We start from the raw sequence: 72,089 nt of genomic DNA on the forward strand, positions 1-72,089 counted from the left end.
AAATGAAAGAACTAAGAGGATTGCTACAGATTTTATTGCTTGGTAAAATGCAAAAGTTTTTTTGCTAAAAGAACTATAAGACACCATTCTCGAGTTTGTCTTAAAAAAGATTTCCGAAAAAATAAGAATATCATGGTTATGGACAGAAAAATTATGGGTAGAATACATGCAATGGCTAATGAGGCTTTAAGGAAAACTGTATTTCCTGTTATGCGAGATGACGAAGTAACACGTATTATACGATATGATGAATTACTGATTTTATATGGTAACAAGATGTGTATAAAATATAAGTCGCAACATCAACATGACATGATACGTGCACGATTACGTGTTCTTGGACGTTTCCTGTTAACATTGAAGACAATAAATAAAAATATAGAAGATTTTCAGTCGCTGTATCATCCCCAGATATATGATGATTGTGTTGCTGCTATTAATATAGTTGCACAATTTGATAATGAGAAGCAACTTTATAAAACTCCTGCAGTAGCGGCGAATTTGTCAACACTTATTAAACAAATAGGAAATATTCTCATTACGCAATGCATTAAAAGACAAGACGAAGAAAAAAAGAAATTAGTTAAAGACTTTCTAAAGTTATTAGTTGTTGACATTGGTACCAGTATTAACAGAACTGTGTTCGAAACGCAATCGGCTCATAAGAGACATAAAAAGATTAATCTTCCATCGCTTCAAGATATTAAAAAATTGCACAAAACATTTGGAAAAAACAAGAATTAAAGCATATGCAGCATTAAAAGAATCTTTTTCGTATGAAAAATGGATCTCTTTAGCAGAGGTGACGTTATCTTCTATTTATGTTTTCAATAGACGACGTGCAGGAGAAATCGAACGAGCATGTGTAGAAGATTTTGAAAATTATGAAAGAATAAATAAGAATATGTACAGTGATATTTATGAATCACTATCCATAGAAGATAGAAAAATTGCCGAGAGATACATTCGATTTTGCATCAGAGGAAAATTGGGACGTACAGTACCTGTATTATTGTCGAATGATCTTTTTGATTGTGTTACTTTAATATTGAAATATCATAAAGAAGCTAATGTACCGAAAAAAAATCCTTATATTTTTGGATTACCTTCGATCAACAAAGATAGGTACCGATATTTAAGAGCTTGTCCTTTAATGCGTAAATTTGCGCGGTAGTGTAATGCAAATGAGTCAACTACTTTGCGCGGTACGACACTACGAAAACATATAGCAACACATTGCATTCAATTCAATCTCAACGACGTGGATGTTTCGGACCTTGCTACATTTATGGGTCATGCTGATAAAATACATAGAGAGCACTATAGGCAACCGCAGGCAAGTAGAGATATACTCAAAATTTTTCGATATTTAGAAACTGTACCAGGGTATATGCAAGACATAAACAATGAATCTGCATTGTCCGATGACTCTGGTAAAGAAAATACAATGGAAGACACTAATATTACTGACGAAAATAATACTACTGAAAAAGGTAATATAGTCCTACTAAACACAATATAATATGTAATATGTACATGCGTGTGTTGTCAGATCAGATTGTAATGAGATAAACTGATATGTAAATATTTTGTATTTGCTGGTTTGGTTCATTATATAAGAATGTATAAGAATATATAAGAATATATAAGAATATAATGTAAATTATAATGATATTAATATTCAAATGTATTATATTGCACTCAATGTGGTTGAGTTTAAATTATATAAAGATATATTTATTGTATTACTCAAAAAAGTTGTAATACATATCGTTTATTGTAGACATTTCATCATATAACGCAAGGGATTCCATAGAAATGAATTGTCAAAACTTAATAGATAAACGAAGTGGAAAAAGGAAACGTTGCAGTAAGTAGTTTTTCTTATCAGTTTCCAATCTATAATTAAGTATTCCAATAATACAAATTTTTTGTTTTCTTTCTACACGTATATATACTTATCTTATACTTTTGTTCCTTTTTCGCTATATTTGTACACACTTGTAATGTATTTTCCTACAATTTCTACTGAACATACATATAACTGTGATTTAATATATTTAAAAAAATAAATACAATAAAATACCACATACACTTATACGCATGAGCACACAGATACATACATGCACGCACGCATGCATACACACATTACTATTCTATAAAGCTAATACTGTTAAATATAAAATGAGTGCTCCAATAGCACCAAAAAATATTATGTTCAATTCTGGTACAAATAATATAATATGTTCTCATGTTTATTTTATTATTTCTGTAATTTTCTTTTAGTTTACTTCTAGCATCTCCTTATGGAGAAACGAAAAGGAGACGATGGACGGAAGATGAGAAAGAAGCGGCGTTACAAGCGTTTGCACAGCACATAGCGAATAATACATTGCCGTCTCTAAGCGAGATTCAAGAGATGAAGAAGATATATTATTCTCTTGCTCATTGTACTTCACCGCAAATAAAAACTTGGTTGCATAATAAACAGAAAACTATGCGGCAATAATAGCATCGGAAGAGAATTGCATACAAAATAGTTTGTCTAATTTCTTATTTAAATATCTACTCATTGTATTATTAATTTCCTTATTTAACCTAGTAAGAAATGAATAATTTTATATTGAGTCATTTATCTCTCTCTCTCTTTCTCTCTCTCTCTCTCTCTCTCTCTCTCTCTCCCCTCTCTCTCTCTCTCTCTCACTCTCTTCCTCTTTGTCACAATCACACACACACACACACATACACACATACGTGCGTGCGCGCGCGCATTCCATATGTTTGTTTTATTCCGTATCTTCCATATAAATATTATTCTGGTTCATCATATTTATGTCAGACATATGTCGATGTGTGAATATCTAAAATAAAAAAAGATTTAAATTTCTTTATAGTGCTTCCAACAGGAAATATTTGTTATAATAAATTTGCGTTTTTATCTTTATGCTTATTATTAATTACCGGAAGTCAATCATAGAAAATAAAATGTGTTCGGGGTCATATCGTGCACAGCAGTTTTCTAGAAGAATTCAAATATTCTTCTAGCCTTGACATCACGAAGCTTGCGCGTGATCTATGCGTGCTCGGTTAGCGGGGATCTCGTCGCCGAACGTTGAGCCACGGGATCCCCGGCGAGGAACGCTCGAAACAATGTTTATTGCCGCATATTTGCCGTGTATGTCGGGCAGACTCCGAGCATGCGATCACGGCGTGTTACAGCCAACGAATTACAGCCAATCCTTATCTGCCAGCTCGAGCTGAAAAAAGGATATAATTGAGACCGAGATTTCATCGATCTCTCTGCGCTTTTGGGTTTTCTACCGAGCGGCCTTTGGTTCCGATTGCAACAGGCGAGCGCGATCTTCACTGAATTTTCGGTTAACACGATCGGTGTTATTACTTCATCGTGGCATTCGGTGCCCTCGGTTGCAATTCGAGGAAGTAGCGCTGCGTTCTTCGTGTCTGGGTAGAGCTCCGCTCTTCGATGCTCGATCGTGTACCGCTCTACTGGTACCGCGAGCACTCGCCGCGTTTAACGCATTACTTTGCATTACTTTGCATGGATTGGATTGCCCGATTTGCAATTGTCTCCATTTTCCGAGCGCCGTCGGCAAACGTAGCGGTCGAGCGCGCAGCTTATGGCAGGATACTATGTCCGCCGGTCTAAAGAGAAGACCACGTCGCTCGGACGACAAATCTACGCTTGTAAGTCCGCGTATTACAGCCGAATAAGACGCTTCAAGACTTCCGCGCGATCGGCCGATTGCTCACCGACGTATACGGCTATTTCGTTGTATAATAGAATAAACTTATTTTGTGTGTCGTCATACTCGCTCGGCTTCTCTGCACTCCTATTCCTATAGCGATTCAGATCGCGTACTGGCGCCCTTTGCGCACCGCGCTGTGCGATACCGCGCGATCGCCGTCGGCTGAACCCGACGGGAACAAAATGTTTGGTTAAAAAAGTAAAAACTAAAAAAATACTTCACATTTTTTATTCATTAACCTTATCTTCATCTTATATTTTCTTTACATTTACCTTATACTTTCTTACATTTGTTTCAATAAAAGAATAAAATAAATAGAAACAAAATGTATAAAAATATATACATATTTGCGAATAAATGCGCAAAAAGAATATTTACCCTAAAAATATGTTGTGCAATTATATATATGTACATTCATGTAAATGGAAATGAAAAATAATGAAAAAAAGCAAGATTTTAACTCGTGCCACGCAACGCTACATAAGTGTACTAGACCATTGCTTTACAACCTTAGCTGTTCATTAGCAACTGGTTTTTACTACTCACAAGGGACATTCGGCAACGCGGAAATTCAAAAAAATCTGAAACTCTGCATAATTGTAGAGCAGATATACCTAATAACAAAACAATTTTCCGTTGGTGCCCAAAAACGGTTTTAAGGGTGGAAACAACCCCTTGAACAAAGTTGATTTTTGTCTTTCTAAGCGAATATTATCGAAACTATTAAAGATATGAAAAAATGTTTTAGACAAAAGTTTTATGGTTTTAAAAGTACTTTATTATGCTATATTTAGATTTTTTAAAAATGTAAAATTGTATATAAAATACCCCCCCTCCTTCTCTTTTTTCAAATTGTTAAAATCAATTGTCCAACCAAAATAAAGCTTATTTTATGACAAATTCAACCATATATAATAACATTATGTTTGGAAAAGGCAATATTGAAAAAAAAATTAAACATGCTCTTATATGTATGCTACGCGTACCAAACTTAAGGATTCGCTACTTGACGATGGCATTTCTTTCTTCCTCAAATCTTCCTCATAATTGCAAACTGTAAAAGATAAGGAAGGAAGAAGATAGAAAATCTAAAAAAGCAATAAAGTTGATGTTAAGAAGTAAGTTGAAGAAGAACAGCATGATAAGGAGGACGCAGAGTGTATATAACCCTAATATAGATAATCTTTTAAATTCAATTGTAAAGAACAAATAAGGAAATGAATGATATGAAGAAAAAAGGAGAACACACACGAATTTAATAATGAAAAACATAATTTATAAATTTATTCAGTGTACATTTGTGTGTATGTGTTTTGCTTCATTCAGTATATAGGTTTTATTAATTAGGTAGTCGATATAGATATTCGAGTGAAAGATATCTTATATTTTGGTATGGATTATAATATATACAAATTTTACAGGAATTGAGGACAGTAAAATATTATTTATTCTATATAATTATTACAATAATGATATTGCTCAAAGAAATGTTCAAAACAAAAATATTGCTTGCACCATGCACAACGTATAAAAGCCATTTTACCACAAATGCTACATTTTGGTATACGTTTTTCTTCTTTAAAATAACAATAATCGATTGGATTATGAAATTTTTCAGGCCGTGTTGATAAATAACCACTTTTATACCAGCTATATCTAAATAAATTTCGAAATCTTGGAGAAGACAGTTGATTGTGTGTTAAAGATTGCAATTTTATTATGTTATTACGTAAATGTAAATTTATGTCATAATTATTTATAATAACACTATCAGAAAGGCTTCGAACAAAATTTTTCCAGATTCTGAAACCAAAAACATTTAATGGCTGTATAAAAGCAGTTGTTTTTTTTGGTATTGTTAGAATATTTACATGTTTGTCTTTTGGTACAAGTTCTTCCAATTGGTTCGGACAATGTCCTGTCCATGAATCAAGCAGTAGTATACTTTTCTCTCCAGTGTTTGGTAGATACACTTCTTGGAACCAATTTTTGAAATGTTCAGTTGTCAATTTCCCTGATTTTGAAGCCGCAATGTAAATATTCACTGGTCTAAAAAGAGTTTGTTCTACTTGTGGTCCAAAAACACCAGTAGATTCTTTTAATACTATATACAAAGGCGAAAGGAGATGTCCATCTGCAGATATAATAGGCATAATGGTGTAGCTATGAGTCATAGCAGATAAAGATTGGATAGTAGCTCCAACTGTCTTCACTCCTACATTAGCTAATGTTCTTCCTGCATGTATTTCTAAATTAAAGCCACTTTCGTCCGCATTATAAGTTGATTCAGCACCGATTACATTAATATGTGGCTTTACTGTATTTACAAATTCCTCAGCGTTTTGACGTATAGTTAGATCAGTTAAATGAGAAGACCGCGTTTTAAATGCAGTTATTTTACATGATGTAATACGATGTGCCTTTTTAAAATTCCATATCCACCAATTTCCTGCTTTAAATGAAGAAAAATCCACTTGTTCCTTTGCTTCTAGTGCCCATTTTCGCAGATTTATATCATGAATAATAAGTCCTCTATTAACAGCTTCTTGGAATTTTATAAGAACATATTCAGCAATAACTACAAGTTTGTCTGTATTTGAACCCCCACGCATTACATGTTCTTGCCATCTGTGCAATTGTTGAATAGATTTTACCTAGAAGAAAACAAATCTCAATATTAAACAATTCGAATTCAAAAATAAAAGAAGTTATATACGAATTAAATGTTCACGAAACGTCAAATTGTAAAACTTAAAATAAAAAACAACGCGACTCTAACTATATAATTTACAGCTTTGGTCATAAGTATAAAGCATCTCTAACTCATTGTATTTTCCTAGAAATCAATGCATATACTCATAGTAAATATATAATCTCTTTACAATAAATATTATATTAATATTTTATAATATAATGTGTATATTATATTTATGTATATTATATTTATATTATAATTTATATTATATTAATATTATATTATATTACAATAAATATTGTAAAATAAATATTATTTTCCACATATTCTTATATTATATTTTTTTATTATATTATTTTTCCATATACTCGTATACTATATTATGTTCTCCATATATTCATATAGTATGTTTTTGTTACACAATTTAAATAAATTTTTTGGGATGCTTTATACTTATAGTCAAAGCTGTATGTACAATGACCGACAATGATGCGTTCCGCGAGAGGGGAAATAGAGTTCTCTCTGTCGCGGAACGAATCACTGCCGGTCACTGTACACCGTAAAAGCCTCAAGTATTTTACTATATATTATTCTTCTTATTTTTTAATTAAACTTTACTTTTCTAAAACGATGTTGTACAGAAGTAAGAGATAAATGTCCTTTCTTTCTACTCTTCCAAAATTCGATTGCCTTTTTCTTATAATTTAAATTTACATTTCCACCTTCATAATCCACAGTGCAAACTTCATTTCCATAATTATCTTCTTCAGCATCAATATCGTACACATCTACAAATTGTACGTCATGCGGTTCTGATGGATCGTCAAAATCAAGTCCCCACTCATGTTCGATCGTAATATCGTGATGTATAGCACTCTTTATTAAATCAGTAATTGTATCATGGAGTTCCACCTCTTGATGATTAACAGGAGTTATTGCAATATTTGTGAAATGAAATGTCGCAATTAACAAATTAATAACATTAGCTGGATTTATTACTGACATTATGATACAAATCTTAAGGATATTTTAATTAAACATTTCTCACAGCAATAGTAATATACGTACTGCTTCAACAACTGCTTCAATAACACTGAAATGTATTCCAAAATGGACAGCTTTTATATGCAAATGAATGAAGATAACATATGTCAATATAATGAACCTTGATTGCACTGTACTTGATAAAGAGTGCTATTTTGGTCGCACAGTCATAAAACTTGTGACAAGTGTTTTGCATGTTGCCATGATGTACACACACGTGCGCACGTACAAAAACACACATACACACACACACATATTTATTTATATTTACGCGCGTCGTTTAAATTAATGAAAAAGGTAGCCGCAATGTTGGCAAAATAAACGTCTATTACGTGAAATTTTATAATTTATAACATTTTGAAATATTAGTGACTGTATCCTTATCATGCTATTTTTCTCCTACTTACTTCTTAACATCAACTTTATTGCTTTTTTAGATTTTCTATTTTCTTCCTTCCTTATCTTTTACAGTTTGCAATTATGAGGAAGATTTGAGGAAGAAAGAAATGCCATCGTCAAGTAGCGAATCCTTAAGTTTGGTACGCGTAGCATACATATAAGAGCATGTTTAATTTTTTTTTCAATATTGCCTTTTCCAAACATAATGTTATTATATATGGTTGAATTTGTCATAAAATAAGCTTTATTTTGGTTGGACAATTGATTTTAACAATTTGAAAAAAGAGAAGGAGGGGGGGTATTTTATATACAATTTTACATTTTAAAAAAATCTAAATATAGCATAATAAAGTACTTTTAAAACCATAAAACTTTTGTCTAAAACATTTTTTCATATCTTTAATAGTTTCGATAATATTCGCTTAGAAAGACAAAAATCAACTTTGTTCAAGGGGTTGTTTCCACCCTTAAAACCGTTTTTGGGCACCAACGAAAAATTGTTTTGTTATTAGGTATATCTGCTCTACAATTATGCAGAGTTTCAGATTTTTTTGAATTTCCGCGTTGCCGAATGTCCCTTGTCAGTATATGTGGAACACCCAAAACTTTAAATTCATTTTCCTTGTGAATGCTTGATGGTTACATTGAGTGGCTTTACCTTTCATTAATAAAGGGGGAAGGGGGCTAATACTATAACATATATTAAACTTGTTGAATTCGGAGGGGGCAAGTTCTGGTCCTTTCCTTGTCAATTTTCGAATGATTAACTTTTAAAGGACCACAGTTGTTTTCTTCGACTTTTTTATTTTAAGTATTAAAACTTTATTACTAACATCATTGGGTTGAATGGCAAAAAAGATGGCGCCACTTTCGCACCAATATATTGGCTTCCGGTCCTGAAAAGAATCAGGATCCTTGTTTTTAATTTTTTAACTTAATGTTATTAGATATTATTAGAATAATTATTTAACATCATTTTAGAGAAAAAGTTTAACAAATAACATATATAAAAATTTTTATACCGCAATTTATGAAGTAGAAAGCAGTCATAATGCATCATATGTATTTATATATGTCAATTTATTTCGCAATAAATGCATACTTTGTCGAAAATATAAAAAACGTAATTGGAAAATACATTTATTTATACTTTTACAATATAAATACGATTTTACAAAAGTCCTTTATTTAAAAAAAATAAAAATTAATTGCCGATGTTGAGAAAAAATCATCAAACATCAATTAATTGAGTAAAAATGAAATCATCTGAAAACATCGATTAATTGAAAAAAAAAATTATCAATTCCTTAGATTAATCGATGAAAATCGCCCATCCCTACTTTGAGCGCTTTTTGTTCTGTCATGTAATTGGCTGAAGTCGACATCTAAAAAGAGAACGAGAATACAGGGGCTCATTTCCTCTCTCTTTATGTTACGCACTTTGGCTGCGTTCTGATATTCACTGCCAGTGTTGAAAATATATAGTTTGGGTGCTTCCGAAATGTCCAGGATTGGATCGAGTTGAGTTAGTTCCACTATAGTCACATATACTATAGTGGAACTAACTCAACTTGATCCAATCCTGGACATTTCGAAAGCACCCTTTGTGTCATATATATTGGGTGCATTCAGTACTACAACCGCTCACTGAGCGCTCAATGAGCTTTTACATTTGATTGGTATATTCTTTTAGATTTAAAAATATACACCAATCAGATGCAAGAGCTCACTTAGCGCTCAGTGAGCGGTTGTAGTACTGAATGCACCCATTGTAGATTTTCAGCGCTGGAAATGAATATCGGAATGCAGCTTTCATTTATGCAAAAAGAGACAGAACAAAGGGCTCGATTCTTTGTCTCGATTCTCTAAGTCTTTTGTTGGCCTCCGTGGCCGTTGAATGTGGTTTACAACGAACTATGTATAATTTTTTTTATCGTTGGGACTGTGTACGCGTTGTCTGCTTTTTGAATCGTCTCGCTTTGTTTTGATTTGTCATTTTGTATTAAAATGTTTCAACAAATATTATGCACTTAGCCATAACTTTTAGTTAGTCATCCAACATTGAATGTCACTATAACCAATTTGTTACTATTACTGTCTCGATTCTCTTTCTATATATGTATGTATCTTCACGACTAACGATAAACACGATAACGATGACGATATGAACTGCATATTCATACTCTCATTATAGACGGTCCTTTAGAAATAGACCACAGTCGGTTATAAGAATAATCGATGGTCTACGATCTAATTGAGCTGATGTATGATTTAATACATTCTGTGGTTATTCCATGAATAATCGACCGTTTATATATTCCTTATTGCTTATTTGCGTTTATTTAAAATATATGACCTGAGTGGAAAGTCGTGCGAAAACAGCACAACATGAAACATATTAATAGTAAGCACAAAAATAATATCATGGCAAATTTATTATAATAACTTTCTTATCACATAAGCACTATAGAGAAATTGATTTTTTTTTATTTTAGACATTAACATAATACATTTGTCTAATATGTCTGATTGTCTGACTTGTCTGATATGATTGTCTAAATATAATGAACAAGGGAAATATTGATTGCATGCAGCGAATGCAGGAAACGAACACATGGAAGTTCCATGTAAGTAATAATTTTTATATTATTAAACTATTTTATATATAATATGTATAATATATGATATTTTTATCTATTAAGAAATTTTCTGTTAATAAATTGTAGTGCGTCAATATCTTGCATACTTAATAGTTAATAGTATGCAAGATATAAAAAGTGCATAGTAAGTTAATATTTTACACAGTACAGAATCATAACATATATTCCTCTAAATGAAACTCGTTATATCTTTTATTAGTAATCAAATATTTTTTTTAATTTCTTTGCCAGTAAGTGGCTTTTTATTTTTTAACGCATTTCTCCTAATTTATTAATATATCTTTATGAGAATTAATTTTAATTTTTTATTGTGTCATTGTATTAAGCAATAAATTACACTTATGTTTAGAAAAATTATTAACAAATGCAAGTCACAAACGTGCCTCTACTTGCCAACACAACCCAGAAACTTTTTATGATCCAATATCTGGTGGTACGTATGGTTTTTATTATTCTTTGTAAATAATCTCCGAACACACCTTACATGTATACAGGATATTTGACGATAAGTATCGAATAAAAAATATAAATGTAGATTAGGTTATGAATATAATTCTCTACTATTTTGCAAACAACCACATAAAACTGTGAGTTATTTATTATTGAAGATAGCCATGTACAGAGGTTCCCTTAATCAATAATTTAAAAATTTGCGTGGTTATCTGTAAAATGATAAAAAAGTTATGTTTAGAACAATCTAATCTATATATATGTGTATACAGGATGACAGACCATCCATACCACCTGATTTTTTTTTGTAAACGCAACACTTTACAGAAAAATGTTTCGGATAAAAGTTGTTTGGTTTAAAGGGAACATAAGACAACGATAATATTTTGTTTACAGATGGTGCCATTTTCGAAATATTCATTAATCATAAATTTTCTTAAATGGGAAAGAAAAAAATTATGTAATAAATAATTGGTGTTTCCATTTAAAAAATTTATGATCATATTTTGGTAATGGATCATATCTTCATTGATGCATATCTTGGTAGTGGCGCTATCTGTAAATAAACAAAATGTTATCACTTTCTTGTGTTAAATAAAACAACTTTTATCTGAAACGTTTTTCTGTAAACTGTCGCGTTCACAAGAAAATCGGTTGATATGGGTAGTCTGTATCACTCTCTATATATGTACATGTATATATTCTTTTCTTTTTTCTTTTTTTTTGTTCGGTACTTATTATTAAATCTTGTTGATATTACTTTATATATAGATGTATATATTTATATTAAACTGTATACATGTTAGTGTTCTTAAGCTGTGATTTTTTATTTTATATAATTATGATATTCCTTTGTTTTTGTTATACTAGGTAATGAAAACGATGAAGATTCAAAATATATATCTTGGGAACGAAGTTCGTTAGACAACGAGTCTTCACAAAACTATATGCCAGTTGTTAATAGATGATGCAGATTTATTGCTTATGTCTTATTATACCCTTGTATAGTTTCTAAATATCGAGAAATTTTGAGTATATCTCTACTTGCCTGCGGCAACTATGCACTGTTGCTGTATATGTTTTTTTGCATGTCACTACTTTCTCATAACTTTCAAAATCTTCTATGCATGCTCGTTTGATTTCTCCTACATGATGTCTGTTAAAAATATGAATCGAAATTAATGTCCTTTGCGGAAAAAACACTCAAATATTGAGTATCTATACTTATTTTATTCAAATTTACTTTTAAATAAATGTGGCAAGATCCGAAACATTCACGTCGTTGGGATTGAGTTGAATGCAATGTGTTACTATATGTTTTCGTAGTGTCGTACTGCACAAAGTAGTTGACTCGTTTGCAATACACTCCCGCGCGAATTTACGTAAGGGAAAGCTCTTAAATATCGATACCTATCTTTGTTGATCGAAGGTAATCCAAAAATATAAGGATTTTTTTTTCGGTACATTAGCTTCTTTTCGATATTTCAATATTAAAGTAACAATCAAAAAGATCATTCGACAATAATACAGGTACTGTACATCCCAATTTTCCTCTGATGCAAAACCGAATGTATCTCGACAATTTTTCTATCTTCCATGGATAGTGATTCATAAATATCGCTGTACATATTCTTATTTACTTTTTCACAACTTTTAAAATCTTCTACACATGCTCATTCGATTGTTCTGTATCAATATTGTTATATTCTGTATGTTTCTTTTCTTTTGTATGTTCTCTAGCAATATTACTCTTCATTACATTCATTTATATCTTCATTTATATCAAATGAATATGTCGATGTCATGTAATATCTAAAATAAAAAAAGAATCAAATTTTTATAGTGTATAGTGCTTCCAATAAGATATATTTATTATAATAAATCTGCGTTGTCATCATTGTGCTTATCATTAATTACTGGAAATATTAAATCATAATAGTCTTCAAAAGAGAAATCTAGATTCGGTCGGATTTCATTTTCACCATTTCCACTTCCTGTATTGAAAGGTATGTATTGGAGCCATGTTCTGACATGTACATACAAGAATATAAGTGATCATATTTATGATAAACATCATTTACAAAATAAAATTTATAAATAATGATATACTTACTATCAAATGCAAATACATTAGTGTTTTGCATTAAATTAGATTTTTTATTGTAATTAGCATCAGAGTTATTGGTCGTACTATTTTTATCAGAATTAATTGTTAGTATGTTCTATAAAGATAAAAAGGAAATACATTTGTAACATTTTTAAGAAGAAGCGTGCAGAAATACTTGTACCCATATTCATACTTATATGTATACTCACCATAAAGTATAGGCATAAGAATATTCTTTTGAGAATCGGAGTTTAAATAGCACTAGTCAACTTATTTCCAACATTTTTTACATTCTCTCTCTCTCTCTCTCTCTCTCTCTCTCTCTCTCTCTGTGTTTATTTCTCTCTCAATAAAAAATTATGCGCAGTTTTGTTGTGACATAAACCACATTCAACGGCCATGAAGGCCAACAAAAGATTATAGTTTATATCGATATGTAATATTGTTCTAGTCTTGATACAGATATAAATCAAATATTGATGGTATCGGTATTAATTCGATATAAATAAGTTCTATATGATTATTCAGTTTTTTGTTCGCCTTTGTGATCACCGGATGTGGTTTTCGTAACAACGAAATTATTTTTAACTATTTTTGCGCATTATTTTTAATTTTTGAGATAATGCTCGAATATTAAAAAAAAGAGACGTTATTCATTTTTCACTGAGAATATTTCTATTTCTTTTTATTAATGTTTAAAATATTATAAACGTTCATTGTTAAAATACAATATTTTTGTTTGGTTTAAAAATGCACATTTTAAGTAACCATCTTATTCCCCATTCATGATATAAAATGAAATTAATAAATACTATATGAGTAAAATTCACGAGACTTATCGACGCAGTTTTAATCTTTCGTTTTTTCCTTTTTTTCCTTAGTGTTTTCACAAATATGTAGATTAGAAGCGCATTTGCAAATAGATCAACAGTTCTCTGTTGATCTATTTGCAAATGCGCTCAACCGCTCATTCCAGAGTGGAATATTATTCCAGAGATACTCAATCAGTATCTCTGGAATAATATTCCACTTTCCCAAGTAGAACAGAGAATTATGTCATCAAAATGTTGAGAAAATGATCGAGTCATGAGATGAGAAAATGAGTTTTCGTCATCATTTTGGTGTCACTTTAACGTCATCATAATTTTCTATTCTGTCTGGGTTATATTTCTTTGCCAGGCGGCAGAACTGCCCAGACAGAACAGAAAATGACAAAGTGATGAAATTAAAATGACGTCAAAATGATGAGAAAAACTCATTCGTTCGTTATGATTCGATTATTTTCTCGTCATTTTGACGTCATTATAATTCTTTACTCTACCTAGATGTGAGTGTAATCGTTCGACTCATTATTATATTTGGTTTATTGAATTGTCAAAATTACATTGATATACCTATCTAATCGAAGGATTTCTTGTTTATCGTCCTCGGTTTATAATACTTCTATCGTGGCACAGAGGAGCGTAAATTTTGTTCATATAAATAATATTTATTAATTTAGTTTATACCACGAATGTGGAATAAAAGATGATTTCTTAAAACATACATTTTCAAACCAAACAAAAATGCTATATTTTAATGATGAACGTTTATAATATTTCAAACATTAATAAACGGAAAAAAAATAAACAATGTTTTATTATACAATATAAAACTGTAATGAAAATAAATAAAACAATGTTTTATTATAAAAAAAGCGTCATTCGAATTATTACCTAACTTAGACAGCACACCATATTTATACAATATTTTATAATATATACTATATATTATTAATAAAATGTTTTATTGTAAAAAAAGCGTCATTCGTAGTAGTATCTAACCTAGGCAACACACTATATTTATACAATATTTTATAAAAATATACTATACGTATATTATGCATGTATTTTATAAACATTCATATATTCTGGAAACTCAGGTATGGAAAAAATCATAAAGTTATCAATATGTATATTAATAGTACCCTAACTTTTGTTAATTTATCAATCTCTGGAAATTTTAAAATTATCAAATTAACAAAAGTCAGAGCGCTATTGTAACAATATATTCTTGACATCAAATAGAATAAAAAACTCTAGTACTTTTTTTTCCGACAAATAATTAGCGAGATATCGTAAGTAATATATTATTGAGCTTGTTTTAAAAAGAGTTATAATATATTCCAAATATATAAATTCCATAGAAAAAACAAGATGTTCGTCTTGAAATATCCTTAATGTCTCTATTTGTAAAATAATCATTTCTACTATATAATGATGTTTGTATTGGACAAATACGAAATATTTTTCATATGTCTTCATACAAATGAAGCAAATGAAGCTAATGCCTTCATATAAATGAAGCTAATTTGAGCTAATGATTAAATCAGTTGCTTTATATGGATCATCTTGTACAAAAGAGTTAGCAATCTAGTTATTGTATCTATATATTATTTATAATATAGATATATGTATTGTGACGTGGCAGCCGGAAAGGCGCCCGTCCCAGGCCGACCTTTCGGCCCTTAGGCGAGACTTTCGGGGGGGGGGGATGTCGCCTTGCACTCTCCCCCGTAATAATTAGTGTCAGCAGGCGAAGCGTGCAGGTGGAACGGTCCCGCGTCCCCGAGCTCTGTGCCCCTGGACCTCCCGCGCCGCCCATCAGGACCAAAGGGACAGGTGGAGGAGAGAATAGGACAACGCTCTCAGCTGGACCGCCACCCCAGGTGAACGCAATCTTGTTGCACTACTATTATCGGTTCCGTATCGTTGTGAAAGGTTCTCGCGGCCGCTTCCGTTGTCCACAGGCCTGCAAGGATATCGCGCCGAACGGTCGGCGTTCCCGTGCTTGGCGCGTGAACGCCGACTAGACAAAGCCAGCCTAAACACGGAGACCGGGCGAGCGTGAGCAAGAGAGAGAGAGAGAGAACGAGCAAGAGAGTGAGACCGAGCACCCGTCCCGCGGATCGAAAAACAAAGATCCGCGGAAGGATTCCCGTATAGGGAGATTTACCGAGGAACGGGGAAAGACGGGTAGCACGAGACAACACCAACGACAAGAAAGCCTGTGGGGAGAGGGAAATAAAAAGAGGAGACTCCCATTGTCGCGCTCTCTAATATCGCCGACCTGCTTCCGAATATTACCGGAGAGTTATCGATTGTCGAAAAAGGAAAAGAACAAGGAGATTGGAGAAGATTGGCGTTCGCGAGTGGAGGACTCCGGACGTAGCCCCCGCCCTAGAAGGGGACGTCAGTGGCAGCGCTGCGCCAGAGAGAGAGAGTGAGGGGGAGAAAGGAGGAGGACCACGTCGCCGGGAGGTTCCCGAGTTTGTAAGACCTTCCACCTGCGTTATTATTTCGGTGTCGTGACCGTAGAGTCTCGTCCTAGTTATCGGCGTAGCGCAAAATCTCGAATTCGCGAGGGCAAAGCGGAGTGTATCGTATCGAGGGGTCGGACCGTTCCGATCCCCGAAATAATAAAACTGAAGATAGTCGAAACGCGCCTCGTCATTCTTGTGTTTTCCCGGTCGTTCCCGACTTCCGACGAACCCTTCCCGTCTACCGACTTAAATATCGAAGAGCTACCGGTCCCGTCGCCTTCGCGCGTCTCGGCCCTTTGGTGAGGTGTCGCGTAGCGTTGGTGAACGGTGTAGCCCGTTGCACCTGGCGCCCAACCTATTTCGTGAGAGCTAGGTTGACCGAAACGCGCGGACCGACGGCAGTTTGCCGACGGCGAGCGAAAATCGCGTCGCAGTATATATTTTATACACATGAGGAGAAAGAAAATTATTTTGTCATTTAAAATTTTTACTAATATAGTAAAGAAATTGTTTTATCATATGTAATTTATTATATATCACTTATATCCTGTCCTCTGATAAGTTTCTGTTGCTGTCGTCAATATCGCCCAAAAATAAATACGATATCGTCAAAACATACAATGTCGTCACAGTAGCCATTTTTCTATTCTAGGTTAATTTGTCGACATCGCTAAAGTAGACAATATATCGCTTTAATTTTAACGACTGTCGTCAAAAAAGCCAAAAGTCGTCAAACTAGCCAATCCGTACTAAAAATTGTCGTAACAAAAGCCCATTCACATATGTATAGATATATATATACGAGGGCGGTCCGATAAGTACTTAGCCTCACCGCTCGATGGCGCCACTATCGCAAGAGAAATTTACTATCGTGTAATACATTCTCGTAGACGGCTACTACTATCGTGTAGTACATTCTCGTAGACGGATTTTAGAAAAATGGAAAAAGAGCAATATCGGTCGGTGATTCGATTCTTGTTTTTGGAAGGGAAATCGAGCAGCGAAATCAAAGAGCGCTTGGATGCTGTGTACGGTGACTCTTCTCCTTCGATGGCGACCGTCAAAAATTGGTTTAACGAGTTTCAACGTGGTCGCACGTCGGTTTTTGATGAGCCACGCCCAGGTGCCCCGAAAACGGCTACCACGGAGAATAACATGATAAAAATCCACGATCTCGTGTTGGCAGACCGCCGATTGAAGGTGCGCGAGATAGCTGAGACAGTAGGCATCTCAAAAGACCGCGTGGGTCATATCCTGCATGAAATTTTGGGCATGAGAAAGCTGTCGGCGCGATGGGTGCCGCGTTTGCTCACTCCGGACAACAAGCGCAACCGTGAGACCACTTCAGAGCAGTGTTTGACGCTGTTTAAGCGCAATCCGAAGGAGTTTCTGCGTCGTTTCGTAACCGTCGACGAAACATGGATCCACTGATACACACCAGAGACCAAGGAACAGTCGAAACAGTGGACTTCACCCGGCGAACGTGCTCCGATGAAGGCAAAGACTGTCCTATCGGCCGGAAAGGTGATGGCCACCGCTTTCTGGGATTCACAAGGTGTGATCTACATCGACTACCTGGAGAAGGGCAAAACGGTCACAGGGCTGTACTATGCCGAATTATTGGGCCGATTCGACGCCGAATTGCAGAAAAAACGGCCTCATTTGGCGAAGAAAAAAGTGCTCTTCCACCATGACAACGCACCGGCTCACACCTCCGGCCTCGCCAGGGTCAAATTGGTCGAATTGGGCTACGAACTGCTGCCCCATCCACCGTATTCTCCAGATTTGGCCCCGTGCGACTTCTTTTTGTTTCCAAACTTGAAAAAGTCACTCGCCGGGCAGAAATTTGAGTCGAATGAGTAGGTCATCGCCGCCTACTTTACAGACCTCGAGAAAACGTATTTTTCAGACGGGTTAAAGAAGCTGGAGCATCGCTGGGTCAAGTGTATCGAGCTAAAAGGAGACTATGTTGAGAAATAAATCGCCACTTTTCCAAAATTTTCGTTTTTCTTTTGTAGGCTAAATACTTATCGGACCACCCTCGTACATATAGTATATATATATATATAAACTTTTTATATATAATCGATTTACAGACATAAAACAAAAACTTATGAAAACTGCAATAAATTTATTAGAAAAGAAAACATCTATATCAGAAAATATTAAATTACAATTATTAGAAATAAAACGACAAAAATTACAATTAAAAAAAGAAGAAGTAGATGTTCATAAAGATATATTACAGCAACTGGAAAATTTCAATACAACACTATTATCCTTACGAGAAGAACTCATTGGTCAATTCTTGACAACAGACATTTAAGATATTTACAATTAATAATGTAAGTAAATGTGTTACTTATTGTTGTTATTATTTGAACGTTACAAAATATTTTATTTTATAACATTTACGTTAATGTTGTTTTTAACCAAAGATGCAAAAATATATATATTTTTATTTTTATAAAAATATTCACATATACATGAAATGTTAATAATAATGTAATATATTATTTTTAACAAATATGTGTTATGAAAAATATGCGATATACGTACCTGAGTTAGTTGTAAGTATATATATATCCTAGCGAGAAATGACTCGTTGATCGATGTTGAAACAATGTCGAAGTAATGTCGATTTCAACTTTTAGACATCGATTCGACATCGTTTCGATCAACGAATCATTTCTCATTGAGTATACATTTAATTTTACGTTATGCCTAGTAAATGCATACACAAAAATTATTTAATGTAAGATGACAAAAACGGCATTTTGATTTTGTAATAAAGTTGTAAAAAGGTTACAATGTACACGTAAATATTTATTTTTATTTGTATATACATATGTATACAATAGTAATATCTTAATTTTGAACATATGTATATGTTACATGTATATGTATATGTATATGTATATGTCATTTGGAGAGGAGATATATGGCCAAAATAGCTCAGCGGATCTTTTCCGACGGAAATAGAGGAAACTCCGGTGATTAAAGCAGAGAGAAAAAAAGAGAAATCTGTGTATGTGTCGTCATTGTTCTCCGAGGGTCGCGAAATATGAACATTTGGTCGTATAATATAAAATGCAATCCGCCCTACTTGACAATGAATTCAAAGTACGTGGAGTCCGCAGGACGTAACACCAGAGTTTGCAAGTATGGTATATAATATATTATTTGAAAGAACAAATGCAGTACAATATATAAAACGAGATCAATATATTATATTACATCTCTATTTTGTAGCTTGTATTACAAATGCATGTTGTATTTTACACAATATTGCTGTAAAATAGAGATGTCTACCAGAAGAAATACATTTAGAGAATATAGATGAAGAAATGCCAGTATCATATAATGATTATGACGCTAACAATGCAGAAGAAATAAGACGAAATATTGTTGGATGACATTTTCAACAGTAATATTTCATTTCTTTATTTATATATGTGTGCGTACGTACGTGTGTATATACAGGGTGTCCCATTTAACCTGACAAATCGTAATATCTGGAAAACTACATGTCGGATAAAAAAAGTGAGTAATAAAATTTGTTCGTCTCGAAGGGGGACATCCAATGATATCAAACTCGACCTCGCATCCCACTCCCGGGGGATAGGGGTGGGGGGCAACTTTGAAATCTTAAATGGGAACCCCTTTTTTTTATTGCAGATTCGGATTCTACGCCACAAAATACGTATGTTTCATTCGAAACCTTTTTTTATTTCGTGATAGATGGCGCTGTAATCGCAAAAAATTAAATTTTCTGCAATTCTCCAGAAATGATCATTAGATTGAAAAATAAAAAATACCTGTTCAATATTTTTAAAAATATTTGTAAAAAACATAATAGCTATTCGCCCCATCCTCTCGGGGTAGGGTGGGCGGTAACGGTCAAATCTCAAATGAGAACCCACATTTTTCATTGCAGAATTAGATTTTAGGTGAAGTTTTTATGGAAACAATTTTTTTCATTCGTGATAGATAGCGTTGAATTTTTCCGAGAAACTACTTTTAGCGTTACCCAGGAACAACGACGAGGACGTGTAGTAGCTTTCTATTTCCTTCGAGGTGCTTGTTTTAGGTGAGTCCCCTCGCCTCTCACCATCGGGGTGATTTTGCATAATTAATTTGTTAGTGGCATCTCTCCATCGTCCGCGCCCATAGAACTTAAGAGACGATCATTATTAGACACTTACCTTTCTAATCAGGAGATGTGCTTAATCAATTTTTGAAGAGTGTTCCATGCCACTATCATTCTCTTCTGACTTTGCATCATGGATTATGTAACTGTGCAAGAAAAAATTGAAATGATTTTCATTTATGGCGAATGTAGGAGAAATTTTGACGATGCTGTCAATTTGTATGCTGAGCGTTTTCCTGAAAGAGTACGATCACGTTCTTCTTTCGTTAGAGTTGTTACACAGTTTTGTACTGATGGAAGTGTACAACTGAAGAAAAGAACGCGTAGAGCTACTGTTTGTGAAGAAAATAATCAAATATCAGTACTAGCTGCAGTGGCTCATAATCCACATGCGAACGTCCGAGAAATGTCGCACCAATCAAGAATTCCTCGTGTGAGTATTTGGAGAATTATGAAGTTCCATAAATTTGTAACGAGGAGTTTTACCCCCGTTACCATCGTGTGACGGCGACCACCGATCGTCACACGATCGCGAGAAATCATCGCTAAGCGCCCGGCAACACCTATGCCGCGGCAACCCGCCAGACCGCCGGGAAAGGCCGAATTCTCCGAAACGGTCGGGGAAGATCAGTCCCCCCAGAAAGGGGTAATTCGCGGAAATCGCATGCGCGACTTTCCCGGAAATCGGGGGGAACTAATCCCCCGATTATCGGCCACCGATCGTCGAGAGGAATTTAGGGTATAAAACCCGCTCTCGACGAGAGATCGAAGCAGACCGTGAGAGACAGTCAATCAGTCAGATCAGCTACCAAGGAGAGCTCCAGCGAGAATCGTGAAGAGAAGTCGACGAGAAGGCAAGGCATCCGCCGGTGAGTAAAGCTTCCACACCGTACCGAACCACCGGGAACTTTTACAAGACCCGGCAGCCGAGCCTCGTCGGCCGATCAGGCATCGCGACTTTACCGTACTTGTCCGTCTGTGTCGGCAGCAGTTAGCCACCGGCACAGAATATTTCTAAGTATCCGTTCGCGGATTTATACGTGCTCGTCCGTCTGTGTCGGCAGCAGTTAGCCACCGGCACAGAATATTTCTAAGTATCCGTTCGCGGATTTATACGTGCTCGTCCGTCTGTGTCGGCAGCAGTTAGCCACCGACACAGAATAACTCTAAGTATCTGTTTCCGAACGAACGACAGCAGTTAGCCGCCGTTCCGCGATTTCTAAGTATTCGTCCGTCTGTGTCGGCAGCAGTTAGCCACCGACATAGAATAATTTCTAAGTTCTGTTCGTGAATATACGTGCTCGACCGTCTATGTCGGCAGCAGTTAGCCACCGACACGGAAGATTTCTAAGTATCCGTTCGCGGATTTACCGTATTCGTCCGTCTGTGTCGGCAGCAATTAGCCACCGACACAGAATAACTCTAAGTATCTGTTCGCGAGATTACCGTATTCGTCCGTCTGTGTCGGCAGCAGTTAGCCACCGGCACAGAATATTTCTAAGTATCCGTTCGCGGATTTATACGTGCTCGTCCGTCTGTGTCGGCAGCAGTTAGCCACCGACACAGAATAACTCTAAGTATCTGTTTCCGAACGAACGACAGCAGTTAGCCGCCGTTCCGCGATTTCTAAGTATTCGTCCGTCTGTGTCGGCAGCAGTTAGCCACCGACATAGAATAATTTCTAAGTTCTGTTCGTGAATATACGTGCTCGACCATCTGTGTCGGCAGCAGTTAGCCACCGACACGGAAGATTTCTAAGTATCTGTTCGCGAGATTACCGTATTCGTCCGTCTGTGTCGGCAGCAGTTAGCCACCGGCACAGAATATTTCTAAGTATCCGTTCGCGGATTTATACGTGCTCGTCCGTCTGTGTCGGCAGTAGTTAGCCACCGGCACAGGATATTTCTAAGTATCTGTTCGCGGATTCATACGTGCTCGTCCGTCTGTGTCGGCAGCAGTTAGTCACCGGCACAGGATATTTCTAAGTATCTGTTCACCGATTTACAAGTGTTCGTCCGTCTGCGTCGGCAGCCGTTGGCCACCGACGAAGAATATTTCCGAAGTATCTGTTCGCGAAATCATCAGTGCTAGTCCGACTTGTGACTGTGGTGAGCTACCCGGAATAAACCGCCTCCAACTTATCCAGAGGACAGCTGGCGTAAGCGCCCTCAACAGGACTCGTGGCCGAGGACGTCGGACTGCCACGAGGCCGCGGGACATCCTTTCTGACCCCGCGGACAGGGGACCGTCCTTGCGGCTAAGCGGGGAGTCACGGGCACCGAGGAACGGGCATCGCCGACGCCACACCGGGACAGCGAGCCGACCACATACACTTATATACATATATCTATTATATAGCATCGGACGTCTTTTGAATAAACGGGGGCGCCTTGCGGGACGCACCCAACTTGTTAATACAGAAACACTGAACGCACCTTTCTTCCAAGAAGCTACCTTGAATAAGCCCTTCACCTGAGTAACGCACCGACGCGACGGCGAGCGAGGCGTCGCGGAAGCGGCGAGCCGGGCGCGACGGTGGGGCGACCGATCGCACCGAACCCCGCGGGCGTTACCATTACAAATTGAATGAAAAATGTGGGTCCTCATTTGAGATTTGAACGTTACCACCCACCCTATCCCGAGGGGATGGGGGGGAATAACTGTTATGTTTTTTAAAAATATTTTTAAAAATATTGGACAGGTATTTTTTTTATTTTTGAATCCAATGATCATTTCTGGAGAATTGCAGAAAAATCTAATTTTTTGCGATTGCAGCACCATCTATCATGAATAAAAAAAAGTTTCGGACGAAATACTTACGTATTTTGTGGCATAGAATCCGAATCTGCAATAAAATATGGGGGTTCCCATTTAAGATTTCAAAGTTGCCCCCTACCCCCACTCCCCGGGAGTGGGGTGGGAGGTCGAGTTTGATATTATTGGATGTCCCCCTTCGAGACGAATAAATTTCATTACTCACTTTTTTTATCCGATATATAGTTTTCAAGATATTACGATTTGTCAGGTTAAATGGGTATATACACACGTACTTATCATTATATGATACTGGCAATTCTTCATCTATATCCTCTAAATGTATTTCTTCTGGTGGACATCTCTATTTTACAGCAATATTGTGTAAAATACAACATGCGTTTGTAATACAAGCTACAAAATGGAGATGTAATATAATATATTGATCTCGTTTTATATATTGTACTGCATTTGTTCTTTCAAATAATATATTGTATACCATACCTGTATATATTGTATACCTGCAAACTCTGGTGTTACGTCCTGCGAACTCCACGTACTTTGAATTCATTGTCAAGTAGGGCGGATTGCATTTTATATTATACGACCAAATGTTCATATTTCGCGACCCTCGGAGAACAGTGACGACACATACACAGATTTCTCCTTTTTTCTCTCTGCTTTAATCACCGGAGTTTCTTCTATTTCCGTCGGAAAAGATCCGCTGAGCTATTTTGGCCATATATCTCCTCTCCAAATAACCTTAAATAACTTCCTGTTCGGAGCAATAACATTCTTTGAAGACGGACCGACCAGACAATCTTTCATGCTGTTATATGATATTACTAATCTTTGATCTTCGGAAACTCATGCGTTTGCCACGTTATTCGTAAATTTTTATCACGCACAATCTCTGACTAACCCTAGCGGAACCTTGAAGTCTTTTACTGCCATAGATATCCGATCCTTTATCATATTTATTTTAGGTCTCTCTAAGAATCCCACTAAAACCTCACCTCCGAAAAGTTTTGCAACAAAATCCTACACCCATATTTGCACATAAACTTTGGAGCCTGACGCAACTTCCAAAACCCCACCCTCTCGACCGAGGTGACGTTTTTAGTAAAATGAAAAGGCTATGCCACTTCTACTTCTCCTCTCGACCGACCCGCAGCCAGGACAGAGTCTTCTCTCCAACATCCCTTCAAGGCCTCTTAATAGCCAAGCCTACTAGTGAGGCAGATCAGAGTTCTTCAGTTGTTAATTATTCTGTGCAACGATCTCGTACGTTCTTGGGACATTGTGAGCGATCCTGCTGAAACCAGTTTCCTGTTCTTGGTGCAAAACTTGCGTCCATCCTCACAGACACGTAACAATTACACTTTTCATTGTCGATTAACATCATAGAACCAGCAGTAAGTTATTTATACTTTTTTTTGCCTGAGTGACCCCTGTCTTTTCATTTTCTTCTTTTCTTCTCTCTCTTTTCTTTTCCTTTCCTTTGCTTCCCTTTTTCTAGTCCCTTGGCATTCCGCCTTAATTATTAAATCAGGTGCCAGTGGCCAATCTTTTCGATCACAGTCGGACATAACGAACACGGAATTTTGCTCAGACCGCGATTGTTTATACATATATGTATACGTACACATTATAAAAGCTTATAAATTTTATTTCATTGTGAACATCCGCCTAATTACTAATGAAACAAGTTGTTTGTAATTGTAAGCCAATCACGTTTTCCAAATAATTATTCTCAACCAAAAAATTCTCCCTTCCCTCAACCGTCGCTCACGGTCCTATCCCAGGTAAAAGGATTCAGTTCCTTGATCTAAATAAAGGACCACCGACGTACGTCCGCGCCAGATAAAGAGGTCATTCCGATTCTTGATCTGCACCGCAGACTTGCGAGTACGTCGGAGCTTGCGAAAGCAAGCGTCAAGTTGCGTTCCTCCTCCAGGACGTAACACTGGTTTATAATGCAATGCTCTTTCTTTTCTTAAACATCGCCATCGTCCTTTTAAGATTCCTATGCGTCTTTCTACTACTGATCGTGCTTGAATTATATGACTAGTGTGGCGTACCGCCACGCGGCCCTGAGCCGCAGAGTAAGCGCTGCGTCCCTGCGAGGTACGCACGGCAGTCGCGCGTGATAACGCGCGCCCCGGCACGCGCCACGGCAAGCGAGTCTACCACGTCGCACGCACAGTGCGCGTGATTAGCTCGCGTACCGCAAGGATCAGACGATAGGTGTCGAACGAAGACACGATTCGCGATTTCAATAATCAGCAAGGACGACGATATAAGGGGTTACTGCGAGCAGGATCACCATTCCATTTCCAGCGCTCGAGAAATATTCGAAGCGAACGCTGGAATTTTAGCGAATACGCTAGCTTTAGCCTTCTCGAAAAGAGCAAGCTATTTTTTGGAAACTACATGCTGCGAAAGCGTACCCGGCCGTTGCCACCGACCACTCCGTAGAACTGTTACAGGGTGGTCACCCCGGTCAGTCGCCACACCGCCAGTAGCCGTACCTCGCCTCCCGATAGCCCAAGCCACGGGACCACAGCGAGCGAGTAAGCGCCCGAACAACAGCCTATCCGCAGCAGTCGTCATATCCGCCAGGCCAGCCGCCGTCGCTAGATCGCCTCGTCACACAGACGACGCAGAGACGCCGACCAGCCCGGAAAAGGACGGTTACGAACCTCGCAGCGGGATCAGCCTTCGGACCTGACGGTTAAGACCGATCGACCTGCCCGAGCGAGCGCTCACTCGTCCACCGGCGCACTACTTAGTGGCGGGAGACCAGCGTCTCGAGCGGTGGAAAACCTCTCCGCGACTACGGAGTTTGCCGCCTAGCTTGTGAGGACGCTGAGTAGCGGGTGCTACTACGCAGACAACTCCTCCGGCCCTAGCGCATAGGGGTATCTCACCAGGGACTCCGACAGGGCCCCCACAGCGTTGGAGCGACTCGAGCGACCAGGAGCATCTGCCAGAACTCCCGCGCTATGGGCCTATCTCAGTGACCCTAACGCAGCCACACCTTGCATATTATGAACGATATTATAAATAGTGTATATAATAAAGCGGTATAAGAATATAAACGACTGTACTCCTCCTAATCATCAAGTTGTAGGCTAAGATCCCTACAAATTACTAGTATATCTAGCTTCTGGTGATTCTACTGGTGGATTTATGAAAGGTTTTAAAAGGAACGGCATGAGCGGGTATGCAGTATCACCCAGATATGTATATTAAAATATATGATGTTCTATATAATAATTAGTCTGTTTTTTTTAACTAAACTGGCAGCACTAGTTAAAGAAATTTACACACACTGAAGTCTGAGAATCTTTTATATACGCTTCATATACTTCAATGTATATGTGTATTTCTTGAATTCTTGCAGCCAATTCAGCTACAAAAAACAAAAGAAATGAAATGTAATAAACTAATTACATCATAACGTTTTTAGTTTGTAATTTTTATTTTAAATTATAATTAACATTATATTGTTACGCTCCCGTATGTACGCCTTGCTGAACATGGAACGTATCGGCGCTCACCTTAGCAACCGTTGTTACAGTTGTTGTTGTTGATAGGAAGGGCAACTTTCTGTGGAGCGATCGAGCGGTTCGGTCGAATTACGTTGAGAGTTTCCTCTGAATAATTGGTCTCGTTTGTAAGCCTTGTACAAAGCTTTGTTTATATTAAAGAGTTCTTGTTATTTGTTCATGGGAGTGTTGCTTACTATTTACGCGGGTGATCGTGAGTGAGAGGAAAACGACGCTTGAGCGTAACAATATTATATTCAAATATAGAAACAATATAGATATAAAAATTAAAATAAACAATAGCATATCATACCTATAAGACATGATCCTTTTTCGCCTAATTCATGCTATCTTTGTAAATGATCAAATAAACGTGAAGAACGAAAAACTCTGGAATCATGTGTTCTTCCTCCATATATTGCATTGACTGATAATATTTCGGTATTATATGAAGAGACCTAAAAAACGAATATACATTTCGCAAACAAAAATTATCACTTTAAATTATAATATGAGCCAATAAGAGCAATATATCAATTATATATCAATCTTTGAGTTAGTGTCACAAATAGGAAGAAACAGAAAGCTCTCTCTTTGTGTGTTTGATGCCAGTCAAATTATAAAAAAAATTTACTTACACCACTTTTGTTCTTAATGGCTCATATCATACTTATTATCGTAAATTGTTCCGTTGTAATTTTTGTATTTTATACTTACGATCATAACATTTAGGGAATGATACAATTTCCTATTAATAAATGAATGCTCTTTTTCGGTTTCTGGGGGAAAGATGGCAACATGACTTCTATCTATTGCTCCAATGACTCCTGGAAATCCTGTGTTAAAAAAAAATCTAAAAGTGTAGTAATACCAATTTTACAAGTATTTCATAAAATGTAGATATTGTAGTAAGTTTTATTTATATAAGTATTATTATTTATGTTCTTATATACAAACTCTTTTTTAATCCGTTGTTTTCTTTCTTCTTCTGTGGGAAATTTAATCCAGCGTTCCATTATTCTATTAAGTGCATTCACTGTTGCATAAATTGAAACAGAGATTGATGTTTGACACATACATGAAAGGAAATCTTGTCCATCTTTTCTTTGGTAGGAACCAGATGATAAGAAATGTAGAGTTGCAAATATCTAAAAAAATTTTATGGAATTGAAAAAATATATAAATATATGCACAAAATAGAAGAAAGAATAAGAGACCCAGATAGCCAAACCTGCGCGAGCAGATTTCGAACAAAGCCTGCTATCATAGTTTGGTGGCAAACAGGCAACAAATTTAACGCAGAATCTGTTATATCAAATTATGCCGCCAATCTGCGGTCAATATGTGCCAGATCCTGTTGTAAGATATTTGACGGCAGATTTGTAGCAAAAACCGCGCAAGACTTGCAGTAATTTGACGGCAGATTGGCGGCAGAAACTGAGCAAACTCTACGCGTAGACTCTACGTGTAGTTTGGCAGCACCTGCGCGGTTTCTGCCGACAATCTGCTCGCACGGCCTGTCATACAGGTCCTGTCGACAAAACACGAGCCTAATGAGGACACAGATGGCTATGGTTTTGATGTGGAGATCTGATCGAAACTGGCGTCAATCTGCGCGCATTCTGCTAGCATTTTGCTTACTGGGGAGAGAATGTAAAAAAAGTTTAATTACTTGTATATGTTGAGGTATTACTGTACTTCTTCTTTTAAGTGGCATATGAGGAAGTAATTATTCTATTAATTCCATTATAGCAGGTTTAGATAACCTAATATATAAAAGAAACACAAGTATAATACAGGGTTTTTCAATTGGTGCGGGTCGATGTTGGCAGCCTGTGGCGGCCATGCTGTTTTGGCGGCGTCTGTCTAACCTGTTGTTTATTATTCAGTCACTGATGCCAAATCACCATGACAAGTTACACGATTGAGCAGCACGTCCAAATGATAAAACTTTATTATCAAAATGAGTGTTCGTTAGTGCAAACGTTGCGCGCGTTGTGCCCATTTTACGGCAGACGCGGTGGCCCTTCAAAGTCGACTCTCCAACGTTTGGTGGCCAAATTCGAGATGACCAGTTCGGTAAACGATCAGCCAAAACCCGTACGTCAAAGGAACGCCAGTTCGGCCGAGAACATCTCCGCTGTAAGTGGAAGTGTACAGGAGAACCCGAGGCAGTCAATTCCTCGCCGTGCACAAGAACTCGGCCTTTCGCAGACTTCAACTTGGCGAATTTTGCGTCGAGAATTGGGCCTGCACCCGTACAAGATCCAACTGGCCCAGGAGCTCAAAGTTAATGACCATGGACAACGCCGTTTGTTCGCTGACTGGGCTTCGGAGCATTTGGAAGAGGACCCCAATTTTGGCCGAAAAATCATCTTTAGCGACGAGGCTCATTTTTGGATGAATGGCTATGTTAACAAGCATAATTGCCGTATATGGCACGACGCCAACCCACACGAGGTTCAACAGGTAGCAATGTATCCACAAAAAATTACTGTTTGGTGCAGATTTTGGGCCGGCGGCGTCATTGGTCCGTACTTTTTCGAAAACGACGTTGGTGAGGCCATCATCGTCAATGGCGAGCGCTACAGAACAATGATAACCAATTTCTCTTGGCCCAAATTGAACGATATGGACGTGGACGACATGTGGTTCCAGCAGGACGGCGCTACGTGCCACACAGCGGACGCCACGATGGACATTCTGCATGAACGATTTGAGGGTATGGTTATCTCTCGCAGAGGTGACGTGAATTGGCCACCAAGATCGTGCAATTTGACCCCGCTAGACTTTTTCTTGTGGGGTTTTCTGAAGTCGCAGGTCTATGCCAATAAGCCGCAATCGACCGATGCCCTTAGTCAACATAACCCAGGCCATCACTCAAATTCAGCCGGATCTATGCGGCAGAATAATTGAAAATTGGACCACTCGGATCCGTGCCACCGTGAGAAGCCGCGGCGGACATTTGAACGATGTTATATTCCACACATAATGGCATACATGGGCCTTTCAAATGAAAAAAGAATTTCGTTAATACCTCACACACAGCTTGTTTTATTCCATTGCGATCCGCCCTTATTGAAAAACCCTTTACATGATGTAATTATATGTATATAACTATTTACATAATATGCAAAAATTCTTACCTATATAATTTTTTAAATGTATTTTCATCTATATCAAAAGGATTTTGTGCATCTCGTAATTTTTTTCTTGTTATATTTAAATTTTGTTGTCTCTTTTTAACTTCATCATCGTAATTCAATAAAATTATATATTCCATTTTACACTTTTATTTTTCATATGTATCTTTTTTTTATGTTGAGGAATCTAACTTTTACCTCATACTTCATTTCACTTATAAACATTATATATGAATATGCGTGCTTTCCAGCAAGAGATACTGTTATACACAAAGGTATTTTGTGGGCCATATATTGGCTGCGTTCCGATATTCACTGCCAGTACTGAATATACATAGTTTGTGTCACGTACCATAGATACTATAGATTTTCAATACTGTCAGTGAATATCGAAATGCAACCACATCTCGAATGATATTTTAGGCTGCATTCCTTTATTTACTGCAAGTACTGTCAGTACTGCCAACAGCGTTCCGAAATAGGTTGCAGTGCACTGCGAAAGCACTTCTATAAACCTATGACGTCACTGATTTTAATGTCACTTCCTGTTGCGACTACTGCAGCCGAAGAGGTAAAGCAGTTGCAGTGCAAAATGGCTATCTACATTGAAATAACCTTACTTGATAGTGAGACTAATAAAACATACACAATGAATGTCAGTTTAAAGGATGCTGAAGAGCTTATAATGGTAAGGATTAATTTTTTTAGTTGAACTTTGTGCTAAATTAAATTTTTGTAATATTACAGACTTTCGTTCACTCATATTAATATTTCTTATTACTTAATTGTTATTTATTTTAGAATAGAATATATATAATGTAACAAAAATGTATACATTTATAAAATTTGTAATATTTTATAAAATTTGAGATTTTATTATGTATGTGTTTTTATTACAGATTTAGAATTTGCAACAACGTTATTAGAAAAAGCAAAATGCCATGGTAAAAAGAAAACTAACGTTACACTACAAATTCTTTTCACAATAAGTTTTTAATATTAAGTTTGATATTCTGTCTATACCCAGATAGCAAATTGCCTGTGAGTTTACTGTTATTTTGTCAAAGTCAATTTAGACAAACTAAGAGACAGATGAGACAATATTATACGTGTAGTTTTGAACTCACATGAATACCAATTGTAATGACAGCAAATTGATGACAAATTGATGGCAATAAGAGATGAACATAATTCTACATATTTTGTTGCCGTCATCTTGTCATCATGATGCTGACAACATAAGTACTCATGTTGTTGAATTAGTAACGCCTTATATTTCAGTGTTGACAAATGTATAGCAAATATAAAGTAAAACGTGCTGTGCATTAGTTTGCACAAAATGTTCAATCACTCTTTGTCATCGGGGAAAATTCTTTTCAATTTTTAGACTATTCTAGCTGTATTTTAGGAAGCCAAACCAACAAAATTTATCATGATACAAGTCATAAAACCTCAGAGTTAGATGCAAACAAAGAAAATGATAATAGTAAAGATAAAAGTAAGTTAATATAAATATTAGAATTATTTAAAGAAATTTAATAAGAAATATCAGTAACATTTTTCTTGTAATATATAGAACAACATATTTGGTCTAAAGAAGAAACATTGCTTCTAATGGACATATACAGGGTAGGTGGTTATAAGTTTACAATCTGAAGTGTACAGGTAGATTACATTAAGACAAACATAAAAGTCCCATACCGTTTACCGAGATTCGCAATAATTATCGAGTTATTAATGACAGAAATCTTGAAGAGTGGGAGCGCGCCGGCATAGATGATTGGAGAAACGTTAAACCTGCTCAGGCTACGGCGCGGCTCACTCGGCCCAGCAACTGTGGGCGGCGTGCGGCGAGACGTAATTCCGACGAGATAAAACAACGAATAGCGGCGCGTTGTCCTTCTCCTCGTCTTCCCGCTATGTCGGCGCGCTTCTACTCCTCAGATTTTTGTCATTAATAACTCGATAATTATTGCGAATCTTGCAACATGGTATGGGACTTTTATGTTGATCTTAACCCAATCTACCTTCACACTTCGGGTTGGCAGCTTATAACCGGCCACCCTATAAATGCGCGTTTTCGTCACACGTTCTCTTCGCGGAGATGATTAACGGCTATCCTTTCCACACCACCTACCGGTAGATATAGCGCGTTTTTTTTATAGTGGTATCCCCAGGAGGCCTAATCCACTGTACATTAATGTATTAATGTAAAAACTGCTCGAAGTGCCATCCTTCTTCTCGCATACAAAATTTGGCTCGTTTAATATCGCGTTTAATATCTTCGTTTAATATCGCGCGTTGCTCGGTGCGTCATTTCCGGCGTGATAGTATTGAAGGCCGCGACAATTGCCTCACGTACTTCTTGTTCTGTACCATCACGCCGCTGTTCGATTAAATTCTTAACGTGACCCCATAAGAAATAATCGAGCACATTAAGGTCAGGAGATCGCGGCGGCCAGGTGATCGGACCACCTCGACCTATCCACCTTTCCAGGAAACGCGTATCTAATATATTTCGCACTTGCCGGCTAAAGTGCGCAGGAGCTCCATCATATTGAAAGATCAACTCCGCTCATGCCTGTAGAGGGACGTCCTCGAGTAGCCCTGGGAGTTGATTTTTGATAAAATCGGCGTAAATCTCGCCATTAAGCCGAGGTGACAAAAACTACAGACCGATCTGAAAATTATGAAATATTAGAAAATCATTGCGAGAAAGAAGTTTCTTCAATGATACTCACCACTCGGTCCGCAATTACTCCGGCCCAAACATTAATACTCCAGCGGTACTGGAACGCGCCTTCTCGAACGGCGTGTGGATTTTCCTCCTGCCACAATAGGAAAATCCATACGCCGTTCAAGAAGGCGCGTTCCAGTACCGCTGGAGTATTAATGTTTGGGCCGGAGTAATTGCGGACCGAGTGGTGAGTATCATTCGATTGAAGAAACTTCTTTCTCGCAATGATTTTCTAATATTTCATAATTTTCAGATCGGTCCGTACTTTTTGCCACCTCGGCTTAATGGCGAGATTTACTTCGATTTTATCAAAAATCAACTCCCAGGGCTACTCGAGGACGTCCCTCTACAGGCACGAGCGGAGTTGATCTTTCAACATGATGGAGCTCCTGCGCACTTTAGCCGGCAAGTGCGAGATATATTAGATACGCGTTTCCCGGAGAGGTGGATAGGTCGAGGTGGTCCGATCACCTGGCCGCCGCGATCTCCTGACCTTAATGTGCTCGATTATCTCTTATGGGGTCACGTTAAGAATTTAATCGAACAGCGGCGTGATGGTACAGAACAAGAAGTACGTGAGGCAATTGTCGCGGCCTTCAATACTATCACGCCGAAAATGACGCACCGAGCAACGCGCGATATTAAACGAAGATATTAAACGCGATATTAAACGAGCCAAATTTTGTATGCGAGAAGAAGGACGGCACTTCGAGCAGTTTTTACATTAATACATTAATGTACAGTGGATTAGGCCTCCTGGGGATACCACTATAAAAAAAATGCGCCATACTATCTACCGGTAGGTGGTGTGGAAAGGATAGCCGTTAATCATCTCCGCGAGGAGAACGCGTGACGAAAACGCGCATTTATAGGGTGGCCGGTTATAAGCTGCCAACCCGAAGTGTGAAGGTAGATTGGGTTAAGATAAACATAAAAGTCCCATACCGTGTTGCAAGATTCGCAATAATTATCGAGTTATTAATGACAAAAATCTGAGGAGTAGAAGCGCGCCGACATAGCGGGAAGACGAGGGGAAGGACAACGCGCCGCTATTCGTTGTTTTATCTCGTCGGAATTACGTCTCACTGCACGCCGCCCACAGTTGCTGGGCCGAGTGGGCCGCGCCGTAGCCTGAGCAGCTTTAACGTTTCTCCAATCATCTATACCGGCGCGCTCCCACTCTTCAAGATTTCTGTCATTAATAACTCGATAATTATTGCGAATCTCGGTAAACGGTATGGGACTTTTATGTTTGTCTTAATGTAATCTACCTGTACACTTCAGATTGTAAACTTATAACCACCCACCCTGTATACATCCAAAGAAAAAAATTTAATAGTGGCAAAAATACAGTGAAACATTGTTGAATGTTTCTGAGGAAGAATGTTTCTAAGGAAATGAAGAAAATGGGGCATGACATAAGTGGTAAAAAATGTTGCATCAAATTTCAGGCAATGAAAAGGACGTACAAAGTAATAAAGGACCACAATCAACAGTCAGGAAACAACACAAGGAAATGGGAATATTTTGAAATAAATATTTTTTGACTTCCTATATTATTATACATGATTTTGCATTAGTATTATATTACATTGTAGTATTATATTATTGTATTATTATTAATATTTTCACTCTACATGATATTTAATGATATTTGTGATTATGTATTTTAGATGATGGATAACATATTTATTAAGAAGCCGTGGGCAGAACCTTTAGTAGTCGCTGGTACAAGTGTTAGCAATTCTGACAGTTGTCCAATATCAGAATCTTCAATAGAAGAAAATCTTAAAAGTTGTTCAGGTAACCTACATATACAGGATATTTGATGATAAATGTCGAAAACCATAGTATACATGCAAGTTAAGATGTTCTGAATAAAAAAGTCTTTTACCATTTAGCATATTTATATATTATTTCTTGCGATTAGTCACATATATGAATACATACATGAATATTCTTGCGTATAGTCACATAAATTTTTAAGTTATTAATTATAACAACTTTTATATACACACATGCCATTTTCAATAATTAATAATACACAAAGACATGTGTATGTATAAAAATATGTAAATTTTTAATTATAATTTAATTATAGGGATGAAAAGAAAAGTAACTTTGGACATTTACTTAGAAAAATTGTTAGAAGAAAAAAGATTGAAACGAGAAGCAGAAAAGCATAAAGAGAAAATGGAGCAATTAGATAATATTAAAAATTTGTTACAAAGTCTTATTAAAAAATAATAAGTTTAATATATTTCCTTTTATTTTATTTGTTACATGTTTTATAATGTTTATTAATGTTCTGTTTAGTACTATAGTTTCAGTATTATAGATTACAAGAAGTTATTTTTTTTTTTAGAAATAAATATCTTGTTTGGAGTTCTCTGTGAAAATAAGATTTCCTTTCATAAGATAAAAGTGAAAATTTTATTATTATATGAATATTTTATTAAAACATTATGTGCAGTATTTTCCTTATATTAAGCATTTTTGTCAAGTATTTGTAACAACACATTGATTATAAGGCTCATTGTAAGACTGTTAAATATATATATTTTTTTACATAAAGCAACGTGTGTGCAGGGAAAATCGTTTATAAAACTGATCAAATGTAGTCAATATATGTGTAATAAATAAATGTATAACTAAACCGAATAGTAATTCTTATTTTTTATTTTGCAGAATATGAAACCATTTTAGGAATACATAATATTAAATTAAATTATTCATATATAAAAAAGTAATCTAATTTAATATATTTATATATTATAATATGTTTACACATACACACACATACACACAACAGATACAAATATTATAGATTATAATAGATAAAAACAACTTCTCATGTGTGTAAATACATATATAGCAAATTTTTTTATTCCAAGAATAAATGAGGATTCATCAATGAATAGGCAATAACATTTCATTTTTGAATACCTTCTTCTCTATTTTGAATATCTATTATATTCTGATTACGTACATATTGTGCCTCATTTATTACTATTGGAATATCAATAATATCATCGTGTAATAAACAAATATTATGTAGAATACAACATGCCACTATATATTTCGGTATTAAATCGGTTCTTGTCATTGGTAACTTATCTGTTATAGTATACTTCGTCCTTTTAAAAGACCTAGTGATCTTTCGATAATCATACGCGCAGAAGAATGTACGCGATTGTAATTTTTTCAGTCTCAGTTAAGTGCCCATTGTCACAAAACGGAACTATAATATATTTTTGTATGCTATATGCAGCATCTCCCAATAGGTGGCTATCTTCCGGAAAGTTATCTTCTGTGCACATATCTTGAAAACGTGATAATTTAAAAACTCTCATGTCATGAATGGAACCTACTCCGGTGTAACAATGTACAAATTTTAATGTAGAATCACATATAACCTGAAAAAATATTACCTTCTTCATATTGCGTAGTATTAAAAGAATTTTATACTTGCGCAAAAAATGTCTGTTTTTTGCACTTTTGACGTTTAAACTACAATAACACATCTTCTAATATGTATTTTAACTTTGCAAAAACATTTTGAAATCCGTGCAGCCGAAACAAAATAGTACGTGTCCAAAAATATACATTTTTGCACTAGCATAAGATTTTCTTAAGAAATTTTCAATTTTTTAATTTATTTAACATGAGTTCCTATATACATATATGTCAAGTATACAGGGTGCACGATTTATCTGAAGACATTGAAATATCTCGAGAACTATGCATTGGATAAAAGAAAGTGGTTAATGAAAGTTGTTAGTCTCGAAGGGGGACATCCAATGATACCAAACTCTACCTCCCACCCTACCCCCTGGGGGTGGGAATTGGGGGCAACTTTGAAATCTTAAATGGAAACCCCCATTTTTTATTACAGATACGGATTCTATGCTACAAAATACGTAAATTTTGTCCGAAAAATTTTTTTTTATTCGTGAGAGATGGCGCTGTAATCGCAAAAAATTATATTTTCCGCAATTCTCCAGAAATGACCATTGGATTGAGAAATAAAAAATACCTGTTCAATATTTTTAAAGAACATAATAAAAGTTATTCCCCCTCCCATCCTCGGGGTAGGGTGGGTGATAATGTTCAAATCTCAAATGGGGACCCACATTTGGGGACCGCATTGGGACCGCATTGCACTGCCTTTTATAATAAGCCGCAGTTCGCCATAGACCCACAGTGGCGCGTCGAGCAGTTCCCTCTTCGATTCGGGTTCCCATTTGAGATTTGAACGTTATCACCCACCCTACCCCGAAAGGATGGGGGGAATAACTTTTATTATGTTCTTTAAAAGTATTGAACAGGTATTTTTTATTTCTCAATCCAATGATCATTTTGGAGAATTGCGGAAAATGTAATTTTTTGCGATTACAGCGCCATCTATCACGAAAAAAAAAAAGTTTCGGATAAAATTTACGTATTTGTGGCGTAGAATCGGTATCTGCAATAAAAAATGGGGGTTTCCATTTAAGATTTCAAAGTTGCCCCCAACCCCCACCCCCAGGGGATGGGGTGGGAGGTCGAGTTTGGTATCATTGGATGTCCCCCTTCGAGACTAACAACTTTTATTAACCACTTTTTTTATCCAATGCATAGTTCTCGAGATATTTCAATGTCTTCAGATAAATCGTGCACCCTGTATATACAAGGTGAATCATTTAACCTGGAATTTTATAATATCTCGAAAAATACGCATCGTACAGAAAAATTTGCCGAATCGAAACTTTAATATCTCCGAGGGGGCCATCCGCTAGTACTAAATTACGCCCACCCTCACACCCCCTGTGGACGGGGCGGGCGGCAAATTTGAAATCTTAAATAGGAACCCCAAATTTTATCGCAGATTCGGATTCTACGTCGAAAGCTACGTACGATTTGTTCGAAAAAATTTTTTCGATTCGCAACAGATGGCGCTGTAATCGCAAGAAATAGAACAGAAATCAAAAGAATAAAAAAACAGAGAAGCACGTATTTAGTATTTTTCGACGGGCTATTCAATTATGTTACGGTTGCCCCCCCTCCACCTCCTGTGGGTGGGGTGGTTGGTTAATAAACTACTTTTAGCGTAACCCAGGAACAACTTTCGGGGTGCTTGATTAACGTGAGTCCCCTTGCCTCTCGCTGTTCAAGTAAATGCTCGAAATGGTAACCTTGAACTTCAATACAATTGTCGATCCGCGTTTGAAATGATTGTACACAACTGAGAAGTACGTCTCTAGTAATGGGCACAAGCATTCCTGATTCGTTCAATCATTTTCTCACGAGTTGTTATGAGAATTACTGTACATTAGTTGTAGAAAGTAATATTTATACCTAATAAAGATTAACAAGGAACAATTTACTTTGTTACACAATGTGAAAATGGATGTATTAACCTTACAAGAGAAAATTGAAATGGTTCTTGTTTATGGAGAATCTGGCAGAAATCTTGATAATGCTGTCAACCTTTATGTTCAGCGTTTTCCGGACAGGCCGCGATCACGAACTTCGTTTTTCTGTACTGTCAAACAATTTACTGCCGAAGGAAGTGTTCAACCTAAAAAAAGGATCCGTCGAAAAACAGTAACTGGAGAAGATAATGCAATTGCTGTATTAGCCGCAGTGTCTTATAATCCCCATGTCAGTACACGAGAAATAGCTCGCGATTGCGGAATATCCCAAAGCAGTGTTTTGAGAATTTTAAAGCACTATAAATATCATCCTTACCACGTATCTTTGCACCAAGATCTTCATGACGTTGATTTCGAAAATCGCTTAACCTTTTGTCAGTGGGCACGGGAACAAATACAAATGAATCGTAATTTCTTTCGTTGGGTATTATTTTCTGACGAAACTACTAAATACGTACTAAATACGTGCTTCTCTGTTTTTTGATTCTTTTGATTTCTGTTCCATTTCTTGCGATTACAGCGCCATCTGTCGCGAATCGAAAAAATTTTTTCGGACAAATCGTACGTAGCTTTCGACGTAGAATCCTAATCTGCGATAAAAAATTGGGGTTCCTATTTAAGATTTCAAATTTGCCGCCCGCTCCGCCCACAAGGGGTGTGGGGGTGGGCGTAATTTAGTACTAACGGATGCCCCCTCGGAGATATTAAAGTTTCGATTCGGCAAATTTATCTGTATGATGCGTATTTTTCAAGATATTACAAAATTACAGGTTAAATGATTCACCCTGTATATACAGGTTGTTTGATAGCTGATCATGCAGACGAAAGTTGGAGATAGATTGGGTGTAGCCGAGAAGAAAAGTCATGTACCATAATGTCAAATTGGCAATAGTTATCGAGTTATTAATTAAAACATGTGAGCCAACGAGCGCGTAGAGAACGGAGGGCGACCGCAGTAAGCACATAGACATTTGATACAGGCGGAGTCAGCGAGTGGCGGTAGGCGAGCGCGCGCGGCGAGGGGCAACGTAAACAACAAGAGGCGAACGCGCGCGACGAGGAGCGAGCGAGCGCGAACGACGAGGAGCGAGCGAGCGCAAGCGACAAGAGGCGAACGAGCGCGACGAAGAGCGAGCGAGCGCGAACGATGAGCAGCGAGCGAGCTATAAGGAAAAAGCTGTAAAGAAAAAGCTCGCTCGCTCCTCATCGCGCGCGATCGCCTCTTGTCGCTTACGTTGCCTCTCGCCGCGCGCGCTTGCCTACCGCCACTCACTGACTCTGCCTGTATCAAATGTCTACGTGCTTACTGCGACCGCCCTCCACTCTCTACGCGCTCGTTGGCTCACATGTTTTAATTAATAACTTGGTAACTATTGCCAATTTGACATTATGGTACATGACTTTTCTTCTCGGCTACACCCAATCTATCTCCAACTTTCGTCTGCATGATCAGCTATCAAACACCCTGTATATACTTCTGTACTTGTAACTGTACTGAATGGTATCCTTTCCTATTTACATAACACTCGGGATTAATTTTAGGAGCTGCAATATGTATGTGCGTTCCGTCAATTGCACCTATTACCTTTGCAAAACATATTTCCTTTTTATACATTCCTATGTTGCTTTTGCTTCCTCTAGTAATGACCATTTTATGAATGTATGTAGATGGTAATATAAAGCAAATACAATTTTTTGAACAGTTCTCCAACCTGTTGCTTTTCTAATGCCAAATCTATCACTTATACATCTGTAAAAAAATATTCTACAATATATCTAATTTTTCTTAACATATACATAATAATTTACATGTTTCAAGAAAATTTTAAAAATATTGATAGGAAAATATGCATATATTTTATATTTCTTTTTATTACACTAGAAATTATTAAGTATTACCTATATGAATTAGGTGTCGCCATAATCCAAATTGTCATTAACAACTGTTTTCCGGGAGATATTGGTAAACGTCCAGATGCATCTGAATATTTATTCAGATGAGGAGTTAACAACTCCAGCGAAAATATAAATGTAGTACGTGTCATCCTACACATATTAATAATTGATCTAAGATATTAAATACTTAGAGATCATTATACACTTAATTATAAACTAGATACATATATTTGTTTCGACAAATTTAGTAAAGTCTATAAATATAATACAATTACAAAAAAAATTATTTTCTTTTTAAGACATCATAAATTTTATCAATTAATATTTGTTTTGTTTCATAAATAATTTTATACAAACGTAATCTCAGATAGCACAAAGAGTTCAAAAAGAATTCATTTGTATGTCAGTAATTCTTAGTTTATTCTTAGATATAAAAAAAATTCTTTTAGTATCTGACAATGAACTTAGAAGTACTGACATACGAATGAATTCTTTTTAAACTGTTTATGCTACGTGAGAATTTCACATTAATGTTAAATTATATAGGTTTTTGTACTTATACTTTACAACTTATCGAAAATGTATTTTGAAGTCCATATCCGAGTATGATGATACGATATTTTCTACATAACTTTTGCATTTTATTCCAAGTATCCGAGGTTGCATAACTAGTTTTTGCAAAATTTCTGTATTACTATCACTATCACTTGATTTACTCTCATTAATGTCTATGAGCATAGTTGCAATAAATGCAACTATATTATTGTTAGATGTTACATTCATTGCTTACGAAATGTAACAGTGAACGTAGCACACATGAATAGCTGCACGAAACGTACTGTGATGCGTTCCGATTTGTAACATCGCAACACCTCGACAGTTCTCGAAGTCAAAACGGAACGCTGCTAGCAGTGTACTTTCGTGACGTCATAGCGTCAGTACTTGCAGTAAATAAAGGAACGCAGTCTTAGATAATATATAGGTAATAAAACGCTTTTGTGTAACACAGTGTTCCTTGCTGGAAAGCAAAGATATGATATAGCGAAGCAAACTAGTGAAAAACACTGCTTAAAATAGAAATATCGACATAATTGTCATAATTCAACACAAAATTTGTTGTCGAATAATCTCACGTGAAATATTTCGCATTTTTACTATAGTGAAAGTTACACAATCTAGTGAATACTCACTTCTGTCATTTTCACTAGGTTTCGTGATACACAATCCACCCCCTGATCACCAAAACGAGAAATTATACGACCAAGAAGTGACTCATGCAGTAATTGAATTGTTTCTCGGGCTGTATGGTATGTGGCACCGTCTTATTGAAACCACATTTCGTCCATCATTCAAAAACTGGTTTATCATGTCGCGACAGCGAGCACCATTAACTGTTATTGCCTGACTAGCCGCGTTTTCGAAGAAGAATGGTTCGATGATGCCTCCAGCCCAAAATCCACCAAACAATGACACGTTGTGGATGCATTTGTTTCTCAACAATCACTCGTGGATTTTCTGAACCCCAAATGCGACAATTTTGTCGATTAACCAAGCCATCAAGATGAAAATGAGCCTCATCGTTGAAGATGATTTTGTTCGAAAAATCAGTATCCACTTGTTGTTCCATAATCCATTCAACGAACTCTCTTCGCTGTGGCAGTTTACCCAATATGCTATTCCATACATAACCTTATACTGTATACTTTATGAATCAATAAAAAATTTAGTTTTTAATTATAAACCTGTGTTTTCTATCAAAATTACTTGTTGCATGAATTTTGAGACACCCTCTATAAAAAGACAACGCGGATGATAACCGGGGGCTTTAGTTTTTAACTTTTAAATAGGACACACTATTCTTGCGCACTTGGGTGACACTTGGAAAATATTTGAGCACTTCAAACTCTTATACCTGACGAAATTCTTTTTAATTCTTTGCATCAATTGTTCGTTGTAAATTCTAATTGCCATTCACACTAGTTGCCATTGAATTCATATACAAGCCTCTCAGTTGTATTCAGCCGGTAAATAAAGGTTTGTTTTAAGATACAGTTTCGCCCAGTGTCACATAACTGAAACTCTCCACTCTGACTCCTATCTTCTTTTTATTTGTTTGTCAATCGTTGACCAGTAGGTAACGCTCCTGAAGTCCACTAACCAAAAAACCTAAACGTAAGTAAATCTGTTGGTCAAATTTATTCATTTCTCTCTTATTTCTCTTTCACACCCATATATCACACACACACACACACACACGCGCGCGCGCACACGCACACGCACACATGTCGTTAACCGTTTGAGTCCCAAGCAGCGCGATCGCGCTGTTCAGATTTTATGTCGAGAAAACCCAGTACATTTCGATCATTGTGGACAACTGACGGTGCGTTACCGATTGTCGAAGTCGCGCGCTCAGATTTACTGAAGCAAGTATATCACACCGATCCTTTTAATGTAAATAGTACATTTTATAATAGGTAGAATAATACTATAATAATGCAATAATACATTACAAAATAAAAATTTTTATTTCATTGTTATCTTCTCAATAATTTTTATCGAACAAAACTTGAAATATTTATAAATTTACAGTACGCATATGTAATAATACAGATGTATTTTATAAAATAACGAATTACAAATTAACAATATTTTTGTGTTATGAACAAATAATTTAAATGGAGAGTAACAATTATAATTTGTAACATCGGTGTTTATCAAAACATGTTGGATGGATTCCTTTTGCTTCGTTGCTCCGTTGCTTCGTCTAATCATTTTGAAACACACAATTATTAACAATGAGAAACACTTACGCAAGAATACGTCCGATCGCTTTGCAAACTACAATAAATGTGACAGAGCGATGAGAAAAAGACGAGAATCGCGTTACCTAACAAATACAAGAAGCGGTATTGGTCCGATTGGGATTCATCGATGTAAAATAAACAAAGCGCTATCGCGCTGCTTGGTATTTCTCGACCTAAAATAAAACAAGCGCTATCGCGCTGCTTGGGTCTTTTCATACTCATTTATAGAAAGCGCGGTTGCGCTGTTTGGGATTCTTCGACAGTGTTTTTTCAATACCCCCTGGGACTCAAACGGTTAATATACCACTGACAAGAATTACGATATAAGATAACAATTTATGCATGATACATAGTAAACATGTTTGATCCATGATACAGCTTGCAAATGAAATATGAACGATACAGAGAAATATTAACTGAAAATATTAACACTGAATCTAATTCATCAAGGTTTATGGTTAACTTAAACAAAATTGTGCTATTCTCAATCAAAATTTCTTAATCGTTCTCTCTCTCTCTCTCTCTCTCTCTTTCTCTCTCTCTTTCTCTCTCTCATTTCGTCAGAAAATTGGTTCATTCAACCAAACATATTTTCCGTGTAGACTTGAATAAAACGATAGGACATGATGAGTCTCTACGCGAATTCTATCATACTCTAACAATTAAATATTCTCCTAACGGTAGAGTACAATAGAGTACGATGAAAAGTGTTCATCGTACTCTATCTTTACGCGATATCATTTCTTTCGGATCTGATGCAGCAAAACGATAGATTGCGATAGAAAACAATGAGAATTTCTGTAGATCTCATCGCTCTTTATCGCTCTCTCCTTTTCGATGTTTTCCTTGATCAAAGAACTGTTGAATCATGAACTTTACAATTCAATGAGCTATCTGTGGTACCTCATAAAATAATCTCGTAATTGTAATCGCGAATATTCAGCGGCCATATCGGCGCGGGCTTAGACGCGGTGCGGCGGGATGTAGGAGCGGCGAGGTAAGGACATAAACATTGGCGCGTCGTCCTTCTCGCCGCGCGCCGGCAACAGTTCCTTCGACTGGGCAGTGCTCTCTAGCCTGAGCGGCTAGATGCTCTTGCCATAACATCTCGGCGTGCACTCATTCCTCAGATTTCTATCATTAATAACTCGATAATTATTGCGAATCTCACAAAACGGTATGGGACTTTTATATTTGTCTTAACCCGCTCTATGTCTCCACGAGCTCTGCCAGATTAGTTATAAGACACCCTGCATATAACATCTAATTATCAGTAGCTTGTAGTGGTATCGTGATCTAAGAGTCAATTTCATCAAAGTTTTTAATTTTTATACACTTCTGTTTTATTTGTGTTGCTGAAATTGTAATTGTATCTGCAGTAGTTGTATTTGATATTAGAAATATTCCGAGTCTTTCTGAAGGGCATATATCAAAAAAAGACTTCCCATTTAGAAACCATTTTGCGCGAATATAACAGATAGAGTTGTCTTCAAATATATCCAAGATAAATAATAAAGATTTGTCACGAAGTATAACACAGTTATCGGATTGATTAGTTCTAATTTAAAAATTTTTAAACTGAACATAAGAAATTGTATTATTTTTGTTGTAAACAACAATCGGATATTGTTGTATTTTACATAACTGAATGGGAAGCTATAATTCTTCATAAAGACGATTTGATAATTCCTCTAGAGGTATTCTCGACTGATGTAACGTTTTTTTATTTTTTGCATATAATTTTCAAATTTGAAACAATTGAAGTTATTTAATGAACCGTAGTTTTGTACATCATTAGAAAGATGTAGCAAATTGTGAACATTATGCGACATATATTCCTCGCCATAAATCTTTCCGTAATTGGATACAAAATATAATAGCAACGCATTCGCATAAGCATTAAACGGCACACATAGTTGCTGATCACTTAATATCCTGGGAGCTATATGTAGAGAAAGAAAGTGACTGTAGCAATTTGTAGGTAATATAGATTTCATGAGAACAATTCCTGTATAGAACATGAATTGGCGGAATTCTATAGCCTTCCATTTATCAATGTGTTTTAAATCTCTTGGTTTTCTTGCAAATTCTGCTGGAAAACAGAATTTCAATGCAATTAAACGACGCGAAACTGAATGTATAGCCTCTGGAGATAATCTAATACTTTTATTCCCTTTGACCCATAGTTGTAACAATCGTTTTACAACTCCTAAGCAGACAAGATGCATATAATCTAGAGGAATTTGAGATATCATTCCAATGCCAAGTTTTTCTAATATCATCCGGGATCACCTGTGATATTCAGTATGTATACGATTTTTGAAAGTGTCGTCTATACGTAACGTGTTATAAATTTCTAGAAAAACAACTCTGTTACATACGAATTTCCCTTCTTGAATGCATTTTGAGTAAGAGAAATATCCTATATGACCTTTCGTGTATGTTATAAATGACTTTGCTGGGGCATCGCATAATATTGCATTAAGAGTTACTTGATATTTTTTATCAGAAACAATGATGCCTGTTTGAAAAAGCAAAACAAAGTCATTAACAAAGTCGTGTAAAAACTCATTAGCGTCGTTAGGTTTGCACATGCCATGATAAATACCGATTATAAAAGGTGATGTATATATGTTAATATCTTCAATACATGCCAGTATGGGTCAAAATTGACTACCAGAACTTTCTGAAATTGGTAAACTGTCAACATTCAATTTTATTTCAGTCCTTATAATATATTCAGGATATGTTTTTATTGATCGTTTTAAAGCAGATGAAAGACTAAAATGTACATAGCGGCCACCAGCTACAGATTTAATGTTCACCGATGCATTTCGTGGTGTTTGAAGCAATATCCTCACATCTTTAGGCAAATCTACATGGCTATGTTTTCTGAAAATAGTGAGTATCTTGTTTGCAATATGGTGCGCAATATTTTCTTCGATGAACAATTTTAGTACATCTTCTCGTAAACTCGTCTTATTACTACAATCTGTGATATTACTTACATTACAATTATAATCGTGTGCTTTAACACTGCTCTTCGTTGCTTTCTATATCAGAAAGTGATTCTACACTTGATTCGCTCATTTCGTTACCATCCTCAGACAAAATATTATCATTAATTATGTCATTTCAATTTGTATAACTATTATTAATACTACTATCATTTTTTGTTTCTATCGTATTACACTCTATAGTGTTAGATGCCATCATATTAGTTGCTATTATATTAGATGCTATATTCAAATTGATCGAAGGTAATGATTCAGAATGTTTATAATAAGTCAATTCGCGATTAAGTATTTGATTCTTTCGCCTTTTGCTTAAATATTGAAGTTCCTTTGGCATGATGTACTGCACTTGAACAATGTTTTTAAATATGTCATACAAATAAAATTATATTAATAAATATCTGTTTCAGCATGTACCTTATTGTAATGCACCTTCTATGTGTGTTATATATCTTATTCTTTCTGCTTGCAGTCCGTTACACATCGAAACACTACAAAATAAATACAGGAAGTGAGTGCGTATTATTAACAAAGACAAATATGATTTATCATCCATATTGTAAAAATATATATATTTCATTAAGGTTCTTCATTTCTCACATATTTTTCATATCGTCCATTTCTTTTTCATGATGTTAAAAGTCAGAAAGTGCATGTCAAATTCATGCAAAATACGTTAAAATAAACAAATATAATATACATAAAGCGACACTTGCAATCGATGAAGCGAATCTTTACAATAGCCCAAAGACTTTCTTTTTACTCTAAAAATTAATAATTTGCATCAAATTAACGTCACAATTAACACTAATGACTTTCTCACTTTTAGTATGTTATTTATAGATTAAGTTAAGCATTAAGCCGTGCTTAGACTATAAGGATTATTTAATATATTTGTAAATACAAATACACAATTTTTATATTATAACTTTTAAAATTTAAAAGATTATTTCTTGAATAAAAGCATTACCTTGGATAATATCTGTTTTAATATCTATGCTGATTATTGCCTTGTTGTATCGATGTACTGATCTGGGTATGTTCTAATATTCACTGTCAATATTGAAAATGTATACGTGACAAACAATAGCTTTTCAGTACTGGCAGTGAATTTAAAAAATATATAAATGATAACAAATATTATAAAATATAATAAATAGATAGTTGTACATTGCATATCAATATTGTGTCACAGTAGAATAACTTCAACATTTATTTTATTACATCATATGGTACGTTACAGTTATATTACTGTTATTTTTTTGTTACTACAAAGTAACAGATAATATAATTATTTCGTTACAGTATTATATTACATAAATTAAAGATAGTTATATAATCCCAATATAAACTAAAAATAACAACTGTTATATTACGTGTTACTCCCAATGTTTCATTGCAGTTATATTCTGTGTTTGCTGGGGTAAAATTTTTGTAGTTTGCTGCGACGTTATCTTCTTTTCGCCGTCGGCAAATTTCCGTCGGCCCACGCGCCTCGGCCGTTCGTACTCGCACCAAAGGGTTGGGCGCCAGGTGCAGCGGGCTGGACCGATCACCAACACGAAAACAAAATAATTAACGATCGGTCGCGACGCGAGAGTTCGACGGACCCAGTAGCTCTACGGGATTTTGAGTCGGTAGACGGGGGCAGTTCGGTCGGAAATTCGGGAAGTTATCGGGAAACAATGAGTGGCACTGAACGTTTGGATGATCTCACTTTTATTGTCACGGGAATTGGTACGGTCCGACCCCTCGATACGGTACACCTCGCTGCGTTCTCTCGCGAGTTCGAGGCTTGTTCGGCGCTCACAAATATTAACCGAGACACAGTACACACGGGACACCGAAAGAGAAAACCAGGTGGACGGTCTTACACAATCGGGAACCTCCCGGCGGCGTGGTCCTTCTTCCTCCTTCCTCCGCTCGCTCTGGCGCAACGCAGCCACCAACGGTAATCCTGGGGCGAGTGGAGCACAAACTTTATCTCTCGCTAACGTCCAACGAAACTACTTTCCGCAGCGATATACGATAAGCGATAATATGCGATCCGTAATAGTCAGCAGCAGACTGACGATATAAGAGAGAGCAAAAGCAGTAGTCCGTTCTTTTATTTCCTCAAAAACGGATCTTTTTCTTTTCTTCCTTGCCTTCTCTTTGTTTTGGGCAGAGGCTCCTCTCTCCCCGTTCCTAGTTTTCTCACCCAATATGGGAATCCTTCCGCGGATCTTTGTTTTCGATCCGCGGGACGGATGTTCGGTCTCACTCTCGCACTCTCTCTCTCTCTCGCGCGCGCGCGCTCCCGCTGTCTTCGCGTGCGCCTACGCCGGGTTTTTCTCGCACGCGGTCACGCGTCAAGCACGGGAGCGACGATATTTTCGCTCGATATTCCTACTAGCCCGTCGACAACGAAAACGGCAACGAGAATCTTTTGAGGCGACATGGGAATCGATAATAAGAAAGATAAGGGGGAGCATTCATCTGAGGTGGCTGTCCTGGCGATGGGCGACGTTCTCTTCTTCCTCCTGGCTTCTCCGGTCTTGATGGTCGGCACAGGAGGTCCAGGGGCACAGAGCTCGGGGACGCGGGACCGTCACACCGCGCGCTCTTACCACTAATAACTAATTGCCATTTCGGGGGAGGGTCCTTCGTAATTCGCACAACCCCTATGACCTCTTCCCCCCCACGCCTCGCGGTATAGTACTCGCCATCTTGTGACGGGCGCCTCCGCGGTTGCCATGTCACATTGCATAGGAAATAATGTTTGACTGGCAATTTCGTTTTCTACTTATTGAAAAAAATCATTAATTAAAAAAGTGTAATTATATAGTAATGCTAAATCATTTGTCAGCATAAAACGTAATATACAGAGTGCACGATTTATCTGAAGACATTGAAATATCTCGAGAACTATGCATTGGATAAAAAAAAGTGGTTAATGAAAGTTGTTAGTCTCGAAGTGGGACATCTAATGATACCAAACTCGACCTCCCACCCCACCCCCTGGGGATGGGGGTTGGGGGCAACTTGAAATCTTAAATGGAAACCCCCATTTTTTATTGCAGATACGGATTCTACGCCACAAAATACGTAAATTTTGTCCGAAACTTTTTTTTTTTTCGTGATAGATGGCGCTGTAATCGCAAAAAATTATATTTTCCGCAATTCTCCAGAAATGATCATTGGATTAAGAAATAAAAAATACCTGTTCAATATTTTTAAAGAACATAATAAGTTATTCCCCTCCCATCCTCTCGGGGTAGGGTGGGTGGTAACGTTCAAATCTCAAATGGAAACCGAATTTGCGCTGAAACTCCCGCAGATATGCTTCTATCCTGTGTACAGTCATTTGAAAAAAGGATCAATAAGTGTATTGAAGTTGAAGGTAAAAATTTCGAATACTTACTCTAATTAATTGAACAGTGAGAAACAAGGGGACTCACATTAAAAAAGCACCCCAATCTGTGAGAGGCAAGGGGACTCACATTAAAAAAGCACCCGAAGGGAACATAAAACTACTACGTCCTCGTCGTTGTTCCTGTGTAACGCTAAAAGTAGTTTCTCGGAAAAATTCAATGCTATCTATCACGAATGAAAAAAATTGTTTCAATAAAAATTTCACATACAATCTAATTCTGCAATGAAAAATGTGGGTCTCCATTTGAGATTTGAACGTTATCACCCACCCTACCCCGAGAGGATGGGGGGGATAACTTTTATTATGTTCTTTAAAAATATTGAACAGGTATTTTTTATTTCTCAATCCAATGATCATTTCTGGAGAATTGCGGAAAATATAATTTTTTGCGATTACAGCGCCATCTATCACGAATCAAAAAAAATTTTTCGGACAAAATTTACGTATTTTGTGGCGTAGAATCCGTATCTGCAATAAAAAATGAGAGTTTCCATTTAAGATTTCAAAGTTGCCCCTAACCCCCACCCCCAGGGGTGGGATGGGAGGTCGAGTTTGGTATCATTGGATGTCCCCCTTCGAGCTAACAACTTTCATTAACCACTTTTTTTTATCCAATGCATAGTTCTCAAGATATTTCAATTTCTTCAGATAAATCGTGCACCCTGTATATGTATAATTGATTTATAGTAATTATAGAAATGCTATGGGTAAAGCAAGATCATATACTTTTTAATGCAATGTTTTATTTATTGTTACATAGACGTATGCACGACACATTATTAAAAGCACGATTCAGTGTGTACACACAATAAAAAAATTTATCCTATGATCCGTGGTGTCTCAACAATAGAGACCAATTCTTGATTTACCAAAATATGCACAAAATTTTCCAATAATATAGTCAAAAGGCCAACAAGTTCGTCACTCAATAGTGCAGCTAATCCATTTCCAGCTTATGTTAATTCATCGAAACTTAAAAACAAAGCAAAAATAAGCTTATTTAAAAGTGTCAGGTCTTGATCGTGAATGTTTTTAGTTGTTTTCGCGTCAATGGATTTAAACCAATTTATCCTAGGATCGACAAACTTGTGTGTGTGTATGTGCGTGCGTGTGTGCGTGTGCGTGCGTGTGTTCGTGTGTGCGCGCGCGCGTGTGTGTGTGCGTGTGTGCGTGCGTGCGTGCGTACGTGATCTACACACACACACACACACGTACAAGAGGTGTAAATCCGATCGCGCAACCTCCACGCGGTACACCTTGAGTAATGCTAATGCCGACGGTACTGTAACTTTGAAGTTTTATAATTCGGGATGTACTTAACAAAGAAATACTTTGTTCTAGTGTTTTGGAAAGCTCTTCAAATACGTTATGAGAATATTCCAAAAAAAGTAGGATGTTCCATTTGAAAAGTTCAAGGTGACTCTGCCCTGACCTTGTTGACGCTAGCCAAGGTCAAACTGATAAGATCAGTAAATAGATCATTTTAAACCTTACAACTTTTGCCCGAAACATTTTTTCCAAAAACTGATTGTTTTCGAGATATTTTATCGTTCGAAGACTTTTCGAGAACCGTGTATAGACAAAATACATAAAACATTTTTTTCCTCTATATGATGCAATATATTATAGGAAGGGTATTATATGTAATACTGAAAAGAAATTATTTTATTTGGTTACAGCAAAACAAAGTAGTAAAGGTATTGTTGAAATAGCGTTACCACCATGTCCTTCGAACTTTTATTGTATTATTGAAGATTCCAATGTTTTAAATAATAATGAAAGTGACATACAAATAACAGCATCATCATGCTCTTCAAACGTAGAATTTATTGAATATCCCAAAGTCTTAAAAGCTACCAATGCAAGCGGAAACAAAAATATAACTCCACATAATGGTATATCTATATAACAAAATAAAATGTAAAATAAGTATTGGTGCAATTACAATTATAGTAATTTATACATTTCCTAAAGAAGAAAATGATTCATTCATGATATACCATTCAAATCAATATTCTAATCTGTGCAATGTACCAATAATATTACAAGATATATAAATTATACAGGGTGAGTCAATTAAAGTGTTACAGACTTATATCTTGGAAATGAATAATTTTAGAGAAAAATGTTTCAGACAAAAGTTGTATGGTGTCAAGTGGGACATAAGAAGGTATCATTGATTAGACCATTTGAACCTTGATTAGCCATTTGAAGGTTACGTTTGAAGGTCACCAACAATTTTTCAAATGGAACGCCCTACTTTTTTGGCATATTCTTATAACGTATTTCAAGAACTTTCCAAAACACTACAACAAAGTATTTTTTTGTTAAGTACATCCCGAGTTATGAAGCTTCAAATTTACAGTATCGTCGGCATTAGCATTACCCAAGGTGTACCACGTGGAGGTTGCACGATCGGATTTACATCTCTTGTGTGCGAGCGTGTGTGTGTGTGTGTGTGTGTGTGGATGTATGCGTATGTGTGTGTGTGTGTGCGAGCATGTGTGTTGTGCGCGCGCGCGTGTGTGTGTGTGTGCATGCTGCGTGCGTACGTGCATGCGTGCGCGCGCGCGTGCCCACATACACACACACACATATACAAAGAGGTGTAAACCGACCGTGCAACCTCCACGCGGTACATCTTAGATAATGCAAATGCCGGCGGTACTGCAACTTTGCAGCTTCATAACTCGGGATGTACTTAACAAAAAAATACTTCGTTGTAGTGTTTTGGAAACCTCTTGAAATACGTTATAAGAATATGCCAAAAAAGTAGGGCATTCCATTTGAAAAATTGTTGGTGACCTTCACGTAACCTTCAAATGGCTAATCAAGGTCTAATCAATGATACCTTCTTATGTCCCACTTGACACCATACAACTTTTGTCTGAAACATTTTTCTCTAAAATTATTCATTTCCAAGATATAAGTCTGTAACACTTTAATTGACTCATCCTATATAACATTACAATCAACCAAACATTAACTTTGTAACATTATATAAATCCTTAAAACTTTGTAGGAAACGCTCCATCGATTGAACACGTAGAAAGCAATTTTAATATGAAAGGTAAATAATTTCTATATATTTTTGTATTCAATTTAAAAATGTTCTTTGTACACATAACTTTTCAATTATATTTTAGATAGCATGCAACAAATGCTGCATATGCAAGCAGCATCAAACGTTACATTGAAAGATATACAACGACGATTATTAAACGTAGAAAATGCTATTAAACGTCGCGCATTGAACCCTGCTACAATTAATGATAATCTCATAGCTCCATTTTTACCGTTAACAACAACTGAAGTTATGACAGAATTTGATGTGCTCTTGAAAAGGTCTCATGAAGCAGTTACACAATTTGTAAATATATAAGTTTTAGTACGATCGACTATTAATTACAATGTAGATATTGTTTAAAAATATCCATTCTTAAATTCTTTCTGATTTGTCCGCGTTCTTACATTTTTATCAGTAAATTTTAGCAGTTTGAAAAATTAAAATCATTTAGACGAAAAAGTTATTATACAAAATTTTATCGTATATTCCTATTGCAATATTCTACGATCCATGATCTATTTAAATACATGTTAAATTTACTTACTTCTTTTTTTTTAGAAAGAGTTTTTGTCAAAGATAGGTGGAAATGATGTCAGGAACAATATTCACCGTATCCTCAAATAGACCTTAACAAACAAATGCTCCATGAAATATTCTTGGAAAGGGTTACGAAATAATTTCAAAGTATTAAATTTACACTTTATACAAATTATGAAAAGTATATATCAGATATGTTGAAATTACAAATCACAGTTTTTTACTATATGTGTTGTTTTTAATTGTATTATCCTTTTTTTTCTAGGAGACGTGATATCGCGTTATGCTACATGTACGGAAACAGATTTTGAAAATATTGTTGCAGAATGGTTACGCTTCGCAACCCAGCGAAATAGAAGAGGCAGAGCAAAGGAAAACATTGATGGAAACAATGCTGGTGGGATGGAAATATAATATACCAAACTGATTTTACAAAATGTATTTCCTTTTTTGTTATATTACAAGTAATATATAAACTACATTTATATTAGAAAAAGAGAGAGAGAGAGAATAATATTAGGTGCGCAACTAAGTTCCCGCTGTTTTTCAAGAGATGGCTCCAGTAGTAAGTGCTGGTCGATTGTGACATAACCAAAACATCATGAACCAAGCTTAGACATATGGTAAACAAACCGCTTTGACACATTAGTGATTTTGTTTTTGCGTCATATACTTTTGGTTGTGTGAAAATGTCTTATTTTGTGCCAAATAATCGTCATTTGCGGGAAGTGTTGCTTTTCTTCCTTCATTCGAAGAAAACGGCGGCTGAAGCGCATCGAGAACTCCTAAAAGTTTAACGTGTCCAAGCGCCCGGGGGCAGCCAAAATATGGCGTCGACCCCGGGGCTTATTTCTATTATTTGCACCGGATAAGGAGGGGCAACGGTGGAGGCCGGCATACATGGACAGCAGGTCTTAAAAGGATAGCAACCTTTGACTTTGAGAGACTGTCAGCTTGTACCACCAGGTACAAGTAACAATGCCTCTCTCTGTAGTCGCCGTGCGCTCGGGATAGCACTAGAGATGTCGCTTCCGAACGACATCTCTCAACGTTATCTGGGGAGGGGAGAGTGTCGTGAGCGTGGAGCGTCAGATAGCTCAGTGGTCTAGAGCAGTCGCCCGGCAAGCGAAAGACCCGGGTTCGATTCCCGGTCTAGCGACTACCGCGCTCTCGATATTTTTCTTTCCTCGGAACGAAAAATGAGATGCAGGTCCCGAACGCACGGCGTCCCGTCGCCACCTAGTACGCCCTCCTTCTTTCATGGAGATGCTGCTCTAAGTGAAACAACGTGCCATGATTGGTTCCGTCGCTTCAAAGACGGTGATTTCGATGTTGACGACCGTTCGCGTGAAGGAAGGCCAAAAACCTTCGAAGACGCTGAATTGGAGGCATTGCTTGATGAGGATCCGTGCCAAACGCAAAAAGAGCTTGCTTCAGCATTAGGAGTTACCCACCAAGCCATTTCCAAGCGATTGCATGCGTTGGGAATGATTAAAAAAGGAACTTGGGTTCCTTATGATTTGAAGCCAAGAGACGTTGAGCGTCGTTTTTCGCCTGTGAACAACTGCTCCAGCGGCAAAAAAGGAAGGGTTTTCTTCATCGCATCGTTACGAGTGGTGAAAAATGGATTCATTACAGCAACCTAAAGAGAACAAAATCATGGGGACTGCCCGGTCATGCTTCTACGTCGTCGGCTCGGCCGAATATTCACGCTGCGAAGGTTTTGCTGTGTATTTGGTGGGACCAGGGCGGTGTTATTTATTATGAGCTGTTGAAACCGAACGAAACCATCACTGGGGAACGGTATCGAACTCAATTAATGCGATTGAGCCGAGCACTGCGCGAAAAGCAGCCACAATACGAGTAGAGGCACGAAAAAGTGATTCTACAGCATGACAACGCTCGGCCTCACGTTGCCAAACCCGTTAAAACCTACTTAGAAACGCTCAAATGGGAAGTCTTACCCCACCCGCCATATTCCCCAGATATTGCGCCGTCCGATTATTACTTGTTCCGTTCGATGGCACATGTTCTGGCTAATCAGCAGTTCCGCTCATATGAAGACATCTCAAAATGGCTTGATTCGTGGATAGCCTCAAAAGACGAACACTTCTACCGTGACGGTATTCGAGCTCTGCCATAAAGATGGGAAAAAGTTGTCGCTAGCGATGGGCAATATTTTGTATGATTCATTTGTAACCATTTTTTCACAATAAAGTTGCATTTTCATAAAAAAAAACAGCGAGAACTTAGTTGCGCACCTAATATATTATGTTTTCTATTTTATAAAATACTATAACATCTACTTTATAATAACATACTATATTACTTATTTCTTATTATTAATATAAATATTATCGATTAGTTAATATATATTGTGACGTGGCGGCCGGCGGCCGTGGAGGCGCCCGTCACAATGCGAACCCTCGGTCCCTAAGCGAGATTTGCGGGGGGGAGGGAAGCCGAATTGCCCCCCCCCGAAGTAATTAGACATTAGAGTTAAGAGCGTGCAGGTGCGACGGTCTCGCGTTCCCAAGATTTGTGCCCTTGGACCTCCCGAGCCGACCACCCAGACAGGAAGACCAGGAAGGATGCCGAGAACGTCGCTCACCGCCCGGCGCGGCCAGATCAGGTGATTACGCTCTTTTCTCATCTCGTCTCAGAAAATTAATCGTTATCCCGCAAAGATTATCGCTGCCGTGTATTATTCAACAGGCTATAACGTCAATACGGACGAGGCAACGAGATACTGTCGAGCACGTTCTCGACGCATGGGCCGCTAGCCGAAAACAACGGCTAGACGGACCGAGAGCAACGCTCGCGAGACGCCGAGAGCGAGAGAGAGAGAGAGAGAGCGAGAGACAGAGAGAGAGCGAGCGAGAGAGGGCATCCGTTCCGCGGATTGTCAACAAAATTCGCGGAAGGATTCCCGGAAGGAAAAAAGGAACAACAAAAAAACGAAAGACGAGAAGATTCGTTTCTCTCTCTCAATAATAAGATTAGTTTTTTCGTCTCGCAAAAAGAGACAGATTAGCTTGGCCTCCCGGAGAGACAGATTCGATTTTGGCCTCGAGGAAACAAGTCGTCTTGCATCCACGCAGAGGAAAGAAAAAGTCATTATTCTCGATATCGAAAACTGTATGCCGCTCGTTTCGGAGGAGTACTGTGAGATACCGAGGGCGAAGATCCCGGAGAGGACCGAGCTGCCGCTGGCCGCGCGACCGGACCGACCGACCCGCCGACAATCGAGGACCACGCCGCCGGGAGGTTTACGTACATGTAAGACCGTCCACCTGCCATTCTTTCGATGTTCCGTTACGTGTCATGTCCCGCGAAAACTCATTGTGTGCGGTACCGACTGCGCGTAGGAGCGACAGGGGGAAAATTCAATTGTACCGTACCGCGAGGAGCGGGAGTTTACCGTCTCCCGTTTTTCTCTAATAAATCCGAATCACGCCAAGTAGCCCGTTTTGGTTTTTTTATTGGTGCGTTCCGCCTCCCGATTTCCGATGAACCCTTCCCGTCTGCCGATTCAAATTTATCCCGAGCTACCGGACCCGTCGGACTCTCGCGCCGCCGTCACAGAACTCGTGGGTGGGAAAATTCGTGTTGGTGAGTGGTGCAGCCCGCTGCACCTGGCGCCCAACATTCGGTTGGTGAGAGACCGCGGCGCACGGACCGACGGCTGTTTGTCGGCGCTTTCGAAAGAAGCGTCGCAATGTTAATTATCTTTTATTTTATTCCTATACTTATCCTAATAACAATTTTAGGTAAATATAGAGAATTTAGGCCTATACGCCAATTTTGATGAGACTAGGCTTATTCGATGCATTTTTGCACGAGAAACAACTTTTTCCTTTGGCAAAATCGGCGGCCTGCCCCACGAAGCGAGATATTAAACGTTAAAGTTGACACTATACAGGATGATTGGAAACAACTTTCGACCCCCTACCCGTACCCCCCTTCGGTGTGCATGTGTGTATATATGCTCGATACAAACATTCGGCTAGTTATTTCAACAGTCTTATCATAATGTTGACACATATATGAAGATCAAAGTCAAAGTCACTCACTGCTCTCATGTACACGTTGGAACAAAACCAATTCTCGTGTTGTCACGATACAAAAATTATAAATTATATTCTTCGATCAACGATCGAATACTTCAGTTCATCGTTAGTGGTCTTGTGATTATAATTTATGGAAAAATGAAATTATTTGAATTTCTATCGATGTGTGAGCGCTAAAATGAATTACTAGAATTTTTGCGAAAATGTGGCATAACAAATACAGAAATGATATGTCCGCGATGTAATAATAAACTTGCTTTAAATATATCGACATTATTGCTTCGGTGTCGAAAAGTGACTACTATTAAACACAAAAATGAAAAGAAAAAAATTTCACAGTGTGAATTTAAACAAAGTTTCACAAGTGATACATGGCTAGCCAATACTAATCTCGATATTACGACAATTGTCCGTTTTATTGGGTATTTTCTGATGATACGTCCTCCGCGCTCTGCATTCTATAAAGAAGAATTAGAACTCAGCGATAAAACTATTGTTGGTTCGTCAAGTTTTTGTCGTGAGGTAAGTTATACTTTATTTACTAACTATTTCCTTTTAAAGAAAATATTTTCTATTTTGAATTGTATTTCATTCCAGGTGTACGTTCTTTGGCTTGAAAATCAACAAAACCCAATTGGTGGAGAGGGAATTGTTCTCGAAATAGATGAAGCAAAAATTGGGAAGCGTAAATACAATCGCGGACATCTAATCACAGGCAAATGGATTTTCGGTTTGAGCGAGGTACAGGCAAAGCCTTTATTGTGCCGGTCGAAAATCGTACCAAAGAAACATTGCTGAATATTATAAAAAAATGGATTTTGCCAGGAACAACGATAATGTCGGATATGTGGAGGGCATACAATTGCTTAAATGACGAAGGCTTTATTCACTTAACTGTAAACCACTCAATGAATTTTGTAGATCCCGAAACTGGTAAGTAATAAAATGTGTAATACTATTTTATCATTAAATCATACATAAATCACATATTTTTGTACATATACTATAGTAGACAACAAGAACATAAAGTAATATCGTTATAGGAGCTCATACCCAGAATATTGAACGAACATGGCGAGAAGTTCGAGCCAATATTTCACGATACGGAACACGAGAAAAACATTTAATCGGATACATAGCAGAATTTTTCTTTAAACGGCGATACAAGTTTAACGACCGAATAGTTACTTTCTTCGAAGCCATCGGACAATTTTTTCCACCAGGATGGAATACAACTGACCCATGATTAATTCGTATCTATATTTCATAAATAAAGCATACATAATTCAGAAATCACATATCAGAATTTAACATTTTCTTTTCATTTTCGTGGCGATGTTCTCTTCACTCAATATGTATTTTGCAAGACGAAGTGAAGTTGTATAACGTAACCTAAACCAAATTTCAGTTCTAAATAAATCGCTTATTAATCTTTCTTACTGTAAAAAATAATTATTGTTAATGAAGTATTGTTGGCGAAGTGACAGCGGGGGGCTCCGCCCCCCGCCGTCACTTTATCAACTGCATCCTCTAAAGTGCATAATTACCCTATTGCCAACTTTAACGTTTAATATCTCGCTTCGTGGGGCAGACCACCGATTTTGCCAGAGGAAAAAGTTGTTTCTCGTGCAAAAACGCATCGAATAAGCCTAGTCTTATCAAAATTGACGTATAGGCCTAAATTCTCTATATTTACCCAATTATATTACTACGCTAGGATCTTTCATTCGTCACCTATTTTTATCAATATAAATCATAAATCCTATGCTTATCACCTCTCCATATGTTACTATTCTCTAATTACTTGATTAGAATTGCCCGCCATTCTGTAATCAAGTGATCACAGAATGGTGATACATGAAGAAACAATATGCACAGGATAAAAATAATAGGTGAAACGAGAGGTCATAGTGTATTTTATAACAAATAAAGAAATGGTTATGTAACGATTACATAATTTATATTCTACTTTTATTGCACTTAAATAACTATTATATCACTGTTATGCAATTCATATAACTGTTATATAACTTTTTAATAACAAATGAAACGGTTATGTAACATTTTAATAACATGGTACGTTTGTGTTATATAACTGTAACTTTCTATAAGTGGGAAATTATAACTAACATGTATGTTACATGTAACTTTCACGTTATATTACCTGTTACATTATGTTATATTACGACAATGTAACTGATATGTACCTGTGTTTGCTGGGACTTTACTATAATTTGAATTTCCCGCATAAAGTGTGAACTTTCCCTATATATGGCGTCAGTCAAATTGCCAGCTATCCAGTGTACTACGCTTATAAGGATCGGCTATGCAGATATATATATCAGTGATGGTAGTAGACTCGAATTTCGTGCGACCTAGGTTCGTAAATCCAAGCCGATAAACACTCCGAGCAGCACTCAAGTAACAAGTACGTCTACGAGCGCGAAAGTGAAACGACCTCCGTCGTTTCAGAAGGTCTGCCCCTTCCAGACTCAACGGCCAGCAAGATGCCACGCGGTCCAGAGAATTAGTTGAAAAGAAAACGAAAGCGTTGAGCTCCGTCACGCTGAAGGCGACCGAGTCGCTCAGGAGGATACAGGTATGACTGGGCAAGGTCCCACGGAAATTGGAACATGATTGGAACATGCTTGGAAATGAGAACAGAGTTCAAGGAAGCGATTAACATCGCTCCTGAAATTGCCAATGTCCTTGACGAATGCTAGGAAAAGGAGAGACCTCGCAAAGCTCCAAAGGAGGCCGGCCATGCTACTCCTGATAGCCAAGGTCTTCGACGGACGCTTGGAAAGAGAGAGTTCACCAGTTCCACACGGAAGCGGCCAAGCCTGCTCTTGAATCGTGGCAACGCAGAGAACTTCAAAGCTAAAGAGCAGATTCGAACCATTAGCCTCAAAATCCAGCAGGATATATCGGCGCCGCCTTCAACTCAGTAGAGTTGTACAGTGCGGTGGTTTGAATCTATACTACACGCCAAAATTACACTAGGAAAACCTAGGAACACAAATCGGTAAAGATGAGCGCGCTACAAGTCGCACAGATCAGCCACGAGGGATTGCCACAATCGGCGTTGGGCCATGCGAAGGCATGCATGCTCGCTGTCGCGCTCGGTTATATCACCCGGGCGGCCGAATCTTAGCTACGAGCAGCGGAATCGGTGAGCGCGCTGCGTAGCGGCCAAGATCGGCACTAGTAGCTACGTGCGGGCCGCACATTGAGAACACCGCGCGCTCGCCTGCGTGAAACCGACGGGAGCCAGGCCGTCCGCCATGCAGCACCAGCTCGACGATTATAATAATATGCATGTAGTATCACATTCACGTTGATGCTACAAGATATATCAAGTTATTATAGAATAATTCGAGATCTAATTATTCCTGACTTTTTGCAGTTGTTCATAATAGAATAGAAAACATTACGAAACAAATTACGTGAACTAACGTGATTGAATGTCGTTGCTTGCACATTTCCGAACATAACACTAATTTCTCATTCATTTAACATATGTACGTTATTCAAAAGCCATCATTGAATCGTTTTGGTATCTGTGTCACATTATTTGAGTAATCCTATATTAACATTGTGGCGTTTTAATTGCTGAAGTTCTTTGACATTGAAATTTATTCGTATAAAGGAAACATCCCAGCAAACATAATATTACATGTAACGTGCATGTTAGTTGTAATTTTCCTACTCAACAATATAACTGTTATATAACATGAATTATATAACATTTATATTTTTTAGTAGGAAATTACAACTAACATGCACGTTACATGTAATATTGTGTTTCCTGGGATAAGATTTAAAAGTCAATTTATATATACATATATATTTTATTCACAAGTGACACCACTGATACTCAAGATACCTTGCTTTCAAGTAATTGCTTAGTACAACAGGCATTATTGCATAATTACATTAATTCTTAACGTTATTCATGTGTTATACTTATGAAGCTCATGTGTTTATAACATTTGTGTTTATAACATTTCTTATACCGCTGTATAATTTTCATACTAATTTTATGTTGATGTCCCAGACAGCACACGATATTTTTAAAACATTTTTAAAATATTTATAAGAAAGATTAGAGTATTTTGAAAATATTTATGGTAAAGATTTTGTACATATGTTTATGGCCGAGAAACCCAAGTACGAAAAAGATTATAAGAAATATGTGAAAAATAAAGTGCATATAAATATCATAAAAAATAATAAAGATATTTGAACGTATTGTAAAAATATTGTAAATAATGTATTGTAACGTGGCAGCTTGAAGCGCCCGTTACAGGGTAAATAATTAAGGCTAGATTTGGGAATGACGGCGGAACCCCGTGAGAGCGGGGTGCCCGCGAATGCGGGGGGAGGCGCGACAGCGGTCGCGACAGGGGAAAGATTCGGCGAAGACGGCGGGGCACGGCGGCGGGACCGCGCAAAGTTCCCTGGGAGGTCCCGCGAGTGGGGGGCCTTCGAGCCAATGTCCCCGCGACGACAGGACAAAATCGTCCTATTCCGTCTGGGAATCTCGAGCGAGCGACTGAGCGAAGCGACTATTAAGCGAGCGAGCGAACGAGCGACCGAGCGAGCGAGAGAACGAGCGAAGGGAGAGATCGAGCGGGCGAGCGGGCGAGAGAGCGAGAGCACGGAAGTACGAGCGAACGGCGAGCAAGCGGCGAAGGGACGCGAAGTCCGCAGCCATGGAGCCGGACCAGAAGGAGGAAGCTGCTGCGTAAGCTCACAAACCGTGCTCGCCTATTGCGAGAGTGGCCGAATCTCCCTTCCGGAGATTGCGGTCCGAGACGTTGGTGCCAACCACCGGGTCGCGGTGGCGATCCTTGGCGGAGCCTGTCGGACGGGGAAGTCGACGACGGCTCGAACCAGCGAGCTCTTGGTGCGTGCGAGACGATCGGGCGAGCGGAGGCTAGCCGCCTCGCCCGCTGCGTAGGCTAATTTGTAAATATAGTGCATGTTACCGACGAGACCGCGTTAGTAGTCGACTTCTATTTTTCAACCCCGCCCACCTCCGACTTAAATAACGGGAAGCTAGTCGGTCCCGCACGGGGCGGGAAACGGGTATCGCGATCCGACGATCACTTTGGTGACTTTGGCGAGGATCGGTGGTACGGCCGCCTCCATACCTGGCGCCCACGAATTTGGTGGCATGTGGATATGCCCTCTGGGGTCGGATCGGATCCGCAGTGTCCCGCTATCGGCGGATTTCCTTGCGACGGAGAATCTTGCGCGGATCTCCTTTAGCAATTAGTGAAGAACGTCGCAGTATATATATATCATTTTACCAGAAATATGAAATATTTTAATCTGTATGGAAAAATACAAGATAAAAATAAAATAATTTTTATTGCGTTTTATTTGCTTATTATAATTATTACATATAACCTCTTATATTATAATTATCACTATAATTATACATAAATATACTGATAATCACATTGTATTAGGTTGTTCGGAAAGTTCGTTTCAAATTTCGCGCGCTCCACATTTCTATGTAATCAGTAAGAACGAGGGCGCTCTAAACAATTTTATGTTTGTCAACAAACATTCCCGGATCTATGAGCCCGCTAAGGAAACTTCGCAAATCTTCCTAAGTGCAACTATTTCGTCAGAAATCAGTTTGAAAAATGGAGAACCAAAAAGTCCATTTTCGTCATGTGATGCTATATTGCTTTAAACGTGGCTTCATGGCTTCGCAGATCCTGAATGAGATGTTCTCAGTATATGGAGATGCCTGCATCATTCACCAGACAGTTCGAAAATGGTATCGAAGATTCGAAGCTGACGATTTCAACATGAAAGATCAAGCTCGCTCAGGCCGGCCTCAGGAGGTTGATGAAACGCTTCTTATGAATCTCGTGCACGAAAATCCTCGAGTGACAGTTAGAGAACTCGCCGACACTCTGCACAAGTCTGTTTCCACCATGCATGACCATCTGAAGAAGCTAGGATTCTCAAGTCGACTGGATGTGTGGGTGCCACACGAAATGAATGAACGGCAGTTGCTGGAACGTGTGAACGTCTGCGATATGCTGCTTTAACGGCACCAAAAAGAACCGTTCTTGAAGAGGATCATAACAGGCGATGAAAGTTGGATCCTATACAATTATGTTAGCTGCAAGAGGTCGTGGGGAACCAGCGACGCGTCTACGCAAACAGTGGCCAAGCCGGGGCTTCACGCGAGAAAGGTTCTTCTGAGTATCTGGTGAGATTTTAAGGGCGTGGTATATTATGAGCTTCTTCAACCAAACGAAACCATCAACGCGGCGAAGTACAGCCTTCAACTGGACGAACTGAAGACTGCCATCGCACGGAAACGCTCTGAATTGGCCAACAGGCGTGGAATTGTTTTCCATCATGATAACGCCAGACCTCACGTCGCAATGTCTATCCGTAGGAAGCTGTTAGACTTCGAATGGGACGTTCTTCCTCATCCTCCATATTCTCCCGACCTTGCCCCATCTGACTACTATCTATTTCTTTCTTTAAAAAATTTTCTTCGGGACAAGAAATTCGAGTCTTTGAAAGTCCTCAAAACTCATCTTGATAAATTCTTCGCCAATAAGAAACCTTTATTTTGGAGCAAAGGCATCATGCAGCTTCCTGAAAGATGGGCCAAGGTCGTTGAACAAAACGGTACATATTTGCTTCAATAAAGTTCCTCTTTGTGTAAAATATTGCGCTCTTAATTTATTTCAAAAATTTGAAACGAACTTTCCGAACAACTTAATACATTACAGTTGTATCGTATTCTGCATATTGCACGTATTATACTGCACGTATTATACTAATATAAAATTAAAAGGCAATCTTTATTATATTAATATGCATAACAGTACACACACATGTGCAGTATACTATACTATATATTCTATGAAAATCAAAATAAAAATTATCTTTTTTAAATATCTTCTTTTGTGTTACTGCATAAAAAAATAAAAACAAAACATGAATAATATTAAATACTATTTTCATCATCAGTGTTATCAAAATCTTGGAGCAACAATGTGTCGAAGTGATGTTTCCTGTAAAAAAATTTAACTATTATTATTTTCTGTTAGACAACAATGAGAAAACCATATATATAATGTCTACAAGATGTCCTTTGAAAGCTTGTACTACCTGAATCTATACTGTTATAGCAAATTTCTTTGATAAAAGAAGTACCACAAGAAAGTAGGATATTTTATTGATTTCAATTATTAAAATAGTAATCTATTTTGTTAAAAATACTGTTATAGAACACATGAAACTATAACAAGTGACATAATGTATTTAACATGTGGCTCTAGATACTTACTTTTTTTCATTTATTAAGCGGGATGATGAATTGTCTAGCCAACTTGATATTGCTTGTTTAATATTGGCTTCAGTTGCCGTATAAATGTGGAATTGGACGGCTTCTGCAGACATAATAAATGCATAGTAAATAAATAATAAATTAGAGAAAAGATATTTAACATAATAATATACAAAAAAAGTATTTTCATATTGAATATTCCTAAACTATATAAAATCATACAATGCATACTTGAAATATTCCACCTTTTTAATATGAGAATAATTTTATAAAAAGTAAGACTCAATTTATAAAAACTTTGCAAAATAATTATTGATTTTTTTATTATTCAGCATTATTAAAATAAGTATTACACAACTATGAAAAAGGCTTCCAATTAGTGTAGATTCTGAGTTTGCGTCGTATATTCTAAGGATTTTTGTTCTGCGGGTAGTGAATATCTCAGTTTCAAATCACACTGTACTAAATAATAAATCAATAAACTATTCACTAAATATGCCGGAAACAAATTCTTGGAATATATGGCGCTAATTAGGAAACCATATTGAATTTTTATTTACATCATGAAAAAGCCGTTCAATATCATATTAAAAGCGCATTTGTTTTTGTGTTTAGAGTTATTAATAAATGTAATACTTACTAAAAATACATGTGTTAAACATCAAATCATGAAAACATTTCTTCTTTTTTTGGCCTTTATAGCTATATTGGCAAGCAACGCTATTGCTGATTGTTGAATTGAGAATATTAAATACGTGTGCTCTTTCCATGACACCTCCTTTTCGCTTCAAAAATTCTACCTAAAAAAGTATATATAAGTTATTACTGAAATAATTGTGTATAATATAAATTTGTAGGTTATACTCCATATATTATGCTAATGAATCTACTGTATAATTCTTAACGATGATAATTGTTATCAATATTGTTGTTGTGTAGGTGTAGGTATAATATATAATAGGGATGTAATATATAATAAAAAGTAAGAAACTGCATAAAGATAACATAATGATAATAATGTTGTTAAGAATTACAGAATACAGACCTAACCTGCTAACTACTTTTACAATTCTTTAGTGAAAAGTTCTATAACACAAAAAGATTTATAACACATTTAATCAAGAGGCACGGTAGTGCCTCGCGCCAAGTTCAAGCGCAACTTCGTTGCGCCCGAGGCACACTGTGTCTATTATGCCTATTATTACGCAAAACTGCGAGTTGAAACGAGGTGAGATATTCATATCTCAGGATCGGCTGAACCGATCGACGTTTTTTTAGTCCCAATCGATTCAGCCTTAAAAAATAGGAAGAAAAGTGTTCTTGTGCTTTTTGTGTACGTTGTCTCTAAGTGGAGATATTTTAAGATTAAAGTCTGAATCACAGAAATTACGATCCAGTAAGAAAGTAAGAAAGAAACGCTAGACCGCTGAGGAGAGGGGATTTGTGCTTCTCGTTTGTCTGACACCAGAGGCGTTACGAGCGCGCTAAAGATGCAAAGAGCAGCGAGTGCGAGTGAGCAAGCGATAGAGAATAAGAGAGAGAAGAATAGACCGCCGAGGAGAGGGAATTTGTACTTCTCGTTTTTCCGACACCAGAGGCGTTATGAGCGCGCTGAAGAAGTAAAGAGCAGCGAGTGCGAATGAGCAAGCGATAGGGAATAAGAGAGAGAAGAATATCGGCTTGGTAGAACAGGAGGTGAAATAAAAATAAAATATTGCTAGTTTATTTATTTCATATATATTATATTATGCAGCACGTGAATTCGAGTCGAACACGAGCAACGTGATCGCAACGTTGGTAGTTTACGTCGAGCAATGAGCGACACCGAAGGTTTGACAACCGTGCATTTCGGTTTTGAAGTTTCCTAACCTCAAATATATCACAATGCTGCGCTCACATTTTCGACTGAAAGTTGACTTGTCCAAGTTTTTTCACGATGTGCGTCGGATCGGCTAAATTTTTATTGATTGATCACTAAGATATTTGGCATAAGAGAACCATTTCATTTGTTGTTGAACGATGCCGAATATCTGCCACCGATGGAGGATATTCGCATTCTCATCGAAAACGAGACGATCAAGTAAGTATAATTCTTTTAATATAAAGTTTTAAACTTAACTTTTCATTGTAACGTGGCAGCTAGGAGCACCCGTTACGGCGTAAAGAATTAAGTGAGATTCGGTACTTGGCGGTGGAACACCCGTGCGAGCGGGGGCCCGCGACATTGGATGGGTCGCGACGGCGGTCGCGGCAAGGAAGAGATTCGGTAAGACGGCGGGGCACGGCGGCAGGATCGTGCAAGGCTCCTTGGGAGGTCCCGCGAGTGGGGGGGCCTCCGAACTGATGTCCCCGCATCGGTAGGACGAAGTCGTCCTATTCCGTCTGGGAATCTCGAGCGAGCGAGCGAGCGAGCGAGCGATCCAGAGAGCGAGCGACGAGAGATCAAGCGAACGAGAGTGTGCGAGCGAACGAGAGAACGAGCGGACGAGTGTGCGAGTGAACGAGAGAACGAGCGAACGAGTGTGCGAGCGAACGAGAGAACGAGCGAACGAGTGTGTGAGCGAACGAGTGAACGAGCTAACGGGTGGACCAGCGAACGGGCGAGTGAGCGGCGAGGGGACGGGAAGTCCGCAGCCATGGAGCCGGACCAGCAGGAGGAAACCGCTGTGTAAGCCCACACTACCTGGTTGCCTTTTGCTAGCGTGGCTGGATCTCCCTTCCGGGGATCGCGGCCCGAGACGTTGGTGCTCACCCCCGGGTGACGGAGGTGACCCTTGGCGGAGCCCGTCGGACGGCTAGGTCGTCGACGACTCGAACCAACGATCTCTGTGTGCGAGCGAAACGATCGAGCGAGCAGAAACTAACCGTGTCGCCCGCTGTGTAGTATATACTTTGTAAATAGAATGCATGTTGCAAACAGACGAGACCGCGTTAGTAGAAATATCCTATTTTCCGACCCCGCCCACCTCCGACTTAAATCATGGGGAGCTAGTCGGTCCCGCACGGGGCGGGAAGCAGTCATCGTGATCCGACGGGAACTTTGGCTGACTTTGGCGAGGATCGGTGGTACGGCCGCCTCCGTACCTGGCGCCCACAAATTTGGTGATAATTGAGGCGGAATACGGGTTAGTCGGATCGGAGCCGCCGTGTCCCGCTACCGGCGGAATTTCCTTGCGACGGACAATCTTGCGCGGATCTCCCTTGGTGATTAGTGAAAAAGGTCGCAAGAGAAATTTTGGCGCCCAACATGGGGCCCGCGCAAGTAATAGAGATCGCGCAATTAGCGACGGAGAATCGTTCGCGGCAAATATCGTGTATTGAGCGGAACATATTGGAGCGTATCGACTATTCGAGGAGATAAGATTCGAATTCTCTTTGTCTCGTCTGTTTGTGTATGTTTTAGCATGTCCGAAGGTTTCCGTCCTGTGTTGTCCCTGCGGAATCAAACCAAACGAAATTGACAACACCGAAAGCTTCACGAGCGAGAATTTAGCGGCTTGCGCGTGTAGCACGCGTGATCGGCGAGGACCAGTGCGTGCGGTGGTCGTGTGCGCGCGTGTGAAGTGGGGACGCGAGGGGGGCTCGCGCGACGACGACCGACGTCGCTTCGGAAGGATCCGTGCGTGCGATCGGGTTTAGTGGCACGGTAACGGGTGGGGTGCCGGCGAGAGAGCACCGGCAGGACCGTACCGTGCGTCTCGCGGATAGGCGACAGACGGGGCGGGGACGGAGAAATTTTCGGATTTTGGCTGCGGTGCACTTGGAGGGTCCGTTTTCACGCTTGGCATGGAGAGAGGCACCGCGCACGTGTTCGTGCGAGCGGCGGGCACTATCAACCTTCGGGAGGGAGAAACCTTTTAGGAGGGACGACGCTATATTCTCTCCGGATAGCGACGTGTTAGTGAATGCCCTGTCGGAAATTTTCTGCGGGGTTTGAGGTCAGCCGTGTCTGGGTAGGAGGCGGATTAGGAATTGCGACGAGATTTGGAGGGATACGGGGAGAACATGCCCGGAGCTAGGTCGCGGGGGGCGCATACCCCTGAGCCAGTCGGGGGAGGATGGATAGACGCGCTCTCGGTAGAACAGTTGAGGGGGGAGTGCGAGAAGCAAGGGCTGTCGACCCTCGGAATTTTGCCCGTTTTGCGAGACCATTTACATCGGCATGAGCTCGCGGCCGTGAAGGCGTTGGACCCGCCACTGGAACGGGTGTTGGACTTGCCGACGGACGAGGAAATTCGCGCGTTGGGAGCAGCTTCATTCCCGGAACCCACCGGGGGTGGGGAGGAGACCGGGAAGACGCGAGCGTTTCGCCCGCGAAAATATGAGGGAACGCGAACACTGCGCGACCGGGACCGCTGATGCGGAGTGGACCGGCGAGGCGCGTCAGCAGCCCCTTGGGCCTGAGGTCGCGGCGCGGGGACGCGGGGTGTACTCCCCCGCCGACGCACTAAATGCGTTGCGGCGGTGGAATATTAGTTTCTCGGGGATCCGCGGGGCGGACGCGAACGCGTTCTTGGAAAGGATTCGTGAGGCACGGGAAGTCGTCACGATGACGGATGACGACATTTTAAAATCCCTGCCGTATTTCCTGAGCGGGATCGCACTTATTTGGTTTAGGGCCAAGCGGTCGCGGTGGCCTACGTGGCGGGCGTTTGAAGCGGCTTTTCGCACACGATTCGGGGCGGCAGATTTCCAGTTCGAGTTGCGGGACGAAATAATGCGCCATACGCAGGGGGAGAATGAGCCGGTAGCCGACTATCTGGCCTGTATGATGGCCCTCTTTGATAGACTCGATCCACCTTGATCGCTGCGGGAGCAGCTGAATAACGCACATCGCAACTTGCTGCTCCGTCTGCAGATCACCGTGCACAGAGACGAATTCGCGAATTTTGACGGGCTGGAAATCTTGACCCGTATCGAGCTGAGTTACGCGACGGCCAGCCGATATCGGGCCCCGCCGCCGCCAGAGAGATCGGTTTGCCCAGATTTGGCCTACCGCCCGCCGCCCCGGAGGGCGAAGAGCGCGACCACGCTGGCGGCTACCGACATCCTGGATCCGGAGGGGCGGGAGCGTCGGTGGGGACGTGAAAACATAGAACCCGAGGGGAGGATAGAAGATAAGGGCGCGGTCGAGGCGGGAGAGCCGCCGAGGGCGAGAGGGTCGACACCCCTAGAAACCCGATCACGAGGGTCGCGACGAGAAGAGGTTAGGCGGGCCTCGCCGCGCCGGGAGTCGGGGCCGCAAGCGGCCGAAGGAATTAGTCGGCGACGGGAGGACAGGCCCGCGCCCGTAGGGCCGCGGGTAGAGCCGGAATGGGATCGGGCCCGCGGGGCGCCGACCCGGTGGGAAGCGGGGCAGGGGGTGACGACGCCAATGCCTAGGGCCAACCGAGGGGGTCAGTGTTGGAATTGTGGCTGCGAGGGGCATCTCGCGAGAGGATGTGGTGCACTGGCAAGGGTGCACTGCTTTGGATGCGGGCGACCCGAGCACACCCTGCGCACGTGTCCGACATGTACGGGAAATGGGCGATGAAGGCGTCAGGTTGGACCCCTGCGTCTTTGGCGTTGTTAGAGGCCCAAGGGGAGCCAACGCGGACGGAAAGGTGCGGGGACGCCCGCGAGAAAAAACAAAGAAAGTACCGAAGAGGGCACGCTGCAGCCACCTCATATGGCGCAGCGTGAGTCAGCCGCTGGGGTACCTCGAGTGCGAGGTCAGCGGGCATACCGTTCGTGGGCTGGTGGACACCGGCTCGAACCGAACCTTGGTAGACCAGGCGACCGCGGAGATACTGCGGGCGCAAGGGACGCCCGTGAAGCGGGCCCAGATTTCGCGTCTGACGTTGGCAGACGGTTCGTTGGTGCAGATGCGTGGTTCGATGCGGGTGATAGCTCGGTTGCGCGGAGTGGAGCACGAGATGATGTGGCATGTGTTACCGAGGTTGGCGGTACCAGCGATATTAGGGATGGATTTTCTGCGAGTCTTCGGAATTAATTTTGATTTTGCGAGCGGGGAGTGGGGCCTCCGAGGGGAGCCGTCGGGTCGGTACCCTCTAGTGCGTGCGGCGGCGGACCACGCCCGGTGTTTGGGGCTAGCGGAATTAAGCGAGGATGAGGACGCGCAGCTTCGAGCCTTCATAGCGAAAGCTATTCCACCTCCGCCCGAACGAATAGGGACAGCCGCGTTGACGGAGCACCGGGTGAACATGGGAACACACGCGCCGATAAGGCAGCGGTGCTATTTGGTGTCGCCGAAGGTGCAGGACGCGATTCGCGCGGAGGTCGACCGCATGTTGGAGGCGGGTATAATCGAGCCGTCCCACAGTGAATGGGCGAACCCGGTCGTGATGGTTAGGAAGCCGAACGGATCGTACCGGTTTTGCCTGAATCTCCGGAAAGTCAATGAGGTGTCAAAACGAGACGCGTACCCGCTGCCCAATATGACGGGTATATTGGACAAGTTGCGGGCAGCTCGATACATCTCGACCATTGACCTCAGTCAGGCCTACCATCAGATTCCGTTGGCCAGGGATAATCGGGAAATTACCGCGTTTTCGGTGCCGGGGAAGGGGCATTTCGGAGGATGCCGTACGGGCTCTCAGAGGCCCCGGCCACGTTCCAGCGGCTACTGGATCGTTTAATTAGGCCGGAGATGGAGCCGTACGCGTTCGCCTATTTAAACGACATTGTCGTCGTGACTCCAACATTTGCGGAACACCTGCAGTGGCTGGGGCGGGGACTCGAAAGAATCGTCGGGGCGGGGTTAGTGATTAACTCTGAGAAGAGCAAATTTTGTCGATCAGAGGTGAAGTACCTCGGGTTCTTGGTGCAGCTCGACGGGTTAAGAGTCGACCCGGATAAAGTTCAGCCGGTCTTGGAGTACCCAGCCCCGACAAGTATTAAACAACTGAGGCGATTTCTCGGCATGGCCTCGTGGTATAGGCGGTTTCTGCCGAGTTTTGCGGGGGTTAGCGAGCCTCTCACCCGGTTACTGAGGAAAAAGAATCGATGGGAATGGGGCGAGGATCAGCGCCGGGCTTTTGAGGAGATTAGAGGGGCCCTGGCGACGGCTCCGGTGTTATCGTGCCCCGACTTCTCGATACCGTTCACGCTGCACACCGACGCGAGTGCCGTCGGGCTAGGAGCAGTGTTAACCCAGACCATAGACCAGGTCGAGCGGGTAGCTCGCGTTCGCTAGCAGGGCGCTGTCAGATGCGGAGCGACGGTATAGCACCACGGAGCAGGAGTGTTTGGCAGTCATGTGGTCGATACGGAAGTTCCGCCCGTATTTGGAGGGGTATTCGTTTAAGGTTATTACGGACCACAGTAGCCTCCGCTAGTTACACTGCCTGCAGAACCTCACCGGTCAATTAGCAAGGTGGGCCTTAGAGTTGCTCGAATATGACTACACGATCGAGCATCGCAAGGGGGCCCTGCACCATGTGCCCGACGCGTTATCGCGTATTCCGAAGCAGAACGAAGGAGCTCCGTTTGGCGGGTCGGCAGTCGCCACGGACGTCGCGGACGAGGAGCGCGATGAGGAGGGGGATTCGTTGTCGGGAGTCACGGACGTGTGGTACCGCTAGCGCTACGAGGACGTTAGGCGGGATCCGCGACGCTTCGCGACCTGGCGAATAATAGACGGCCACCTATATTTTTTGCGACCCCACCCAGTGGTCTCCGAGTTCGCGGAGGATTTAAACCAGTGGAAACTGGTGCTGCCTAGAGAGGGGCGGTCCGAGGCATTAGCCGAGTCACATAACGAGCCTCAGGCCGGACACCTAGGG

At 39.1% G+C, this 72,089-nt stretch overlaps 1 long non-coding RNA gene and 1 pseudogene across 1 annotated transcript; one reads left to right on the top strand and one right to left on the bottom strand.

Moving 5' to 3' along the window:
* Positions 1 to 27,225: 27,225 nt before the first annotated feature.
* Positions 27,226 to 30,161, bottom strand: LOC112590573 (putative nuclease HARBI1; annotated as a pseudogene).
* A 387-nt stretch (positions 30,162 to 30,548) lies between these two features.
* On the top strand, positions 30,549 to 31,512 carry LOC105184886 (uncharacterized). Its single transcript, XR_849915.3, has 3 exons — positions 30,549 to 30,592; positions 30,921 to 30,965; positions 31,430 to 31,512. It is a non-coding gene; the product is annotated as an uncharacterized LOC105184886 (long non-coding RNA).
* The last annotated feature ends 40,577 nt before the right edge of the window (positions 31,513 to 72,089 follow it).

The sequence above is a fragment of the Harpegnathos saltator genome, unplaced genomic scaffold (assembly GCF_003227715.2).
Source record: "Harpegnathos saltator strain DR-91 unplaced genomic scaffold, Hsal_v8.6 scaffold91, whole genome shotgun sequence".
In the NCBI taxonomy this organism is placed as follows: Eukaryota; Metazoa; Arthropoda; class Insecta; order Hymenoptera; family Formicidae; genus Harpegnathos; species Harpegnathos saltator.